Raw genomic sequence first — 72,089 nt, forward strand, 5'->3', positions numbered from 1 at the left:
CAAAAATGGTCCCTGTGGTATGCATTTTTTGGGGGTTTTGGTCCAAACCACGAGTTTTTTGGTTTTGTGGTCCTTTTTGACTGGTTTGTTTGTGAGAATGGTCCCTGTACTTAACACCCGTTAAAAAGAATCCGTTAACCCCCTCATGTGCATTGCACGTGAGGGTATTTCTGTCTTTTTACTTATAGGGACCATTTTTGCATATGAATGTCAACGCTTCCTTCTACCTTTTATCCCTCATTTACAATCGCAAACACCCGTCAACTCCCCACCTCCCTCCTTCTTCCTTCTGCTCCATTAAACCTGCAAAAAAACATCATTCGTTATCCAAAGAACCTAATCGAAGCAAAAGGAGACAAGGTCATACGTTAAAGTCGAAATGGTGTACGTAATGTGGCAGATCAGACCAAAAAATCAAGTTGTCGATGTATCATCCTTATATGGTAAGTTGCTCTGTTTTCTTAAACATTCCTATTTTTCATTTTACCCTTGATTTATACTAAAATCCGCTAAAATTTGACTTTGTTATCATGTACAATTTTGACTTGTAGCGGGTGCACCACATGGTTTAGTATTAAGCTTCATCATGGTGGGAAGTTTACTAAGTTACCTGATATAAAGTATACTGGAGGTGAAGTGCGTTATGTTGATTATGTGGACATAAATGAGTTTTTTGTACATGAACTTGATGCCATAATGCTTAACCTAGGTTACCCAGACCCACGGATAATTGAATTGACTGATGAATCCCCAGTGATATACTACCATTTCAGGATACCCAATGGTGACTTTCAATTTGGTCTTAGAGCTTTAGGGAATGATCAGGATGTTATCAATCTTTCTAAATTTATTCAAAATAAAAAGTTGATTGAGGTGTACACAGAACATGGGAAGACAAATCTACTCACTTACTTCATGTCTCCAAATGCAAAGGGTAAAGTTGTCATTGAGGAATTACCAGAAAATGATGATCAAGGGGCTGAATATGAGGCTGAAGTTCATGTAGAATATCCATTGAGAAATATGAACCATGTCAATGATGAGCCAATTGGTGAGTACATGTATTTGATTCTTTTTTGGAGTAAAAGTGATGCATTCTCACCAGAGTATAGAAGGGGTAGAGTTGGGAATTCAAAAAGAGGGGAAGGTTCTTGTAGCAAGAGGCTTAATTTAGAGGATATTGATGATTTAAAAGAGAAGGAAAACACTAATTAGGGTGTTAAGGAGGTTCAGGAGGCTGCAACTGTTGTTGAAGGATGCTACAAGCCATTTACTTCAAATATTGCTAATGTAGGGGATGAGATAATTAGGGTTCAGAATAATGAACATATTGAAGGATGCTACAACACCCCACCTGTTAATGATGATGAACAATATGAACCATGTCAATGATGAGCCAATTGGTTAGTCACACCCCCCCCCCCTTCCCCACCCACTAGAGGTGCACATTTGGTTGGGGGCGTCAAGTAAACCCAGAGTGGGTTTTGACTAGTCAACATGCCAAGTCTATCGTCGACTCCAGGGTGTCAATCAATGAGCGGCATAACAAAAATATATGACACTGAACGAAATTTAGATGAAATTGAAATTTAAATTCATGTTACTGCGTCTGTTGTAAAAAACACAATGTCGTGTCATATTCTTTTTCAAAATCTACACAATAATAACATGTGTTTATGTGTTTGTCAATTTTTTTTCTTCTTATTGTCATGTTTTTGTATGAACTAAATAAAGTAATATGGTTATTTTATGTCATCTTTGCTATTTTGCCATGTTCCAGTTGAATCGTTTTATGTTAGCTCACTATAACACATCTTGTCGTCAGGGCCGGTCCTGAGGAATGAAATATCCTTAAAGGCCCAGGACAAGCCAAAAAAGATGGGCCCTTATCGTTATTATAAATTTTTATTTTTAAATAAAAATATATAATAAAAAATTATACCCTGTGCAGCTACCCATTCCCCCTCCCCCCCCCCCCCCCCCCCCCCTCAACGCCCCCATGCTTGTCGCAATCATGTTACATAAAAAAAATTGTCCTAGTTGTGATGTGTTAGTATCATGTTAGAGAAATACACGTCACATTTCCCCAATTTGACATCAGTAGCTTCAACGGGACAATTTCATATGTATGCACATTCGTTAACCGAGCTATACCGACTTTTATGGGGCTTAATCGAGATCGTGTTGTTGGGCCAGGCCGGTTTGGGGCTTCTTGATTTAAAAAAACCATCCAAGCCTGTAAACCAAAATACTTGTATGTAGATTAAAGTCATTAAGCTAAGGATGTCATCAAGGCAACAATCATGAGTTGAGGAAAACTTTGAAAACTAAATACGAATTAAACATATAAATATACAAATATACGTACATCAATTCACATTTGAGCAATATCAAAACGTACCATAAAACCCTTATTCCACACATCTAACCTACTTCTATATTTGTTATTATCTTTTTGTAGACTATGGTTAGTTTATTATAAGCTGTACAAAGAATTTAATATTGTTTTTATACATGGTACTTGTATATTTAACAAACCCGTTACTTTTAAAAGGGATCAACTCAAATATGAAACAAAATAATTCATGACGGAAAGCCACCATAAGTTCAATCCGTGTAAGATGAACGACAAATATAAAAAAATATTTGGCCATTATACAAACATACAATTAATGAACAAAAAAGGTGATTCGAAGTTCCATAAAAATCTCATCCTATGGTTGTCCCTTTCTTTTGATTTGTTATTGTTTAAAAAAAGGTCATGCTATATTAAAAAAAATGGTAAGCCATTAAAAGGACCTACATACAAAAAATAATCACAGGTCATTAGGTAAGAATAAAATCATCCATAGTCACTGTCCCTATCTGTGACACCATTCACTTGATATTATTTTCAATTTACATCAACTGACAAAGAAAGGTCCTTCATAAAAAAAAAGGAGAGGTATAATTGATAGATTTACCACTTGAAGCAAATGCTGAGTGACAACAAAAAGTTTTAAAGAATAAATTTAAAAATCCCAATCAATGAATTTTGCTTCTCAATATCTTGAAAAAGATTGTTCCAACATATGCAAAGATAAAAAGAAAGTTAAGAGTGGTAAAAAGTCATGAGTATCACTCATGTAAGACCACATGTTTGCAGAAAAAAACACGTCTGTGTTCTTTGTAACATCATATCCCACGTACTTTAACCAAGGGCCAATCCACAACTCTGGTTTGAAAAACACTTTTTTGCCATATAAACTTGGATCTAGAAAAAAAAAAGTATAATATTCCTTTCTTGTCTTTTCACGGGACACCCATTTCATCTCACCAAAATATAGTTCATAAAAGTCACACGAATCTTTTGAAAAATAGTGCCTCATATAAAGTTTTTCACCCGAACTTAGAAACGTATTATAACCATTTGGATCCGGAAGATTCTTGGTTTCAAGTTGTTGGGTTTTAATCTTGAAAGTGTCAATGGTAGTAGCTTGAAAGTGTCAATGAAGGACAGGGTATTAGGGAGTATTAGAAAGTTGGATGGTTGCTGGAAAGGTGGGCACGTGAGTTTACTATTTCCTCCTAGAGTTTAGCATGTACTAGCTATAAATAGTCTCATATCTATTGAATAATGGGAGCAGTTTTTCTGAGTCAAGAACACTTCTTTTCTCTATATATTTCTCATATATTAAACAGAGGGTATTTTCTTTAGTTTGTGAGTGAGAAGAGTGGGACGTGATCCAACACAAGTAACATCAATTTGGGATGTGGATTGAGTCTCATTTCACATAATTGAAATCTATCTCTTGTTATTTCACTATAGTTTACGGTATATATCTTCCCCTTGAAAGCATGAAATTCATCGATAGAGAAAGGGGAGGAGACAAGATTCCATGCTCCTTTACCCGCTATTGAGGACCATATTTCATAGTCGAGTCTATTTTCCACAGTCAATACCCATCCAGGTATTGAAGGTGAAAAGATAAGAATAAGCCTAACTCCTTCATACTCAAAAGCATCGAAATCAAAGGGGCCATTCGGAAAATGAAGTTGATGCCTCGTGATAGGATTCACAAGCCAAAAGCCACGCGTTTCCCTCCCATAAAACGCCAACCACAAGTTAACCCAACAAAATTCCGGCCAACCAAACGGGGAAGAATGGTTTTGAACTTTCTTCCATCAAAGTCCACTAGATAAAGGCAACGCTCTTCTTTGTCATCAGTAGAGATCCGCATGGACAGAGGTGGTCGATCCGCATGGACAGAGGTGGTCTGGACACCATAAACCTCTTCCAGTTGGAGAGTGCGAATGACCTCCATGACTTACAAACTCCAATGAATGCAACAAAATCAACAACTCCCAGTCGCTTCATAACTAAATAAAGCAAATCATGGTTAAGTTCTAACTCACCGCTGTCACAAGTCTCATCATGACTCTCATCTCTAGTCATACTACACCTACAACTTAAATGCAAATCTTTATCATATTTTTGGGAATAAATTCCGCAACATTTTCTTCAAAAAGGTACTTTGATTTTTATATAAAGCATAAACAAAATCGATCTTTTATGGCCGTGAAATTGGGGATGTCAGATTACCCACTTGTACATACCTTGCTCATAGAGGCATAAACGTAGGATTTGGCCTCTGTCCCATCTGTAAAGTGTTCCCGAAAAATGAGAATCACCTATTTTTGGAATGTTCTATGGTAAACGAAGTAGCAGCTCACATAAACCTCTAGTGGCCGATTATCCCCATCAATGCACAGTCAATCGATGAGATGCTTGATATCACTTCTGGTTCGTTATGAAGAATCATGATGGGGAGTGTGAAGTCTGTTGTTAATTTTGCTCTTATTTGGATCCTTTCACTACAAGAAAAATCATAAATAGCTACGGAAAGTTACTATGAAATCAAAATTCGTTGCTATTTTACTACGGAATATGCTACGAAACGACTTGTCGTAGCTATTTTGCTACATAAATGGTTACGGAATTGCATTATGTAGCTAAATCTTAAGTAGCTACGTAAAATTGTTACAAAATCTAAATTTATAGTTATTTTACTACAGAATATGTTACAAAATGGTTGGTTGTAACTAATTTGCTACGGAAATGGCTACGGAATTGCATTCCGTAGCTAAATCTTGAATAATTGCTACAAAATTAAAATCCGTAGCTAGTTTACTACAAATAATGCTACAATTTTTTTGGTTGTAGCTAGTTCTCTATGAAACTTGTTACAAAATCCATGTATGTAGCTAGTTGGCTACATAATTGGCTACGAAATAAAAATACGTAGCTAGTTAGCTATGGAATTGGGATCCGTAGCTATTTTGCTAGGAAAATTTGCTACAAAATAAAATTTTGTAGCTAATCTATTATGCAACTTGTTACAAAAAGGTGAATTTGCAAAATAGCTACGAAATCAAAATCCATAAGTATTTGGCTACGGAAAATTCCGTAGTCAAGTAGTTACGAAATATGTTTCTGTAGCAAAATATATAAGATTATTGAAAAAAAATATATTAAAAATACACAATTATCTTTGAAAACTCAACAACAAAAATAAAATATTATTTTTAATTGTTTTGAAAATTTAATTATAATATAATTTCTACATTATAAATATTCTGTAATTTTTAGATTTTGATGACATACATTTGTTAATTTTCGTATAATAATATTATCCCCATATTTTTTAGGCTTTGAAAATTATTACTCCTAAATCAAAATTTATTTACCCTCACCTTTTTCTAAAAAAGATTTTTAATTTGTTTTATTTTGGTTTTTTAGTAAAAAAAAGAAAAGAGAGAGAATCCTTTGATGAACTTGAGCCATTTGTTTCAATGTTTTATTAAGGGTAAATTAGTAAATCCATACAAATCTACTTCCTCCCAACCCCAAACTAGAGGTATCACGTTCTTATCCCGTTCAAAAATATTTCGTTTTTAATATACTTTATCACTTTTCATTTAATGCCCCTTATTTTCTATTAAAGTAACAAAATCTACCTTCCGTTTTCCACTTTATAGTTTTTATTTTACTGTTTTGTTTATTAATTTGTTTTATTAACTAAACTTATTTTTTGTATATATAAAATAAAACACATGGTAATTATTATTATTTTCAACATTGTCTCTTTTTAATGATTGAGAATTTTAAAGTGCTCGACACCAAATAAAAAATGTTAAAACTTTCTTAACCATATAACAAAAAATAGTAAAGTTTAAAGTAAATACTATAGAACATTAAGGGTGTATTTTGAAAAATCTTTGCAAGTTGAGGGACAAATTAATCGATTGGACATTAAAACCCTTGACTGTTGTTTGTAGAATTAATTTTATCTTGTCATTAGACCTTTATATACGAATCCTTCGTGCATATAGGAGTACCCAAAAAATTTTGACGAGTCTTATTAAGGGAAAATGGGTGAGATCACATGACCCAAATAAGTTTTCTTCCCCAAATCAGAGGTATCCGGATCAAACTTTTCAATCGCCGATCGCATTCCTCATTCCCCAAACGGTTTATCGATCGGAGCTCCTCTCACTCTCATTTGCTTTGTCGTTCGCCGCCTGCTCCGTCAACCGGTAGATTTTTCTCGATCGTCTTCATCCCTACTAGGTAACATTCTTCTCTCTTCTTTTTGCTCCATTTTCTCTTTCTACCATCCAATGACTCAAAGGATATTGATCTCTCCATTAGATTATTCAACATAAATAAGTCATAAGTTTCTTATATGCTCAAATGGTAAGAAGAATCATGCATTGTGAACGAATGACGATCTGTTTCATTCACTGATTTACATTATTTAACCAACGATCATATAGACCCGTACCTCATACTTGTCATCCAATTTTTGTTTTTAATTTGACAGTTACAGAGCTTAACGCCGGTATCTTTTAACTTATCACTGATTCAAAAACCCTAGAAATCAACTCTTAGTAGCGTTCTCCTGTTGTAAATTTATTTGTTTTGCAATCGATTATCTACTTGCAATACAAATTGATTGAACAGTTCTTAACTTTTATGTGGTAGTGGAGAAAATCAATCGATTGAGTCATATTGTTTGCCAATTTAGTGATTTCACGCTTGAGATCTTTTACCATGTTTAATCAATCGATTGAGTCATATTGATTATAGTCTTCTGAGATCTTTTACCATGTTTAATCGTCAAATCAATGTCTCTTCGACTTGTAGCTATTTTTGTACTGCATTCACCGTTCCTAACTATAGTCCATTTCTGTAATTTGTGAGGATACATGTGATTTTTTACTTCTTATTTTGGGATAATTATTAGTACACCATTTGGTTCAATGCTTTTGCTAGGACTTGCTGTGTGAAAACAGTTCGCTGCTCAAAACAAGCTGAACAAGCATCCATTATCTGCAAAAAGTTTGAAAAATGGCTCATGGATGAGCAGAGCATGCCTTTTTTAGTGGAACACCATCCTTCTCAAGGCTAATGTCATGGATGAGCAGAGCATGCCTTTTTTAGTGGAACACCATCCTTCTCAAGGCTAATGTCATGGATTGCCACCAATACTTCTGCTGGTGTCAGTGCGGGCCCCATATGAGCTGAACCCTGCTCACACCAACAACAAAATTTTTAGGTAAAACTATTTTCTATTCTATTATTATTATACTACTTCATCTTCAGTTATACTTAATGTGGAACCACAAAAAAATTGAAACCTGCAGTATGTGGGCCAGTGCTGTCTGAAACTTGTCCAATGGAAGCTGAACAAGAGGTGGGAAAATAGGCAAAACCTCATTCTATTTCTATGATTTCTGCAGGGATTGTGGGAAACAAGTTTACTTCGGTATTTAAGAAATTATACGTAGCATTGAAATTCCATTCTATTTCAATATGTATATGAATCTGTTTAATTATATTTATTTAAATTCTATATATATATTCTTAATTATTTTTGTAGGTGGATTTGATATTGCACATGCTGCTGCTAGGTAAATATCTTCTACACTTTTTCAGTTTTCTGACATTAGTTTCATCATTTAATCATGTCAAATTTTATAAACCTGATATTTTTCTATAGGGCATATGATCGGGCTGCTATAAAATTTCGTGGTGTTGATGCTGATATTAATTTCAATATAAGCGATTACGAGGACGACTTGAATCAGGTTAATTTAACTAAATTTGATGTATAATCTAAAATTTGTTTCTTATAATTAGTTGAAAATCCCAATGAATATTCTGATAATTTATGTATATCTTATGTTACACAAATAAAAAACTTGACCAAGGAAGAGTTTGTGCATATACTTCGTCGTCAAAGCACTGGATTCTCAAGAGGAAGCTCAAAGTATAGAAGTGTTACCCTACACAAATGTGGTCGTTGGGAAGCTCGAATGGGCCAATTTCTTCGGAAAAAAGTGGGTTTTGTCATTTAGCGAGTTGGATCTGTGAAATTAATGATGATTTGATAGAATTAATTTTTTGCTGTTTAAATTTTGAAAAAAGTTGTAGATTTGTTATTTTTTCGAAAAAGTATATATAAAAAAACTCTTATCTTATACTTATTAACTAAAAATATTGTAGAGGGGTGACGTTATTTATTGTCACAAGTTTTTGGTTTGCAGATATATCTATCTTGGATTGTTCGATAGTTGGTTATTTTTGGTTTTATATTAATTGTATTTTTGTAAATTGATATAATAAGTCAAATTAAATAACCGAATTTTATAGAAAAAATGGTATAGAACGATTGTTACGGAATTGACTACAAAAAAGTTGTTACGAAATTTGCTACGGAATGAAGGGCTACGGAATTTGTTACGGAACGAATGGCTACGGAATTTGCTACGGAACAATTAGTTACGGAATTTGCTATGGACCAAATGGCTACGGAATTTGCTACGGAACAATTAGCTACAGAATTTGCTATGGACCAAATGGCTACGAAATTTGCTACGGACCAAATGACTACAGAATTTGCTACGGAACAAAATAGATACGGAATTTGCTACAGAATTCATTGTTACGGAATTGTGATGGAAGTGTGTTGTAGTTGAAATGCTACGGATAGACGTCGTAGCAACGGCCAAGCTGAGGAGCGAGACTAAGGTCGACCGTTAGGTAAACATTTTGCTACAAGAAATCTTACTATGGAATCTCATTGGCAAATTCTGTAGCAACTTCCGTAGTTATTTAGGCTTAGCTACAGAATTACATCATTTTTCTACGGAATTTTTCCGTAGTTAAATCGAAATTTTCTTGTAGTGATAAATAATATTTGGCCATCATGCAAACATACAATTGAAAAAAAAGATGATACAAAGTTTCATTAGTGCCATAAAAATCTTATCCTATCATTAATGTCCCATTCTTTTGATTTTTTAATGTTTTAACAAAATCATGGTTTGTTAGAAAAAAATATAGTATTAGGTAAGCAATTAAAAGAACCTACATACAAACAATAATGACAGGTCATTAGGTAGAACTAAAATCAATAATGGCAAAAGCACCGATTCCATAGTCACTATGCCTGTTTGCGACACCATTCACTTGATAACATTTTCAATTTACATATACTGACAAACAAAAACAAAAAGGCCTTCATCAAATAAAAGGGAGGTTAAAAATCCCAATCTGTAATGGTGCTTCTTCTCATTATCTTGAAAATGTTCCAACATATGCAAAGATAGAAACAAAGAGAGGAGACGAGTGCTAATAAATTATCACATGTGTATGAGATTAACATTCAAACATTTATGGGGTAAGTACCACATGTCTGCAATATAGAACCCGTCTTTTGTAATGTTCTTAGTGCCACCATATCTCTCGTGCTTTAACCAAGGGCCAGTCCAAGACTCTGGTTTAAAAGCACATGTTTGCCACATACGCCTGGAGCTAGAAAAGAATACATACTCTTCTCTTGTCTTTTCAAGGGACACCCATTTCATTTCACCAAAATCTAGTTGGTAAAAATCGTAACAATCTTCAAAAATATAGTGCATCATATAAAGGTTTTCACCCGAACTTACAAGCAACGGCGGCAGATCATTTGAGTCTGGAAAATTCTTGGTTTCAAGTAACGTTAATTTGGGATGTGGATCATCGAGTCTCATTTCGCTTAATGGAAATTTAGCTATTGATTTTTCACTATAGTTTAGGGTATACACCTTGTTGGGGTTGGAAAACTCTTCTATTAAACACGAAAATAGAATTACAATAGGAGGAGCAACTCTCACACTCAACTATTACAAAAAACCAACCCTCTCACTAACACTCTCACTCTAAGTGTTATATAATCTGTTTCTCTATGTTTTTGGGATGCATACAACTGAAGAATGAAGTCTCTATTTATAGTCTTGGCAGCCACCATTGTAGTTGCGTCTATTAATTGTGTTCATCATAGGGTGGGAAGAAAAACTTGTCCCGTAGGTTTCATTTTATCAACAATGATGGCTACTGTAGCTTTGGAGGCTTTGGAGGCTGGAACACAACAAATCTCCCCCTCCAGTCTCCGTCCAACAATCCTCATCCCAACTATGTCAGCACATAGTCTGTGTTTCTCTTGTGTCACCACCTTTGTCAACATGTCTGCAGGATTGTTATTGGTGTTGATTTTTAACAACTTCAATTCTCGTCCCTCAATTGCTTCTCTAAGCCAGTGATAACGTATATCAATATGTTTTGTACGGGAATGGTACATCGAGTTCTTACTCAGGTCCATAGCACTCTGACTATCGCAATGAATGATGTACTCTTATTGTGGAAAGCCTAATTCTTGAAGAAACCGTTTCATCCATATAAGCTCCTTCCCAGCTTCAACGGCAGCAATATACTCGGCTTCTGTTGTTGACAGTGCGACACACTTCTGTAACTTGGATTGCCACGAGATAGCTCCCCCTGCCAAAGTAAAAATGTAACTTGATGTAGATTTCCTACTATCAAGATCTCCTGCCATATCGGCATATGTATAACCTTCCACGATTGGCTTTGCTCCCCCGTAGCATAAACATAGTTTCGAACTACCCTTCAGGTATCGAAGTATCCATTTGACTGCTTCCCAATGTTGTTTTCCCGGATTAGCTAGATATCTACTCACAACACCGACAACATGAGCAATATCTGGTCTTGTACACACCATTGCATACATAAGACTTCCTACGGCTGAGGAATAGGGGACTGCCTTCATCTCTTCTTTTTCTTTCTCAGAAGATGGACAATTTTTCTTACTCAACTTGAAGTGGTTAGCCAAGGGCGTACCAACGGGCTTGGCATTTTCCATGTTGAACCTTTTGATCACACGTTCAACATACTCTTCCTGTGATAAGAACAATTTTCTTGATTTTCTATCACGGATAATTTTCATGCCCAATATCTGTTGTGCTTGGCCTAAGTCTTTCATATCAAAGAACTTAGACAAATCCTTCTTCAAGTTGTTGATCATCATTGCATCTTGGCCCACTATCAACATATCATCCACGTAGAGCAAAAGGATGACAAATTTCCCATCTGGAAACTTCTTCAGATAGACACAATGGTCTGCAACAGTTCTATTGTACTCATGATTCATCATAAATGAATCAAACTTCTTGTACCACTGCCTTGGGGCTTGCTTAAGACCATAAAGGCTCTTCTTTAATTTACAGACGAGATGCTCTTTCTTTGGGACTTTAAAGCCATCAGGTTGCTCCATGTATATTTCTTCATCCAAATCACCATGGAGAAAGGCTGTTTTCACATCCATCTGCTCAAGTTCAAGATCTAGACTGGCAACTAATCCGAGTACAACTCGAATAGACATCATCTTCACAACTGGCGAAAAAATTTCATCAAAGTCGATTCCTTCTTTTTGTTGGAAACCTTTGACAACGAGTCTCGCCTTATACTTCATAGTATTTCCCTTGCCGTCTTTCTTCAACTTGAAAACCCACTTGTTCTTCAAGGCTTTCTTTCCTTTGGGGAGGTTTACCAACTCATATGTTTGATTCTTCTACAAAGAATTCATTTCTTCTTCCATGGCCTTCTGCCAATTTGCTTTGTCAATATGAGATTGAGCTTCTTGAAAACTCTCTGGCTCCCCCTCACTAGTAAGAAGGATGTAGTTTGAAGTCGGATATCTTGTTGATGGAGCACGTACTCGTTCAGATCGTCTAACTTGAGTTCCTTCGTTTGCAACTTCTGGCAGTGGATCTGAATTATCCAGGGGTGGAAGCTCCCCCTCATCAACACCTTCTTGATATGCATCATCGACTTCTTCATCCACTTCTTCAGCGGAAACATCTTCTTTATTTTCAGATATTATATCTGAAACTTTGGAGCTTTGTTGCTTGTTAACCGGTGCCTTGAAATCATAATACTGGTTTTCATAGAAAACCACATCTCTACTTCGATTAAACTTCTTTAGTTCTGGGTCCCATAGCCTGTACCCGAACTCTTCATCTCCATATTCAATAAAGATGCATGGAGTGGATTTGAGGTCCAACTTCTTCCGCAGTTCACTTGATACATGTGCAAACGCCTTGCACCCAAATACTCTCAAGTGAGAATATGATATGTCTTTACCCGTCCATATCTTCTCCGGAACTTCAAAATTCAATGGAGCGGAAGGTGACCTATTTATTAGATAGCAAGATGTCAATACAGCTTCACCCCAGAATGGCTTTGGGAGTTTAGTCATGCTGAGCATGCATCGAACTTTCTCAACAATGGTGCGATTCATCCGTTCTGCTACACCATTGTGTTGTGGGGTTCGTGGGACAGTCTTTTCATGTCTGATACCATGTTCCGTGCAGTATTTAGAGAACTCACGGGAATAGTATTCGCCTCCATTATCTGATCGGAGACATTTTAGCTTCTTGCCTGTTTGTCTTTCCACCATTGCATGAAAAGCTTTGAAGCGGTCCAATACTTGGTCCTTCGTTCTCAAACAGTATGCCCATACCTTTCGTGACGCATCGTCAATGAATGTCACAAAATACCGACTTCCACCAAGAGATTCTACTTCAATGGGTCCACATACGTCGGAGTGGACAAGGCTCAGCAACTCAGAGCGATTCTTTCTTGTGGAGCTAAAGGAAACTCTGTGTTGTTTCCCGAATAGGCAGTATTTACAAGGATCCAAGGCAACATCTTTTGCCATTGAAATGGACTCCTTCTTTGCAAGAGTCGTCAATCCCTTCTCGCTCATGTGGCCTAGTCTTCTATGCCACAAGTTTGGTGATGTCTCTTCTTTAACAACATTGAGACTTGGTTGAAGCAACTTTGCATGACTTTTATAAAGAGTACCATCAAGTTTTCCTCTTGCAACAACCATAACACCTTTCAACAACTTCCAGGTGCCATTTTTGAATTGATTATCATATCCTTGGATGTCAAGAGCTCCAACTGAGATAAGATTCATTCTCAGCTCTGGGACATACCGAACATCTTTCAACACCAATGTACATCCAACATTGGTCTTTAAATGCACATCACCAATACCAGCAATGCTTGAGAAACTGGTGTTTCCCATCTTCACGGTACCATGGTCTCCGGGTTTATAAGTACTGAATAAATCCCGGTTTGGAGTCGAATGATATGATGCAGCGCTATCAATCACCCACTCATCATCATGAGTTTCAACATGTAGGCATGCTTCCTCCTCGTATGTAACAAGGGCAACGTCTTGTGTTATGGTGACCATGGTTTCACCATTCTCCCTGCTTGGATTCTGGCTTGTCTCGGGCTGCTCTCGTAAGAACATTCGGCAATCACTCCTTTTGTGGCCATAATAATTACAATGATTGCAATAGCCTTCGAACCATGTATTTGAAGATTTACCTCGCTCTCGCGATTTCCCTCGATCTCGTGATTTCCCACGATCTTGGGATCTTCCTCTACTTTGACCATGTCTACCTCTGCCTCTACCTTGACCTCGGCCTCCAGTTCTGTCTCCGCCTCTTTCTTTGTTTTCTGACACGAGGGCAAAAGACTGGTCTGTACCAGCTTCTTTCCTTCTGGCTTCCTCGTTCATTAGGGCATCTGTGACCATCTCCATTGCACTTTACCACCGGGGGCAGAATTGCTGAGAGTCACAAAAAGCGTCTCCCAATTATCTGGTAGAGAACTCAAGAGCAATATGGCTTGTTCCTCGTGTTTGAGAACCCAATCAGCAGCACCGAGCTGGTTTACGAGATCCTGGAACTGACTCGTATGCTCGGTTATGGACGTACCACTTCGTAACTTGTGGTTTACAAGGCGCCTCATCAGCAAGGTCTTGTTGCGTGCCGTCCTTGCCTGATACATATTCTTGAGCTTCTCCCAAAGTTTGTACGCGTCTGTCTCTTGAGAGACATGATGAAAAACACTGTGGTCGATCCACTGTCGAATTTGTGCCACCGTTTTCCTGTTTATTCTCGTCCAAACTTCGTCTGTCTTTGTGTTGGGTTTGACGCCTTGCTTTTCTATAGGCTCTGCTAAATCTTTCAGATTAAGCAAATCTTCCATCCTTGGCTTCCACATGTTGTAATTTGTGGGCGTAAGTCGAACCATCGTAATCGTACTTGTAGATTCCATTGAAAATAATTGCAAATTTATTTTACAAATATTTCGAGGAAAAATTAGATAAAACCGAGCTCTCGGTTGGATTCGGAAGCGTCAAAAATGGTGGGGTAGAGTTTTTCGGGGTCAAAATATACTTTCTTGAAAAGTTATGTGTTAATTTGTAACTTTTCGGAATTATAGGAACTAAACTGTAATTTTCGCAGCTTACAGGGACTAATCTGAAACGTTTCTGCTAACCAGGGACCTTTCTGAAACTTTTCTGAAGTCTAGGGAGCAAACAGGTTACTTTCGGAACAAACAGGGACCGAACTGCAGTGTTTTAGAAACAGAGGGACCTGTTTGAAATTTTCGGAAACTTCAGGGGCTAAACTGAAAATATCTGAAACTCTGGTCAATGATGACGTCACTGATGACGTCACTCCTTCTTCTCCGGCGAGGCTTTCCGGCGATATTTTCCGGCGATTTTGACCAAACTTTGACCGACGTTTTGGAGGTCTTCCCGTGGTCAAAAAATTACGAAAAATATATTTTCGGAATCCTTGAAACAAGCCCTTTCCAACGGTGTACTCAAAAATGGATTTTGAGACAAAAAAAATTTGACGAAAAAACAGAGAAATTCGTAAAGAATTCCCTGGACACCAAACGGGGCTCTGATACCAGTTGTTGGGGTTGGAAAACTCTTCTATTAAACACGAAAATAGAATTACAATAGGAGGAGCAACTCTCACACTCAACTATTACAAAAAACCAACCCTCTCACTAACACTCTCACTCTAAGTGTTATACTATCTGTTTCTCTGTGTTTTTGGGATGCATACAACTGAAGAATGAAGTCTCTATTTATAGTCTTGGCAGCCACCATTGTAGTTGCGTCTATTAATTGTGTTCATCATAGGGTGGGAAGAAAAACTTGTCCCGTAGGTTTCATTTTGTCAACAATGATGGCTACTGTAGCTTTGGAGGCTTTGGAGGCTGGAACACAACACACCTTCCCCTTGAAAGCATGAAAATCAATAATCTGGAAAGGGGAGGAGACAAGATTCCATGCTCCTTTACCTGCTATTGAGGTCCATATTTTACGGTCGAGTCCATTTTCCACAGCCAATACCCACCCAGGTATTGAAGGTGAAAAGACAAGAATAAGCTTGATTGCTAACTCGTCATAAGTATAGACTTCAAAGTGGACATCAGGGAAATGAAGCTGATGCCTTGTGATTGGATTCACAAGCCAAAAGTCATGCGTTGCATACCCATAAAACGCCAAGTAACCACAACTTAACCCAACAAAATCCCGGCCAACCAAACGGGGAAGAATGGTTTTGAACTTTCTTCCATCAAAGTCCTCTAGATAGAGGTAACGCTCTTCTCTCTCGTTAACATTAGTAGATGTACTCATGGACAAGGGTGGTTTGGATGCCATAAACATATTCCAGTTGGAGAGTGCAAATGACCTCCATGACTTACAAACTCCACTGAATGCAACAAAATCAACAACTCCCAGTCGCATCAAAACTAAATAAAGCAAATCATGGTTAAGTTCTAACCAAGGTGCCACACCACCGCTGTCACAAGTCTCATCATGACTCTGGTCTCTAGTCATACTACACCTGCAACTTAAATGCAAATTTTACGTAAGATGCAAGAGTTGAACCCAAGGGACAAGCATACACATATACACAAATTCTGCCTTTTTCAAATACTTGAATTTTACAACATGTTGTAAGAAAAAAGAGAAAACAATCACAAATATGAAAAGGATCCTCAAGTTAAAACAAAGTGCAGCATGTCTACATGATATACATTCTAATTGTGCCTAGAAATAATAAACAAGCCCCAGATAACACGAAAAGTAGAAATTAGCAGTTCTAGATGAGATGATTAATGCTCTTAGCAAGAATAGTAATTTGAAATTATAAAAATGTTCATTGTAAACTAAAAAGGGTTAGACCTTCTTGACAAGGTTAAACTACCGCAATATCCATCTACCTTGCCTTTAACACTTTTGCCTATGGACATGCTTCTTCTTATCAAAACCTTACATGAAACCAAAATGCCAAACTCAAGCAAACCCTAGATAATCCAACAAAAAACTTATTAAATCACTTTATTTGTGCATATTAATTATGATAAAGATAATCAGATCCATATCATCATACCGAGTTATGATCCAATTACCCAGATAAAAAAGCATAATCGTTGTAATAAAGAGACAATCAGGACAAACTATCATGATTTCATTATTAATCAAATATAGATTTGTGTATGGGTACATGTCTTACCTAAACCGGTAAAATCGAATATGAAAAGGAAAAAACAAAAGAAACTAATTAAGCTAAACTAACGGAAACATGATAGGATGGAGGGAGTCCATTAATCCCTTTTTGTGACATGGAGGAACAAACAAAAAGGAATGAAAGCAAGATGGCTTACAATATTTGAAAATTTGCGTTACAAATATACAATAGGTTAAGTTAATTAAAATTTACACAATTACAAAAGCAAGATTAGGTTTGAAGAACTTAAAGGATCAATTAATCTCAGAAAAGCTATATTATATTTCTATCAGCATCACTTAAGAAAAAAACAAAAACAAGAACAAAATGATACTTAAAGAATCAAGAATCAAGAAACCAATAACCCACGTGTCAAAATGATCAAAATACCATATTTGCCCAAAACTAAATGACCCGTAATAAAAAAGACAAAATTGCAAAAATGGTCCCTGTGGTATGCATTTTTTGGGGGTTTTGGTCCAAACCACGAGTTTTTTGGTTTTGTGGTCCTTTTTGACTGGTTTGTTTGTGAGAATGGTCCCTGTACTTAACACCCGTTAAAAAGAATCCGTTAACCCCCTCATGTGCATTGCACGTGAGGGTATTTCTGTCTTTTTACTTATAGGGACCATTTTTGCATATGAATGTCAGCGCGTCCTTCTACCTTTTATCCCTCATTTACAATCGCAAACACCCGTCAACTCCCCACCTCCCTCCTTCTTCCTTCTGCTCCATTAAACCTGCAAAAAAACATCATTCGTTATCCAAAGAACCTAATCGAAGCAAAAGGAGACAAGGTCATACGTTAAAGTCGAAATGGTGTACGTAATGTGGCAGATCAGACCAAAAAATCAAGTTGTCGATGTATCATCCTTATATGGTAAGTTGCTCTGTTTTCTTAAACATTCCTATTTTTCATTTTACCCTTGATTTATACTAAAATCCGCTAAATTTTGACTTTGTTATCATGTACAATTTTGACTTGTAGCGGGTGCACCACATGGTTTAGTATTAAGCTTCATCATGGTGGGAAGTTTACTAAGTTACCTGATATAAAGTATACTGGAGGTGAAGTGCGTTATGTTGATTATGTGGACATAAATGAGTTTTTTGTACATGAACTTGATGCCATAATGCTTAACCTAGGTTACCCAGACCCACGGATAATTGAATTGACTGATGAATCCCCAGTGATATACTACCATTTCAGGATACCCAATGGTGACTTTCAATTTGGTCTTAGAGCTTTAGGGAATGATCAGGATGTTATCAATCTTTCTAAATTTATTCAAAATAAAAAGTTGATTGAGGTGTACACAGAACATGGGAAGACAAATCTACTCACTTACTTCATGTCTCCAAATGCAAAGGGTAAAGTTGTCATTGAGGAATTACCAGAAAATGATGATCAAGGGGCTGAATATGAGGCTGAAGTTCATGTAGAATATCCATTGAGAAATATGAACCATGTCAATGATGAGCCAATTGGTGAGTACATGTATTTGATTCTTTTTTGGAGTAAAAGTGATGCATTCTCACCAGAGTATAGAAGGGGTAGAGTTGGGAATTCAAAAAGAGGGGAAGGTTCTTGTAGCAAGAGGCTTAATTTAGAGGATATTGATGATTTAAAAGAGAAGGAAAACACTAATTAGGGTGTTAAGGAGGTTCAGGAGGCTGCAACTGTTGTTGAAGGATGCTACAAGCCATTTACTTCAAATATTGCTAATGTAGGGGATGAGATAATTAGGGTTCAGAATAATGAACATATTGAAGGATGCTACAACACCCCACCTGTTAATGATGATGAACAATATAATGAGCTTTTTGATAACCTTATGGAAAATTTACTTGGAAGTGATGAGGATGTTGAAGAGTATGAAGGGGATGATTAATCTGAAGAGAGTGATGAAGAGTATGAAAAGGATGAAGGTGATGATCAGGATGGGAAACAATCAGAAAATGAAGATAAAGTGGATGACATAATGGATGATGAGAACAATATAGAAGATGTTGATGTGGACATGGCAGACTTCTGTCTAAATGTTGAAAGTGATGTTGAAGGAGCATGTATTAATGATGGACATGAACCTGAAGATATGGAAGTGATCAACAATGAGGAGTTCGAATCATTGGATGAAGGATCAGACCAAGACAGAGAAAGAATAGCTCTTATAAAAAATTTGGGAAAAGAAAAAAGGTGCAGGCTTGGGTCAGTACATTTACAGTCATTCTCAGTGGGACAAAAGTTTAAAAGTAAAAGGAGTTAATTGATGTGCATGCACTAGAAACAAGGAGGAATCTATTCTTTAAAAAAATGACAATTGATCGAGGTCTTGTCTCAATCAAAAATAACCTCAAAAACCACTAGATAACTAGGGAAAGTAAGGGCCGAATCCACGAGGAGTTTGTGGTTAAACCTTGTGTTAAAATAGTCAAATGGAAAAACTAATGCTTGCAATTTTCATAAATTCAAATTAAACTAAAATAAACTAAACAACTGGAAACTTTATGTTGCAAAAGGTTGTTAAAACAAATACTATGAATGAGAAATCAAGGTACTTCCGGTTCAGTTGTTCAGATGGTTGGACAAACATGTTTTCTTCCCTTAAATTCCAGTTTAATTACCTAGACATAATTAAGGTTGACTCACATTCAATATATAATTATGGGCACACAAAATGTTGATCCAACTAATTGTCTTACTCCCTATGTCTAATTGGATTAGGAACAACCAGTGGTTTGGCGATAATGTGTCTTACGATTACATATTACAATGTTAAGCATTTAATACTACAAGTTCGGAATAATGTATGTGGATTCTACTAGCCATCTTAATTCCTAAACTACTTGAATTCGGAATGATTAGTGAATTTAACAATACACTATCTTAGTTGCAATATCACACAATAAGAAAAACCAACTCCAATTATTGCAAATAAAACGTAAAAAATTGAAGAATAGAACAATGATTGAAATTGATTGGAATAAAAGTAATAATCAAATCGTGTTCATCCTAACATCCTACAGCGTTCCCGGAAGTAACCTAGGTGGTTTAGTCTTCCATAACAATAAAAAAAAGCACACAAATTGAATAAAAACAATGGAATTCATACTAAAATTCATAACCAAACTTGAAATCATAAAACTAATAAAGTCTAATGATCAATCAGTCATGGAAAGATGAAACCTTGGAGAGAAAAAATCAAATATGGAGTTTGATGAAGATCCACCGGTTGAACGACTTCAATTGTTGAATGATGATGAACTTGGTGATTTGTAGCCTTGGATTCGGAAATTGATGATCAAAAACGCGTTTGGAGAAGGTTTGAATGTGTTTGGAACACTCCAAAATTGTGTAAAATCACAGGGGAGAAGTCCTATTTCGATTAGGGTTAAATCTCCTTTAAATAGGTTTTGAAAAACAGATTTTCGGAGCTGTTTTCCGCGTCGGCATCATAGTGGGCGTCTTAGACGTCATATAGGACGTCTGGGCGTCCTTCATGGCATTTTACATGCCTTCTGCCGTCGTTGATTTGCACTTGAAAATGGCCTAAAACGGGTAGGCGTCCTAGGGGGCGTCTTAGACGCGTTCTAGGACGTCCCTCATCTTTGTTGCCCCTTTTTGGTGATGAAAACGGTAGAATTAGCAAAAACGCAAAACACGAAAGTTGTACGAAATTTTGTCTAGTTTCCGAAACTTCTTTCTTTATGTCAATCGGAGCTCCAGATCTTGATATATAATCAAAACATTGAAGAGTGGTCAAATTTCTCAGCACCATTTTTCATTCTTTCCTTTAGCAATTCGTCTCCCATACTTGTTAGCTTCCTTTTGCTCGTTTTTCTTGCGGGTTCCGCCCAATTTAGCACTATATATTGACCGGCATATGAAGTTCAACAACTCATCAAAGTAGTGACATTCTTGGACAATTATATATCAATTCAACATATTTAGTATACACTTATCAAACCTCCCCAACTTTATTCCAAACTTGTCCCGAGATTGGCCTGAAATAATCAGCGTAGACTTAATCTCTCATCCTAAGAAAAAACTCAATGGAATCACTAATTTCGTACATTTTATCATAATATTTTCAATAGCACAATATATTGATTTTGGGGATTATCAGTTGCTTATCTGGACTTTTAAACTCAAAATACATGTTATGCTTATTTTACTTTGTTGTTTGAAACCCTTCACTTTTTGAACCCTTTCCAATAATCAACCTCATGAGTAATCAGTTGAACTCATTGTCAAAGTCCCCTTTTCAAGGTTCACTAACATAGTTATCACGATCGGTAACACTTAATGGACCAACCCATACACTCCCGCTATCGAGGGGTCACATATTGTTTCACACAATGTCTTCAACTTGAACTTTTCTTCATATTTATCTTGATCGTGCATTCTTCAAGTTCTTTGATGTCTTCATCTGATTTGATCATCTTTGTATTTGACTTGAGTTTGAATATATTTACTTGGAAGTTCTTCAATGTCTTATGATGCTTTTTGGTTGTGTGAAAACAATAATAGCCCCCTCCTAACCCCAAAGGTGCAGAAGTAAGTAAGACCAAGTACTCAGAGCATGATGGCACATATTGTTCGGTTGGGTCCTCAATTGAAAGATCGTAGGCTTGACCCAAAAACCTTTATTTTTCAAACTTGGGTATTTCACATAACAATTTCTAAATAAATATAAATATTTCTAAACCGGCTGAGCAACCCACAAAATCAAAATTAAATAGATATTATGACTCGATGTACGAAACTCCTATCATTTTCCATTTTGATGAGTTACATTCAAGATAGAGATAAGCTACTAACTCATCACATATTTCATAGTGACCAACTTGAGGATAAGATAATTAAAGATAGAGTTTAAGATAGCAGTACATTCATCCTAAGTTGATTATCCACAAAAACATTCATCAAAGTTAATGTAAAAGAAATTAAAAATATGGAGCACGACACACCTGATGGTACTGATAGTAGATGTGGTTTTAATTTCCAAAAAACTTCACTAGTTGGATGTATTTGCATAATGTTTCGTTATGCTCGAATAAACATCGAATAATTATGATTTAAAAAAATCACTTTTTCTTCAATCCTCCATCTTTTTCTTGTGTACACCCCCTCCCCAACTTTAAGTCTTGCATCGTCCTCGATGCATCAAAAGATAAATTCCTAAAATAATAAAAGAAACCAACTACAAGCACACAAATCAAATCAAATAAAAATAAACTACACTAACTAGCCCTCAATTTCGTCGGGGTCCACGATTGCACTTGGCACGTGCAACAAGCCTTTTAAACCCCTAGGTTACCCCTAGTGGACGAGTGAAGCCTCGTGAGCGTTTGCAGTGAACTTACCCACAAAGTTCCAAAATTGCCAAGTTTAACGTCATTAGCAGGACAAGTTACCTCGAGCGATGTCTAAGGAGGATCATATGTTAGTTGACTTTTGTGAACTCCAACCATGAGGTCATTTATCTTACTTTGAGTAACTTTAAGTTTTCCACGATAATGCTTAGACCTTGTTTTGAAGTCCAGTGTATCTTTCCTTCTAGTAAACTTCTTTAATTGATGCTTGATATCATGTAAAACTTTCATTTTTGATTTATGGGAGCATGTGTTATCATGATTTTTGTTGTGTAACCTTCTTTTCAAGTGTTGACTTGTGCTATTATCCAATGGTTTTGACCTGTTGCATGAGAAAATTTTCTACAAATCGAGGGTAGTGTTGGAGAGCATATTTACTGTATGCTCATAGACATTATCATGAATAGTATTGATTACACATAAGTCACCACTGATTGGAGAATCATTAGTAGGTCCAAATAATAGGAATCTCAGTTTATGGCTTACAAAGATCACATTTATCGCACCTTCCTGGAAACTAATATGAGCATATATAGTTTTCAAAAAAGGACGATCAATGATTATACTTGGTTGTTTGTATTTGGCCAATATTTTAGAATCCATCAGAAGAAGTTGTGGGTCGATTTTTTTAAAAGTTGTTGGGTAGGTGGTGGTATTAGCCTCCACAAACCCCTCCCCAACTTTGGACGCTTCTAAATCATGAAACTCTTCATTAGACTTTTCCAATTCAATTAGAGCTTCTTTGATTTCAAACATCCTTTGGGTATCATTATCATTTAAAGGTACATCATCCTCCACCACAACCTCAAGTTCGGGTGGTGTAGGATTATGCACAATGTTATCATTGCATAGAAAACTAACCTCATTTACTTTAGTAGTGTCCGAAGGTTTCCCCGGTGGTTGTTGCTCCAGTTGCTCCGTTATTTGTTTTAGTTGATCTTCAATCGCCAAAATTGATTTGAAGTTATCTTCCTCCATGTTGAATGTTTCATTCAACATGTCCAACATTTGATCCCGAATGACGAATTATCTGATTCTTGGTTGTCTGGGAAGCAAGATGATTCATGGTATTGGCTTTGAGCTGAATTGTCAGTCCACCAATAATCATTATCATATCGATCATCGTATGGATCAACATTATATGGATCATTATAGTATTGATATTGGCCCATATTTTCTCTCTCCCACCACATATCTTGATTCATGTAAGTATATTCCTCCATTCAGGATCGAATATCAGCAATGTTTTAGATAGCGGTGTACCTACACAAAAAAAAAAGTGACGATTCTAAACTAAAAATAAAACTAAAAAAAATAATAACTACTTAAACACAACGATTTAAGCGCACAAACTCCCCGACAACGGCGCCAAATTTTGATCGAGGTCGTTGTCTCAATAAAAAATAACCTCAAAAACCACTAGATAGCTAGGGTAAGTAAGGGTCGAATCCACGAGGAGTTTGTGGTTAAACCTTGTGTTAAAATAGTCAAATGGAAAAACTAATGCTTGCAATTTTCATGAATTCAAATTAAACTAAAATAAACTAAAAAACTGGAAACTTTATGTTGCAAAAGGTTGTTAAAACAAATACTATGAATGAGAAATCAAGGTACTTCCGGTGCTGAAAAACTGATTTTCGGAGCTGTTTTCCGCGTCGACGTCATAGTGGGCGTCTTAGACGTCATAGTGGGCGTCTTAGACGTCATATAGGACGTCTGGGCGTCCTTCGTGGCATTTTACATGCCTTCTTCCGTCGTTGATTTGCACTTGAAAATGGCCTAAAACGGGTAGGCGTCCTAGGGGGCATCTTAGACGCGTTCTAGGAGGTCCCTGATCTTTGTTGCCCCTTTTTGGTGATGAAAACGGTAGAATCAGAAAAAGCGCAAAACATGAAACTTGTACGAAATTTTGTCTAGTTTCCGAAACTTCTTTCTTCATGTCAATCGGAGCTCCAGATCTTGAGATATAATCAAAACATTGAAGAGTGGTCAAATTTCTCAGCACCATTTTTCATTATTTCCTTTAGCAATTAGTCTCCCATACTTGTTAGATTCCTTTTGCTTGTTTTTCTTGCGGGTTCCGCTCACTTTAGCACTATATATTGACCTGCATATGAAGTTCAACAAATCATCAAAGTAGTGACATTCTTGGACAATTATATATCAATTCAACATATTTAGTACAATTTAATACATTCATAAAATACATTTATCAACAATCAAAGGCTTAGGGCACAGTGTAGAGGAGTTGTACCTGTCATCAATAAAGGTCAAGTGGGGACTCAACCTACCACTTCAAAAAGAAAAGGCAAAGAAGTAAAGACACAAAAAGAAACATGTGGTTGGTATATACATGCATCTAGGTCAAACCCCAAATCTGACTGGTTTATAAGGACCTTAAACCAAACTTATACATTCTTACAAACAAGAAAACTCAAAGCTTGTACTGCTTCTTTAATCTGCAAGAAAATCATAGATCAAGTTGAGGCAGATCCGAAGATTCCTTTGAGAGCCATACAAGATCACTTTCAAAAGACCTACCAGGTGGGTATTTCGATGGATAAGGTGTTTAGGGAAAAAGATATCGCAAGAAAGCATGTAACTGGGGACTACACAAAACAATTTGAATTGTTGAGGGACTATGCTCTTGAACTTCAAGCTACAAACCCAGACACAACAGTCAAAATAGATGTGTGTCCTAATGGCAACCCTGCATCCCCAACAAGGCAGTTTAGAAGGATTTATGTATGCTTGGGTCCACTGAAAGAAGGTTTCAAGGCATGTCTTAGAGACTTAGTAGGTTTGGATGGTGCCTTCATGAAAGGCCCATTCCCTGGTCAGGTTCTTACAACAGTTGGTCTAGATTCCAACAATGGAATTTATCCCTTGGCCTATGCAATTGTTGAGTCTGAAAACACAGCTAGCTGGAAGTGGTTTTTAGAAAACCTTGCGGATGACTTGAAGCTTGGGAGCAACTCAAACTATACTTTCATAAGTGACAGGAAAAAGGTGAATTGTGTTTTTATACCAATAAATTAATTCTAATTATTGTCTGTTGAGTCATGTAGGGATTACAAATTGCAGTTGATCAATTGTTTCCCAATGCTGATCATAGATATTGTATTAGACATATTCATGACAATATGAGAAAGAAGTGGGGGCAAACTGAGTATAGGGACCATTTATGGAGGTGTGCATCAGCAACCATCATTCCTGAGTTTGAGCATTTGATGAAGGAGTTTAGTGAGTATGATAAGGAGGCATGTCAATGGTTGAAGCAGATTCCTCCTGTACATTGGGCAAAGAGTCATTTCTCAGGTAATTGTATATGTTTGCATATGGTAATGATTATGTGTTTCAGTTATTTATCAGCATTAATTGTATGTTATTGTAATGTGCAGAAGAGTTGTTTCTGATGTGTTGATTTCAAACATTTGTGAAGTGTTTAATGGGAAGATAGAGAAAGGTAGGGACAAACCTGTAATTTCATGTTTAGATTTCATTAGGGAGTATCTAATGAAGAGGATATGCAATGTCATGAAGGCAATGAAGAAGGCTAAAGGTCCACTAACACCTACAGCAACAGACATCCTAGATGCAAGGAAAAAAGGTGCTTCACAATACATTGCTAGGTGGAATGGGGCAAACAAGTATCAAGTCACTGGAGCATTGCAAGATCAGCATGTGGTGGATGTTAGGAACCAAACCTGCACTTGCAGAAAGTGGGAATTAATGGGAATACCTTGTAGGCATGCAATTGCAACTCTGAATGAAATGAGCAAAGACCCTGAGGCTGAGCTTGACATTTACAAGTGGGTACACAAGGTGTATTGACTAGAGACATGGCAAAAAGCTTATTCATTTAAGGTGGACCAATTAAAGGGAGACTCATGTGGCCTAAAAGTAATTGTCCAACAAAGCTAATCCCTCCTCCACATTGCACTCAGGTGGGAAGGCCTAAGAAAAAAGGAAGACAAAGTGAGGGTGAAAGGTTAAGCAAAAGGCAGAAGGCAAGTCAAGGTGATGGAGTCAATGAGATGCAAGGAGAAGATTCCCAAGGGCCAACAAATGATGGAGTGCAGAAGCTATCAAGGAAACATATCAGTGTTACTTGTAGCAAATGCAAGAATAAGGGAAACAACTCTAGGACCTGTAAAGGGCAAGGTGGGAATCAATCCAAGAAGTGATTTTGGTTGTTTGTTGTGGTGCAATGACTATTTAGTTGCTTGTTGTTAAAAACTGTTTGTTTTTGAAAAATTTAGTTATGGTTTGATGATGTGGTTATGTATGGTGCACAGACACTTGTATGCTTAATTTGGTAATGGTTTTTGGTTCCACTCATGTGGTTAATGAAATGTGCATTTTGGTTAATTTATGACACGTATTTTGGTAATGTACTTTTGTTACATTTTGGTTCTATTTATGTGCTTATATTTGACAATTGATATACATTTTGAACACATTTTCACACTTGAATATCATTTATATCATTAACAACATTGGAATTCATTACAAACATGATGAAGTCAACTTACAACAAAATTATACCATTTTTACCCTGCATCAATTGATCAACAAAAACCCCCACATTTGTCTAACCCTATCCCTTACATAGACTAAATACTAAAGATAACAATCACAAACATAAACCAGCTTGCACATAAATACATCTTCAGCTTGAAACCTTCATCCTTCAATGCATCACACCTTGCCTCCAACATGTGGTTCCTGCTCAAAAGTCCATTGCACTGTTCCTGTAACATGTTGATACTTCTTACCAGCCCATTACATCTTTCCTTGAACGTATTTATGTTTCTTAGAAGACCAGGTATGATGGTTTTACTCCTAGCACACATAGGCGAGTCAACCCACCCGATAAAACCACAAACAAAATCCTTAGTAGGGCAAGCATAAAACCTCCTTCCGGGATTCAGTGGTGTCCAAGACGTTTTCACCAAAGCGAGCTTTCCACAAAAACAAACCACCATTGTTCGATTGCAGGTCAGGAAGGAGAAATGGAAGAAAATAGCCGTTGGGGAAGAACAGTTAAGAATGTTGGGGAAGAAGATTCGTTGGGGAAGAAGCTGGGAATAGAAAATGATATATAAAGAAGGTTTTATTTTTCCGTATGCAAAAATGGTCCCTATAAGTAAAAAGACAGAAATACCCTCACGTGCAAGGCACATGAGGGGGTTAACGGATTCTTTTTAACGGGTGTTAAGTACAGGGACCATTCTCATAAACAAACCAGTCCAAAAGGACCACAAAACCAAAAAAACTCGTGGTTTGGACCAAAACCCCAAAAAATTGCATACCACAGGGACCATTTTTGCAATTAAGTCAATAAAAAAAGTGTGTGATTAAATGCATAGAATAAACCTAGAAGAGCAAAAACCATGAATTTGTATAGTAACATACATACTTCAAGAAATCAATAAACATTTATGCTCTGATTTACAAAAACATAAAATTTCAATAAGAGTTATGAGAACAACTACCGAATCGCGGCGTAGATATAAAGGAGTAAACCATATCCTATTTAATCAAGTAATCAACCAAGTGAAATTGAAATAATAAAACTGAAAGTAAAAATATCAGACAAAAAAGTTACCCTGTTGTTGAAGGCGGTAGACGATTTCTGTAGAGGAATCGGCTTTGAGTTTATAAGCTTAGGAATTAATTAGTAGAAGTCCAAGATTACCATTATATGGACCATTATAGGCCCCAATTTCCGTAATAGAAATTAAATATCCTCCTACTTTTGTTCCTACTTTTCTTCCACCTATTTAAGATGCTGACAAGTGTACAAATTTAACATCCCAATCAAATTTAAATTAAATTAAATGACACTTGTCACCATCTTAAATAGGTAGGAAGATAGTAGGCACAAAAAGTAGGAGGATATCTTTGCCTAATATATGTATCCCTAATTGCTAATGTGTCTCTATGTGGATCATAACTTCTACTGGAACTGTGAAACATAAAAGATCAGGGGCCATTTTCACGCCTTATGGGCTTTGATAATGAAATCTTATATGCTCTTGAATTTTTTCCATCTCATATTTCTTATTGTATGGTTTTTTTCTTTAAATTGTATCTTGTATCAGTGTATTTTGTAAATAAATTAATAATACAATTATTTACAAAAAGACAAATCTTCAAAAATAGTCCTATGGTTTCCAAAAAAAATTGAGTTAAGTCATTAACTTTTTTTGGCTTTAAGGGTCATCCCTTTGGTTTGAAAACTTTTAATGGATGGTCATTTTGGATGACTCCCTCATATCGGAGCCGTTAAATGCCAGCATGTGAAGGTATTTTTGTCATTTCAGTTGATCTCTCTCATTTAATTCTACTAATTATCTTGTTCCACATATTCTCTTCCTTCTCTCTATCCTATCAACATCGTCCCTCTCCTAAGAAACCCACATCCTTCTTCGTCCTCCTCACTTCCGATTAACAGAGCAACTTCAACTTTTAGGGTTTCAACCAAATGAAAGATAATGATACTCTGTGTATGGAATGTCCTTGAAAAAACCAAAAAAAAAAGACTTGGAAACTCAATACGGTACAATTTTACATCAAAAAATCTATTTTTTTAACTATAATGTGTTGATCAAAGACTCATAATGTGTTTACTCTTTCTTATTTGTGATTGCAATAGGATTTCCCAACCACTTCACATTTAAGATATATCACATTGGATTATTCACCAAGCCCCCAGGAAGAAAATATATAGATGACATTGTCTCATATGTTGACCTCATTGATACAAACATTTTTTCAGTACACGACCTTGATTGCATGGTAAAAGAGTTAGACTACCAAAATGAGCAGACATTGTACTACCATTATTGTGACCATGAACAGTTAATGGGCCGAGCTTGGTGCCTTCGACCCATGGTTATAGTGAGAAGACTCACCTCAGACTGTTGATAATAAATACTGCTCGACTACCAGTCCAGAAATCTCACACTGAATATACACAAGTTAACCTAATTAGAATTAAGTCACAAAATCAAGGCATAGGCCAAAAACCCTAAGTCTAAACTCCTCTAATAAGGCCCAAAAGTCTTTCTTCTTTAATAGGCCTAACATCCAACTATCCAAGGTCCAAAACAATAATGGGACACAAGGCCCAAAAGGCCCAACCATGCCACCTATGGGCCAATAACAAGTTCAAAGGCCCAATTCCTCTAATAGTTGCAGACCCAATGTTAAGTAGGGCCCAAATGGCTCAAAAGCCCAACGTAAGCCCAAAACTCACTGGAAGAGTACGCCTAGCGTACATCATCAGTATGCTTAGCGTACTAGGTCCTTTGGCGGTACGTGCAACGTACAAACTAGTAAGCCCAACGTACAAGCTGCTTTGCACATATAGCCATTAAGTGCTTAATTCATGCAACCATTTTGTCCAATTCCAGATCTTGGTCATTTTAAAGGTCCTAGGGCATAAAGTTGGCAACTTTATGCCTTTGCATTCCATATGGGAACCCAACACCTCATTTTATCCATTAAGACTTCCTTTTAGATCTTAAACTCATGCATGGTGCCATAACAACCATCAAGTTAGCATTTTTATGCTTTTAACATGCCAAAGGAACGCATATCTAACATTTCTAACCTCTGGAGTTGCTCATACTCGCAAGAGAGGATCCATGGACTAAAAATGGACTTATTACCAAACCCTAACTCAAACTAGAAAAAGGATTAGAAAGATATGAGCTTTTTACCTCCAAAAGCTCCTCAAGATGTTCTAGATGCAGGATCTAGAAGCTCCCCACGTCCAAGACTTGATCACCTCCTCCTTATTCTTGCAAACACACCAAAAAGGGTTACTTTTGGCACCTTCAAGCTGAAGGATCACTCTCAATGGTAACTAGGGTTTTAGGGACGTTTAAAGGTAGTGGAGGCTGGTAAGGAAGAGGGTCCAAGGTCATAAATAAGATTAAATAGGGCTCAAATCCGAGAATTAGGGTCTTAGCCTTTGGTCTCGTACGCCCCGCGTACGAGCCTCGGCTACCCGATGCGCATACTTGTGTACGCTAAGTGTACATACATGTACGTCTAGCGTACGGAGGGTCCTCTTTTGCCAACTTTAAATACATCAAGGGCTTAGAAATGAAAACCTGGATTTGGATGTTACAATCCATAATACAATATAACATAACAACTCCAAATTACGACCTATGAATAGTGACAAAACATATCGTCATAACTTTTGCATAAAACTCCAAATTTGTCCTCGTTATCATCTAGATTCATGTTTTAACATAAAGAAGGATTTGAAACAATAAAATTTAAGTTTTTGAATTAAGAGCTTAATAAGTGACTTAATGTGCCACTTAATAGTATGTGGACACATCTATTGTTACACATAGGTGACAATTAACTTATGGGCTAATGTCATAAAAACCCTCAATGTTTCAAGAAATGTTCGGTTATATCCTAAGTCCATTTTTATGTCCACAAAAACCGCACATTTGAGGAAAAATTGTCATAATTGCCCTATTTTCCGATTTTACCCTTCTATGGCATTAGGGGGTGTTTGGTTCAGTGGTTTGTTGTTTATCACCATAGAAGCTCAAAGATATGCCCTTCATACTCAACAAAATCCATATATTGAATCAATAACGTAGCGTTTGGTAATGGGACTGAACGGGACTGAACTGAACAGAACAAGATAGAACTGGACTGGACAGAAATAAAATGATTTATCTATATAGCGTTTGGCAAAGCTAGGACTTAATGGAACAAGATTGTAAAATTTCTAAATCATCCTTGAATTTATCAAAAAGTTTATAAATTATTCCCATTTTGTTTTAGGGTATAATACGTTCTAATAATTGTATTAAAGAGTAATTAAAAATAAAAAACTTACACACATCCCACAGATTGGAATTTATTTTTGGCTTTGGCGGCTGCTATGGGGGAATGCATAAATCATGTTATAAAGTAAATTAAAATGGGATGTAGAAGATAATATCCATAATCACTAATAAAATTAATGTAATAAAATAAAAAGGAGAAAAGAAACATAAATGAAATTGATATTTATTCACTGCTATCATTTTTGCAACTTGAAGCCCTTTTGAATAAACAATTGAAAATGTAAGAGGCAAAACAAAAATGTAATAGAAGTAAAAAACTATGGAAGAAATGTTAAACGAGGAGGAGTAGAATTTGTTTTAGGGTGGGTAGTTTGGTCAAATATTTACTGTTCCATTGTGTTCCACCTTTTTGGGTGGGACTAAAATTTTAAGAATTAGTCCCATTTGACTTGGTCAATAACCTCTTTTGTTCCTGTTCCATACATGTCAAACGCCTTTTAAAAAAATCTTGTTCCGTCCAGTCCAGTTCTGTTCCACCCACCAAACGCTTCCTAAAATTCCATATAACAATCTCAGTTTGGCCATAAGGAATCAATTCCCATGAACAAGATCGTCCATTTGTAACCAAAAAACCACCACCACCTGTGATATGCATCACAATCACCATCAAATATCAAACATCAATGCTACCATCACTGAAATCCATCACTGCCACCACATCTACATTGACGTCGTCCACCACCACAACCTCCCTTTCTTACCCATATCTAAACTCAGTGCCTAGATCGATGCCATCGTTGCTCAAACCTAAAAATTAAACCCAAATATGATACCCAAAAATTAAACTCAAAAACCATAGATGAAATCAAAATCGTGGTTAGCAGCACAAATGCACAATCTTGAATTAAACCCAAATGAAACCTAAACCAAACTTACATTTTTTTTTCTCTAATTCACGTTTCAGAGAGTAGAGGCGAAGGAGATGATGGTGATGAACAATCAAGGGCGGCGGTAGGAAGTGGGTCAAGTCGCGGGAGTTTACATCTGATGAACAATCAGGGGCGACGGCGGGAGTTGGATTTCATGGCAGTAGTCGGGAGAAATGGGGGTGGAGTTCCGGGGAAGAAAGGTTACACCGTTTGATTCATTAGACTTGAGGTTCGATTCAGAGGGCAGAAACGATCTTTAGGGGGTACTCGTCGGTTTGCTCAGCAATCGAATGAGGTGCTGGAACGGTGGTGAGCAGGAGATGGTTGCCGGTGGATTTCTGGCTCATTTTCTCTCGGCAGGAAGCTCACCGGTGGAGTTGTTTTTGGTCTCCAGCAACAATAGAAATCGAGCAAGAGGGCACAGGTGTTTGGGTGACAATTACTGAAGAAAGAAGAAGGTGGAGGAGGGGTTGCTAAAAATGGTTGGAACGAGGGTGACACCCCCCCTTTCAAACTTGGTTTACCGGTGATGGAAGGAAAAGAGTGAGTAAACCAAACACACCCTAATCTTAGAACCAAACACTCCTAATGTCATAGAAGGGTAAATCGGAAAATAGGGCATTTATGACAATTTTTGACCAAATGTGCGGTTTTTGTGGACATAAAAATAGACTTAGGATATAACCGAACATTTCTGGAAAATTTGAGGGTTTTTATGACATTAGCCCTTAACTTATCAAAGCACCCTAAAAAGGAAGTGGAGTGTGTAAGGAGTTTCTAGAAGAATGAGGTGAAAAATACCTAATACATTTCCTTATATATATATATATATATATATATATATATATATATATATATATATATAGAGAGAGAGAGAGAGAGAGAGAGGGTGTTATACTAGCCTAATAGAACGAGTTTGATAACATGTATTAAGTAGAGTGATTTTATTGTATAAAGTGATTACATACTACACTAACACAAAGTTGAACAATCATTGTAAGCTTGAATTTAAGATTGATTTGTGAATGTGATAGATTCATAGTGCATTATTATTATTTGTTATTTGAATCATATCATTTTGATTCACACAATAATATGAGGTCCTTTGATTTGCTTTTCATTCTGATCTCTCTTACGGATATAGTGTTAAAAATGTACTACATATTGGCAGGGCCGGTCCATTGGTTTTTAATGCCCTGGGCAAAAAAGTTAACAATGCCCCAATACTTGTATTAAATCTATATCATAGTTAACTTTAGAAGTTTCTAACAAGTCCATTAAAGTTACTTGTAAAGTAATAGATTCTAAAAAACAAGTCAAACAAAATTGTAATGTAATAGATTCTAAAATACAAGTCAAACAAAAATATTAAACGTGAAGCAGGAAAATGAAATCTAGATACATTAAACTATTAAACTGTGAAAAACACCCTTAATGTCATTATCTTAAATGTCTAATTATAATATAATTAGAAAACAAAAATGTCACTGTGTTCATCAAGTTGTAGTATACTCTTTCGAAAAAAATAAAAAAGTTGTAATATAATCTCAAAATTGAAACAAATACTCTTCAAATCCACTATCAAAACTGGAAACAAGGAATTAGCAACAAAACATTGTTAGAATTGAGCAACACCCAATTAAGAAAATCGTCTTCAAGGTCATAATAGTCCAGCTAATCTATCCCTTTAATATGCTTCGAAACTAAACTCCAGGTCACTTTAAATTGACAATATTAACTAAATACACATCAATGAGGTAGAGGCTATAGTGTAACACCCGGTTCCTGGTACGTATTTAAATTCAAGTAAGTTTATGTTTTGCTCTGGGACTCGACGAGTTGGAGGCCTAACTCGTCGAGTAGACTCGATATTTACCGGGAAGTTTAATGATCTACTCGACGAGTCGGGAGACCGACTCGATGAGTAGAAGCTGTCCGGATGAAACCCTAATAATTGGGGTTTGCACCCTATTTAAACAACTTATAACGCCCCAACACAACCTCCATTGTTCCTCCCAACCCAGAGAAAGCCTTAACTCGAACCCTAAGCCTATTTTGAGTGTTTTTGAGCTTTTTGGTGACTTTTGTGTGCATATGAAGTTGGAAGAGAAGGAGGAAGCTTGGGATTTCAAGTGGAAGCTTGTAGATTCAGAGGTTTTGCTTCATTCTCAGTTCATTCAAGGTAAAAAGCTTGAACCTTGACCATCTATCTCTTAGATCTTGTTTTGGGGCTATTTTCTACCCCTTTTTATGAGTTTTGAAATTATAGTCGGATTTTGTGAGTGTGTTTGGAGTTACACTTCAGATCTGGAACCATTGAGAGTTCCCATGGCATAAAGGTGCCAACTTTATGGTCATGGGAGACCCATGCTTCTTATATACCTCTTTTTATGGCTTTTGAGCCAAAAACCCCCATGCATGGACGTCAAGATTGGAACTTTACGTATAAAATGGACCCTAGGAGGTCAGATCTATTGTTTTGATGCATTAAGACCCATTATAATCGACTGAATAGTTTTGGACAAAGAGGGACTCGGCGAGTCGCTTGGGTGACTCGGCGAGTCGGGTCGCGTTTTCCCCCAAATGTTTTCTGGAAATGGTCTTTGGTTGAGTGGAAGGAACACTCAGCCTGTTAGGGGTTTGTGATAGACTTGAAGATCAAAGGACTTGACGAGTTCAAGAGGAAACTCGGCGATTTCAAGGCAATGTCCCAACCACATGAAGACGGACTCGATAAGTTAAAGGATGAACTCGGCGAGTCATAGACTGAACACCTTCATATGGATGAAGATGAACTCAACGAGTTCAAGGACGAACTCGGCGAGTCGGTTGAAGATAGTTTGATGTGTTGTTGAAGACGAACTCGTCGAGCTCTTGCTAGACTCGACGAGTAGGGACGGGATGGTAGTATTTTGTGGACATGGGGACTCGGCGAGTTGGTGGACCAACTCGGCGAGTCGAGTCAACCAGATGTTGACTTTGACCAAAGTTGACTTTGACCAAGGTTCTGACCTTGACTTGGACTTGGACTTGAGTTGACCCTTGTAGGGGTTATGAGTATGAAATGGTAACTTAGAAAGAATGTTGTGTAGGGATCGAGGGGTCGAGAAGAGTTGATTTCCGTACCGAGGACAGTGCAGACACTACACGATATTGAGGTGAGTTACCTTCCAGTAGAAGTGGGTCTAAGGTCACAATGCCGACCCACTAGTAGGAGTTCGTAGTTAGATAATTGTCTGTGTGATAATTATTTGGTATGCCATTATCTGTTATGTTCTATGTGCCAGTATGTTATGATTTTATGTGGTAGTGGTAGGGGTGAAATAGTCCCCGATATCCGATTGAAATAAACCGAAGGGGAGGCCAACACCTAGATATGCTAGGCAACTATTCGGTTGAAATAGACCAAAGGGGAGGTCGGCTGTTGGATTAGTGTCTAAGCCCGTAACTATATTTGGTATGTACTTGGCCCGGTTGTGCATGGTCCTTTTGGGTTACCTTCACCAAAGTAACTTGATAGGATGATTTATGGAGAAAGAGAGGTTATTATGGTTTATTGATATATTATATGAATAATATATTAAAAGAGAAATCATGTAGTTTAATTAATATTAGACAATAATTAATTAAGAATTAATTTTGTGGCTAAAAGACATTAATTAATTAAAGGGGACTAGAACTGTCAATTGTGTGATAGTTGATATTGGGCTGAGAATCCTCATGGATTAGGGCATCGACGAAATTAAGGATGAGTCCATCTTAATTTCGTCCAAGGAGGCCTTATTCCAGAAGGTTCTCAAGTTACATAGGGCCTAAGTCATCCAATTAGGGTTTTGACTGAAACCCTAGAAGCTCAAGTATATAAGGACCCTTAGGGCTAGCAAAATCGGCCACTTGATCCCTTGGAAGCTTGGAGTCGATTTTTGCCTCTCATCCTCTCTCCTATACATCATTCTCTTGCTTGTGGTGTTTGTAATCCATTATAGGTGTTACAATTGTGACACTAAGCTTCTTGAAGATCAAAGGATTCTTGCAATCATTGAAAGGTATCATCTAAACTAGTTCATTATAGATTTCGATTTCAATGTATGCTAGATTAGGGTTTCAAGTCTTGGATGAATTGCATGTACAATAGAGAAGCCTAGATCCAAGCTTTAGGGTTTTGTTTGAGCACATAGGAATGTTCTTTTGTGTAAAACTCATCAGCCGACACCTAGATATGCTTGGCTAGATATGTTATTGTATGGTATGTGGTATGATGGGGGAACTCACTAAGCTTCGTGCTTATAGTTTTCAGTTTTGTTTCAGGTACCTCTTCAGCGAAGGGGAAGGAGCCGACACGGTAGCAGCGCATCGGACACACATGATTTCTGCATTTTGAGATCCATAGGATTTGTACTCTGACATTATTACTACTTTCTGTTACGATTTTGAGACATGTGATTATGGTTTGATGACTTGAAACGATGATGATGTTGTTTTTCAGTAAATGATTTTATAAATATTATATTTAAAACGAAATTTTTTGGTCTTGAAAATTGGGATGTTACAAGTTGGTATCAGAGCCTTGATTTGAGGGATTCGGGCACACCTTCGGGGGTGTCTGGACTCAAATCGAGGGCTTGTAGGATCTTTATAAGAAAAATGGTTTTCTAAAAATTTAAAAATAAGGAGTTTGGGAAAAGAACAAAGTGTGTGATGCGTGCGACCGACCGAGCTCAAGTAAGTTTTCCCTAAGATACCCATACATAATATGCTATGTTATATGATATGATTATGAGAGCTGCATGTTAGACTAGGGCTAAGGATCTAGGGAGGATGCCTTGTATGCCTGTTATGTGATTATGAGAACTGCCTTCTAGATTAGGGCTAAGGATCTAGGGAGGATGCCTTGTATGCCTGTTATGTGATTATGAGAACTGTCTTCTAGATTAGGGCTAAGGATCTAGGGAGGATGCCTTATATGCCTGTTATATGAGTTTATTGAGCTATATGCTAGGGCTGGTTAGTCGGCAGTATGATAGCCTGATTAGGTTATGCTTGGTAATGGTTACTCAATGCACGAATGATGCTTGCTTTGTGCTTATAGGGGTTCCCACTAGCTTTAACTAACTAGTAAGCGAATATGTAATATTATTCGCAAGCTAGTTAGGGAAAGATGGTAGGGACTCCTTGTGTAGTTGATGGCGGAGAGTAGGTCGGAGAGTGCCCTAGGACAAGCCTAGGATGAGGTTAGTTGGAAAGCAGTTTTAGTGGAAGGGACTTGGTGAAGTCGAAGCAACCCTTGAGGAAAGTACGGATAGATGTGGAAAGTAGTATGGGCCCGTACTACTGGAAGCAGAGGATCCGTACTCAAATCAAGGAGGGCTAAGATCGAACTAGGGAACTTGGAGAGTGTGTGAGACCTCTCGAGAGCATGTATGACCATGACGTTTATGTGTCTTATTTCAGAATGGTGGTTACGCGTCATGGAGCAGGAGGTTCAGGGTGTGGATCCGGATCAGGATCAGGCTCGGGTGCGGGATCCACACATTTAACCTACTTCTATATTTGTTATTATCTTTTTGTAGCTTATGGTTAGTTTATTATAAGCTGTACAAAGAATTTAATATTGTTTTTATACATTGTACTTGTATATTTAACAAACCCGTTACTTTAAAAGGGATCAACTCAAATATGAAACAAAATAATTCATGACGGAAAGCCACCATAAGTTTAGTCCGTGTAAAATGAACGACAAATATAAAAAATATTTGGCCATTATACAAACATACAATGAACAAAAAAGGTGATTCGAAGTTCCATAAAAATCTCATCCTATCGTTGTCCCTTTCTTTTGATTTGTTATTGTTTGGTCGTGCTATATTAAAAAAAATGGTAAGCCATTAACAGGACCTACATACAAAAAAAAAATCACAGGTCATTAGGCCATCTCCAATGGGAGTTGAATGGAGAGTTGAATGGGAAGTTGATCCCATTAAACTCAAAATCCCCATTGTGGGTTAATGACATGACATTCAATAGAATGGGGAGTTCAGTCCCCATTGAACTCTATACTCTCTCTCCCCACACACACACATATAATGAGTGGAATGTATATGCATCAATCCATTGAACTTATATGAGTTTAATGGAGTGTAGAGTTTAATAAGTAAAATTATATAATGAGTGGAATATATATATCAATCCATTGAACTCATATGAGTTCAATGCATTAGAGATGACCTTAGGTAAGAATAAAATCATCCATAGTCACTGTCCCTATTTGTGACACCATTCAGTTGATATCATTTTCAATTTACATCAACTGACAAAGAAAGGTCCTTCATAAAAAAAGGAGATGTATAATTGATAGATTTACCACTTGAAGCAAATGGTGAGTGACAACAAAAAGTTTTAAAGAATAAATTTAAAAATCCCAATCAACGAATTGTGCTTCTCAATATCTTGAAAAAGATTGTTCCAAAATATGCAAAGATAAAAAGAAAGTTAAGAGTGGTAACAAGTCATGAGTATCACTCATGTAAGACATTAACATTCAAACAATCGTGGGGAAGTACCACATGTTTGCAAAAAATCCAATATTTTCTTAGTAAAAGCGATAGAGTATGATTTCCAGAAAATCCAATATTTTCTTAGTTAAGTGTGAAATGAATGCTCCTATGTTATGCGATAATGAACCCTAGAACGACCCGTAGATTTCCTCTTATAATCGCCCAACGTATATAAGTTATATAAAATTCAAGTTAAATAAACCGTTGAATGTAATGGGTCTGCCCTAGGTCCACAACCAAACAAGGAACAGGAGATAAGGCGGGCCCACCAATTCTAAGTCGATTGTGACTAGATTCTTATATAACTCTAGCATATACACTTACCAATTATAGCTGAAACCTAACAATTCTAGATGAAATGTAGTTTTAACAGAAATATGTTTCCAAAGAAAATCCTATATTTTCTTTATAAAAGTTATGTGGTCCTAAATCCCAGGACCGAAAGTAAACAAGTATTTTCCATACTTAAAGTGATTCATGCAAGTTTAAATCGACATAAACTCGTTTGATTTAGAGGTAAACCCTTTTTCAAAGTAGAATTTCCATGTAAACTTGAAAGATTGTTAACTACCTATGTGAGTCGCTATAACCATACTATGACGAGAAATAACATGCACAACGTTTTTCAGACGTTAAGATACTATGACTCTTGTCACCCGTAGACCTGCAGGTCCCACTGTAGCTAGCAGCAAGGTGTGGGGTGTCAAACCCAATATAGATCTATACACAATTATCATGCTCTCCCTACAAGAGACTCTGGTTATAACTTACAGGAATTGGGATCCCGTACTCGAACGTACGGGGAGAGAATTGCCTCACAACCTAAGTTAACTAGTTTACACATAGTTTGATATTAAAACCTCTTCCGTGGAGGAAGAAAAATCACCTTCTTTGAATAAATAGTGATATGAAATCCTTAAACTATTACTATTATAGTTTATCACGTATGATATGAAAAACCCATTTGTTTTGAGAGTAAAACCTTTTTCGTGTAGTAAAATCCATAAACTATGCTTATTGAAGTTTATTATATGTGTTCGAAACGAATGAGTAAACCTTATCATGAATGACTAAATTTCAGTTTAAGATGATAAACTAACAAGATAATACATTCAATATTTAGAACTTATGGTTATACACTTTGCTCAACATATTACAAAGTGTTATGAAAGTTATAAGCTGTTAACTAGTTTTTAACCGTTCTGCATTGTTTTAGAAAAATCATAGAAAAATCATACGAAGTCGAAAACTGAATCCGTAAATTCTGAGAGTTCATAAAATGTGTCTAGTTTGTTCATAATTTTTATTATGATTTTTGGAAGTCTTTAACTTGTGTTAAAATGTTCATATTCACAGACTGGACCGAATTCGTTTTTGAAATGATAGGCAGTTTTGTAAAAATCACCATAAATCGTAGAAAAATCGTATGGTGATGTGAAAGTAGTCATTTTAAAGGTATGAACCTGAACTATTTGCACATAATACAGTTTTGAAAACTAAAATGTTTAAGTTGACCAAAACAGTCCGTGAATGGAGTTGAACTTTTCTGATGAAGGCTGTTAAATGAGTTTAGTTGTGTTCTTGGTGAAGGGCTTCGTTTCGGGTCTTAGCAGCCTTAGAACCGGAGTGGCTTGGTCGCTGAATTGGGTCCGAGGGGGAGGGGACTGCGGTCCGAGCAGGTACCGCAGGCGGCTCATCAGGAGGGACCATAGGCGAAGATCGGATGCGGTGCTCCATGTTCGATGGCTGCGGTTCGATGGCTGCGGTCCGATGGCTGCGGCTTGATGGCTGCGGCTTGATGGCTGCGGCTACTCAAGGAGACTCCGGTCTTGGTTCTTGGGCTTCGGCTCAAGGAGGGTTTGGTCCCTATAGAGGGACTTCGGCCCTAAGAGGCTATTTTCCAAGGTATCACCCCTTTTCGAATGGTTTTTCACCAAGTCAAGTGTCGGGATGCCCCAAATGATTACAAAACTCAAAAGAGGTTTCGAGAGAGATTTCACGTACTTGGAGAGATTTGGGAGAGATTTCACACACTTGGAGAGATTTGGGAGAGATTTCACACACTTGGAGAGATTTCTCATACAGAGAGAGATTTTGGGAGAGATTTCACATTCTTGGAGCGATTTCTCCTACTTAGAGAGTTTTGGGAGAGTTAGAGTGAAAGAGATTGGGAGAGACTTCTTTTGTGACCTTTTTGAGTGTTTGGCTTCGCAACGCAAGGTTCTTACACTCTGTTAAGCCTTGTTATGAATGTTATACGCTCTCGAGGGGTATGGAATAATGTTTTATCGAGTAGATTCATCACTTGCCCTGATTAGGGTTTAGAATTTCCGAACACGTGAAAACTCTAAGTGATACTTTGTATTACGATTGCGAGTTGTTCGATAAGAAACATAATGGAAACCCTAATATACAAGGGTTAGATGAGTTGACCGGTTTGACTTGTTGACTTTAGTTGACTTTGACTTGGCCAAAATTGACGGTTGTCACATCATCCCCCCGTTAGAAAGAATTTCGTCCCGAAATTAGTGTTTCGACTGGGACTTCAAGAATTTGGAGGAAAGATGGGGGAACTTTTCGTAGTATAAGAAATCGATATGGTGGGGAACAACCCGCCTGATGTTTAAATGACGACCTTGGAATTTCTTATTGTGACTTGAGCTGAGTCGATTTAAAGGAGTTATTGTTTTGGAATGATAATGTATTCTACGTGTGCCTTTATGCTCTCCGCTTTATACTTGGTATTACCACTATGAATATTTTACAATGTAATTTGTGAGTACTAGTATTACGAATGCTTCAACAAATTGTGATGAAATTCGCGGTATAAGTCCTACCAATTCTTTTATAATCGCTTGATGTAAACTACTCGTATATCATTAAGATTACAAGGGCATTCGGATGGGTGACCCCGCCTTAAGCCCACAACCAAACAAGGAACAGGAAATGAGGCGGAATCACACATTCTAAGTCCGTAGAATCTTAATGATATATGACCATAATGTTTACACTAGCCATCATAGATTCACTTGTAAAAACCCTGCGTTTTTATATAGGAGGTACGACTTATTTGGGTTTTGTAGTGTTCTCGAGATTTATGGTTGGTATACTTTAATCAATGCTAGATTTAGTAAAAAAAAAATTTTAACGTCGATGTCAGAAACACGTACTGATATTTATGGGCGGTTACGGAGTGGTCTCTCCGGCAGTGATCGCGAGCACCCTTCCACCATCACCGGCATTTCGTGCACTTTGGCAGTCCCTTTTAAAGTGTCCCGTTTCGCCGCACTGGTAACAGGCTGGGCTAACTCCAGTGCCGGGGACCTGGTTGATCGGTCGTGCTGGTGCCTTATAGAAACGGACAGTGTGCCCCTTTCTGTTGCAATTTTTGCAATGCATCTCTCGGCAAGCCCCAGTGTGATGGAAGTTACACTCGTTGCATTTCGGAAGGGTTCCAGCGTATCGATTTATGGGTGCTGGCGTAGCGTGGGTTGTGGCAGCATGAACAGCAACGATCTGTTGCTTCTTAGTGAAGTCCTGGGCTGGTTGGTCCTTCTTGTTGTCCCAGAGCTTCCTTTTGTTGTTTCCTCCTCTTGCTTGATCAGGGGTGGTTGTCGTAGTGTCACGGCTGGCACGATGGTCTATGAGTTGTTGTGCCAATTCCTTGGCACTCTCAAAGGTAGTTGGTCTTGAGGCCAACACGCTATCCTGAATTTGGGGGGACAATCCCCATAGGTATCGCTCCAACTTTTTGCTTTCCGGGGTGACCATAGCGGGACAAAGGAGTGCTAGATCACAGAAGGACGGTATAGGTTGCAAGGTCAGAGCCTATCATCTTGAGGTTCCACAGTTCTTGCTCTAGCTTTTACACTTCGCCCCTTGGGCAATACTCTTTCAGCATCTTTGCCTTCAAGTCCTCCCAACTCATCGAGTTAGCCACTGTAAGCGTCAGTGAATTAACATGGCCGTTCCACCAAGTAAGGGCCCGGCCGGAGAAAGTGCGAGCTGCGAATTTGACCTTGCTCGCTTTGGGGCACGCACAGATCTCGAAGACAGATTCGGTCTTCTCGAACCACTGCATCAAATTGATGACTCTCCCGCTACCATTGAACGAATCGGGTTTACTATTGATGAAGTCCTTAAAGGAGCATTCTCTAGAACGCCCTTGGCTATCTCCTTGAGTGGAGTTATTAGTACAGCTCCCTGTCCGTCCTGCACCATCAGTGCTGATTTGGGAAATAGCAGCTGCCACCGCGGCCGTGACCGCAGCTTGGAACATAACAGGATCATATTGGGGAGGCGGCGGTGGTGGATTTGTTTGCGTTCCGCTAGTTCGTCTAACAGACCTTCGAGGCGGCATCTTTCTGTTATAAAATTTCAAAGACGAAATGAGTATAAGTCTTTTAGTAATGGTTATTAGTCGGGCGTCGTAAAAACTAGGTTATTAGTTTTCAAGTATAGTATTTCCCGATTTTTCGAATGTGGAAAACAATTCATAACAGAGGTCTATATAAATAAACTTATGAATTTAGTAGAAATGACTCGATTGTAATCTTGTGATTTGTTCCATGCCCGATCCACCCCTAAGATCACCCAATGTATACCAGTTGTGTGTAATTAAGGTCCGATAGGCCGTTGAACTTAATGAGTCTGCCCTAAGCCCACAACCAAACAAGGAATAGGACCTAAGGCGGACTTACCATTTCTAAGCCGATCGTCTCTTAATTACACATAACCTTGAGGTATATATCAAGTAATCTTAGAGTTACCATAAGCAAATCGTTTGTAATAACAGGTTATGAGATATGTGGTAAGAATAAAATAAGGATATACGACGAGAGTGACTCATGGACTTACTCTCCATAGCCCAACATCACAATTGAATAGCACGATTGAATGTAGATCTAGTACTAAAAGATGAAAGCATTTGGATAATAATTTCCATGAGATTAGATATATGTCAATAAAACTGGAATTACAGATGTAACAAGTTCGGGGAAAACAAATGACCTAGAAGTAGGTCTTACATCAACCAAGATGGGAAAAATTTTGACAGAATTACGACCTATTCAAGGCCTAACAGGTCTAAGTTTTAACAAAGATAGGAAATTAGACTAGAGTTTTACATAACTAATTTATATCCAAAAGAGAAGTCGAGGAGACTCTATCTGCGACGAGAACTACTAGAGTGGGTCCTTGATCCTGACAGAAGGCGTTCTATGTCCCTCATACGCCTTTCAGATCTTACTTGCTGAGCTCGAAGTTCCCTGACTTCGGCTTGGGTTTCGGCAAGTTCTCTCTGCAGAGCTGCATTTTGGTTCTGAGTTCTTGCATGAGCAGACTCCAGCTGGCGGATGCGGCCAGTGTTAACTCCAGTGTCGGCATTAACCTGCAGGATTTGATGGATAGCCGCTCTACCCTGCTCATCAGTACGAGCAACCCTGCGGACTAGAATGGGCAAGATTCTGTCCGCTGAGCCTCCCTCGCTCAAGTCATAGAAGCTTCGGTCTCCGTTGTAAGGTAACGGATGACCTTGCTCGTGACTCCATCTGATCAAGTTTGTTGCCACAGAGGTGTGGGGCCTTGAAATGCTGGACGGGGGTTAGGATTTGGGTTTTGAGCTACTGGGGGTAGGTTGTTGACTTCTGGCTCTGAGTCAGAACCATCAGAAAACCTTCAGCTTGGTGATCATCCAAAGGGATTGGGTGATCATCTTCTGGCTCTTCCCCTAGCCATCCTGCATTGCCGTTGTTGGGATAGTACGGGTCTCCGGGAAGATGGAATCCAGCCATGATATCTACGCGAGAAAAGGGGTAAAGAAATAATTAATAGACGAACTAACTAGATAATTACTTATAGGGGTGATCCTTATTAGTCACGTCTATAATTACATAGTGCATACCAGTTATACATAACCTGAGATAGAATAGACCTTCGAATAAATGACTCTACTCTAAGTCCACAACCAAACAAGGAACATGAAGTAGAGCAATAGTCATAGATTCTGAGTCTATAATATCTTTAATTATGTATAACCTTAGCGTATGCACTCAGTCATTATAGACCTACTAATAGGGGTCTTTAGTTTTCACATAAGTTGGTTATAGTATCACCAAATACTCCTATAGTATTTTAAATATTTGTCTTATGTTTTCGATGTTTGTTTGTAGATAGAGTTGGTAAGTTTTTAGACTTGTTGCAACGCCACAACCATTCTCGGGCATATGTTAATCACTTCTGGGTCAGACATAGTTGATCAGGCTATATCATTCCCAGACCTGACCATACATCCCCAAGCCTACTTGTGCCGTTCAACAATCACAACTTTTGTTTTGTTCTAGTACGATGTTGACCTTAGTATGTATGCATGCACGTATACTCTTAACACGAAACTATTTATTTCTAAAAGTATAGTCTTTCGAAAATGTTTAATCAGAGACTTTAGTCCCAATGTATTTATAGTTCGTATATCTTATGTGGTTCGATATACTTAGTTCACTATAAACAATGCTCTGATACCAATCTGTCACACCCCCAAACCAAGGATGGCGGAAACGTCCGGGGGTGGAGGACTTCATGTATAGTATCACAACAACGAGTATAATAGTGCTCAAAGTAAATACAACCATCATAAATATAATTGAAAAGGTTACACCGTAGTATATGTTTACATGTTTCAAAATCAATTACATTATGATGACAAAATGAACTGTTTGACGATTTTAACGTCCCATCCTCAAAGTACTGATGTTTTCCTGTTTCACTGATTTCCTGAGAATACAAGTAGTTTTGAAAAGTGTCAACAATTAAGTTGGTGAGTTCATAAGAGTTTTGTTTTAGGAAGAAACCGTTTTCCTTGTAAAAGCGATAGAGTATGATTTCCAGAAAATCCAATATTTTCTTAGTTAAGTGTGAAATGAATGCTCCTATGTTATGCGATAATGAACCCTAGAACGACCCGTAGATTTCCTCCTATAATCGCCCAACGTATATAAGTTATATAAAATTCAAGTTAAATAAACCGTTGAATGTAATGGGTCTGCCCTAGGTCCACAACCAAACAAGGAACAGGAGATAAGGCGGGCCCACCAATTCTAAGTCGATTGTGACTAGATTCTTATATAACTCTAGCATATACACTTAGCAATTATAGCTGAAACCTAACAATTCTAGATGAAATGTAGTTTTAACAGAAATATGTTTCCAAAGAAAATCCTATATTTTCTTTATAAAAGTTATGTGGTCCTAAATCCCAGGACCGAAAGTAAACAAGTATTTTCCATACTTAAAGTGATTCATGCAAGTTTAAATCGACATAAACTCGTTTGATTTAGAGGTAAACCCTTTTTCAAAGTAGAATTTTCCATGTAAACTTGAAAGATTGTTAACTACCTATGTGAGTCGCTATAACCATACTATGACGAGAAATAACCTGCACAACGTTTTTCAGACGTTAAGATACTATGACTCTTGTCACCCGTAGACCTGCAGGTCCCACTGTAGCTAGCAGCAAGGTGTGGGGTGTCAAACCCAATATAGATCTATACACAATTATCATGCTCTCCCTACAAGAGACTCTGGTTATAACTTACAGGAATTGGGATCCCGTACTCGAACGTACGGGGAGAGAATTGCCTCACAACCTAAGTTAACTAGTTTACACATAGTTTGATATTAAAACCTCTTCCGTGGAGGAAGAAAAATCACCTTCTTTGAATAAATAGTGATATGAAATCCTTAAACTATTACTATTATAGTTTATCACGTATGATATGAAAAACCCATTTGTTTTGAGAGTAAAACCTTTTTCGTGTAGTAAAATCCATAAACTATGCTTATTGAAGTTTATTATATGTGTTCGAAACGAATGAGTAAACCTTATCATGAATGACTAAATTTCAGTTTAAGATGATAAACTAATAAGATAATACATTCAATATTTAGAACTTATGGTTATACACTTTGCTCAACATATTACAAAGTGTTATGAAAGTTATAAGCTGTTAACTAGTTTTTAACCGTTCTGCATTGTTTTAGAAAAATCATAGAAAAATCATACGAAGTCGAAAACTGAATCCGTAAATTCTGAGAGTTCATAAAATGTGTCTAGTTTGTTCATAATTTTTATTATGATTTTTGGAAGTCTTTAACTTGTGTTAAAATGTTCATATTCACAGACTGGTCCGAATTCGTTTTTGAAATGATAGGCAGTTTTGTAAAAATCACCATAAATCGTAGAAAAATCGTATGGTGATGTGAAAGTAGTCATTTTAAAGGTATGAACCTGAACTATTTTCACCTAATACAGTTTTGAAAACTAAAATGTTTAAGTTGACCAAAACAGTCCGTGAATGGAGTTGAACTTTTCTGATGAAGGCTGTTAAATGAGTTTAGTTGTGTTCTTGGTGTTTTAACTTGTATTCCCCCCCTTAAAACTTAAGAAAAAATGAACAGATAGGGGTATGAACTCACCTTGAGTGATTTCAGTAGATGGATGATGGAGAAAGGTAGTGTTCAACTCAAGAACACTAAGAAGATGCCTTGAAGGTTCGAAGATCTAACATGAATGTGATGATGTTTGTGTAAAATATCTATGATTTGAGTAGAAGAAAGTGAAATAATTATATGGAGGATGAATATACTTACCAAAAGTGGAAGAAAATCTTGGAAGAAGGCCCTTGAATCTCGAATTTTAGTGAGAGAATTGAGAGAGAAAATGTGTTTAATCTTTGGTGGAAGAATGAGAAAATGAGAGAGAGTGTTAGGAGAGAGGATAGATTTCAGCCTTAGACAACGAATGGGGTTGGGAAATGATGGGAAAAGGACGATGAATGACCAGGTATGGTGGGGGGGGTGTGGGCTGGTCATGGAGTGGGTGTGGGTGGTTGCTTGTGTCATAAACTAAAGTAAAGTCAACACTCCACCTCAAGATCTTACTTAATAGATTTTATTCTTAATTAAGGATTTCCCTAAAAATCTGCTGAATTTATGAATATATGGGGTCTTATATGTCAAAATATAAGTTTGGGTGAAAATCTCTCGTTAAAATAATTAAAAACGGGCTTAAAACGGAGTCGTGGTCGAAAACCGGGTGGAAAGTGGCAAATCCGAAGTCAGGGCTTGGTTTCGGGTCTTAGCAGCCTTAGAACCGGAGTGGCTTGGTCGCTGAATTGGGTCCGAGGGGGAGGGGACTGCGGTCCGAGCAGGTACCGCAGGCGGCTCATCAGGAGGGACCATAGGCGAAGTTCGGATGCGGTGCTCCAGGTTCGATGGCTGCGGTTCGATGGCTGCGGTCCGATGGCTGCGGCTTGATGGCTGCGGCTCGATGGCTGCGGCTACTCAAGGAGACTCCGGTCTTGGTTCTTGGGCTTCGGCTCAAGGAGGGTTTGGTCCCTATAGAGGGACTTCGGCCCTAAGAGGCTATTTTCCAAGGTATCACCCCTTTTCGAATGGTTTTTCACCAAGTCAAGTGTCGGGATGCCCCAAATGATTACAAAACTCAAAAGAGGTTTCGAGAGAGATTTCACGTACTTGGAGAGATTTGGGAGAGATTTCACACACTTGGAGAGATTTGGGAGAGATTTCACACACTTGGAGAGATTTCTCATACAGAGAGAGATTTTGGGAGAGATTTCACATTCTTGGAGCGATTTCTCCTACTTAGAGAGTTTTGGGAGAGTTAGAGTGAAAGAGATTGGGAGAGACTTCTTTTGTGACCTTTTTGAGTGTTTGGCTTCGCAACGCAAGGTTCTTACACTCTGTTAAGCCTTGTTATGAATGTTATACGCTCTCGAGGGGTATGGAATAATGTTTTATCGAGTAGATTCATCACTTGCCCTGATTAGGGTTTAGAATTTCCGAACACGTGAAAACTCTAAGTGATACTTTGTATTACGATTGCGAGTTGTTCGATAAGAAACATAATGGAAACCCTAATATACAAGGGTTAGATGAGTTGACCGGTTTGACTTGTTGACTTTAGTTGACTTTGACTTGGCCAAAATTGACGGTTGTCACATCATCCCCCCGTTAGAAAGAATTTCGTCCCGAAATTAGTGTTTCGACTGGGACTTCAAGAATTTGGAGGAAAGATGGGGGAACTTTTCGTAGTATAAGAAATCGATATGGTGGGGAACAACCCGCCTGATGTTTAAATGACGACCTTGGAATTTCTTATTGTGACTTGAGCTGAGTCGATTTAAAGGAGTTATTGTTTTGGAATGATAGTGTATTCTACGTGTGCCTTTATGCTCTCCGCTTTATACTTGGTATTACCACTATGAATATTTTACAATGTAATTTGTGAGTACTAGTATTACGAATGCTTCAACAAATTGTGATGAAATTCACATTATAAGTCCTACCAGTTCTTTTATAATCGCTTGATGTAAACTAGTCGTATATCATTAAGATTACAAGGGCATTCGGATGGGTGACCCCGCCTTAAGCCCACAACCAAACAAGGAACAGGAAATGAGGCGGAATCACAATTTTCTAAGTCCGTAGAATCTTAATGATATATGACCATAATGTTTACACTAGCCATCATATATTCACTTGTAAAAACCCTGCGTTTTTATATAGGAGGTACGACTTATTTGGGTTTTATATAGGAGGTATGACTTGGCCAAAATTGACTGTTGTCACACTTTAAACAAGGGCCAGTCCACGACTTTGGTTTGAAAACACATTTTTGCCATATAAACTTGGATATAGAAAAAAAAGTATAATATTCCTTTCTTGTCTTTTCATGGGACACCCATTTCATCTCACCAAAATCTAATTCATAAAAGTCACACCAATCTTTTGAGAAATAGTGCCTCATATAAAGTTTTTCACCCGAACTTAGAAACGTCTTATAACCATTTGGATCCGGAAGATTCTCGGTTTCAAGTAACATCAATCTGGGATGTGGATTGAGTCTCATTTCACATAATTCAAATTTATGTCTTGTTATTTCACTATAGTTTACGGTATATATCTTCCCCTTGAAAGCATGAAATTCATCGATGGAGTAAGGGGAGGAGACAAGATTCCATGCTCCTTCACCCGCTATTGAGGACCATATTTCACGGTCGAGTCTATTTTCCACAGTCAATACCCATCCAGGTATTGAAGGTGAAAAGATAAGAATAAGCCTGACTCCTTCATACTCAAAAGCATCGAAATCAAAGGGGCCATTCGGAAAATGAAGTTGATGTGTCGTGATAGGATTCACAAGCCAAAAGTCACGCGTTTCCCTCCCATAAAACGCCAAGTAACCACAAGTTAACCCAACAAAATTCCGGCCAACCAAACGGGGAAGAATGGTTTTGAACTTTCTTCCATCAAAGTCCTCTAGATAGAGGTAACACTCCTCTCTCTCATTAACATTAGTAGATGTACTCATGGACATGGGTGGTCTGGATGCCATAAACCTCTTCCAGTTGGAGAGTGCAAATGACCTCCATGACTTACAAACTCCACTGAATGCAACAAAATCAACAACTCCCAGTCGCATCATAACTAAATCATGGTTAAGTTCTAACCAAGGTGCCACACCACCATGGTCATAAGTCTTGAACCTCTTCTTCCTGCTAGAAAAATCATCATGATTCTGGTTTCCATTCCTACTCCTTGGCTTAGCCATTCCTACACTTAGCAAAAGTAAAATAAATATTTAAGATCTTTGTAAATGCAAATTAACTCCACATAAGATACACATATGCACAAACACTATTCTTCTCATATAATTGAATTATACAAAATATTGCATATAAAGAGAAAACAAGCACATAGATGACAAGGATCTTGAAGTAAAACAAGCACAAAATGTCTACAATCTGATTGTGCCTAGACACATTAAAAGTCCTAGACGACACAAAGTCGAAATTAAGGTGATGTTTGTTTTTTTTAGAAAAACCTCTTCAAACCACTTTCTGTTGCGCGGCGCAGCACACGCGCATTACTCTCTCTCTCTCGCAGCAGTTTGTTTTTTGGAAGACTTCAGACTGCAAAACCTCTGCACGTGTGCTACGTGGCACAACACTTGACTTGTCTCTTCAAACCTCTTCAGCTTTCAATTTTTTGAAGTGTTTTTTTAGAATTTTGGTATAACTTATTTTTTTTTAACTTTTTTTTAAACTTTTATTTACGGATTTTATACAATTTCTTATTATAGTTTCCACAAATTTTTTTAACTTGATTTTTTAAAAAAAAAAAAAAACTTTGATTTTTTTTAACTTTTTTACCGTTTCCGTTAATAATATTTTCAGTTTCAGCTTCATCTTTTTTAATGTGTGTAATTTTTTACGAACTTTGTAGACATCGTTTGCAATGCTTTCTTATTTTTTTTTTTTTTATGTTTTTTAAAATTAGTTTTTTTCTAAAATAAAGCTGTTAGCTTCTTTTATATTTTTGTAAGTTTTTTTTTAAAAAGTTTAATATTTTTGTTTTTTTACATGTTCTTTTTAGTACTCTTTTAATGTTTTAAGACTAGAATTATTAAAATTTCGGTTTTGAGAACTATTTTAAGTTTATAAAATTAGTTTATTTAAATTTCAGTTTACTGCAACAGTCTGCAGATTTTAAAAAACAAACATGTTTCTTATTATGGGCTGCAGCCGTTTGTTCCACCTCTTCTGCTACAGAGGATTGCAGAGGTGGTCCGCAGACTTCATGAATTTTCGCTTCGAAAAAACAAATAGCACCTAACAATTCCTACAAGAGATGAATGCTCTGAACATGAAAGGTAATAACTTGAAATTGTAAAATTATTCTCTATAATTTAATAAAGGGTCATACCTACACAACAAGATTACAACTACTGCAACATCTTTCTTTACCCTAACACTTTCTTTACCCTAACACTTACAAAACCTTATAATTACATGAAACCAGAATACCAAACTCAACAATGTACAACATGTGTCCTAATTCTGACGTCACACGAGCATTCAACCTTTTCTGTGACATCCATGAATGAAAGCAATGTTACTGTTTTTTATTAGACAATATTAGAAATCAAAAACATGAAGACGATTACTGATCAATTACAAAATCTGTAAAGAAAGCTGCTTTTGATCGACTTGAAAAAAATGCATTACTAGTATACAATTGGCTGAATAATCTACAGGATTAGTTAACCTCTGAACCAGAAAAACGAATCTAAATTTTTTGTCATTACCAACTCAAAAGAAAAAAAAAATCAAATGCTTACATAAAGAATCAAGGATGAAGAAACCAATAACCCGACTACCAGCTTTCAATTGCTCAAAAAAGTGAGATTAAATGCATATAATAAGATTAGAAAACCCAAAACCATCAAGGTGTGAATTTGTATAGTAACACACTTCAAGAAATCAATAAACATTCATGCTCTGATTCACTCATTACTTCAAGAAGAGAGTACTTGATCGCATATATATAGAAATAATAAAACCGAAAGTAGAAATATTTTACAAAAAAATTACCTGATTGAGGGCTGTTGATGATTTCAGTAGAAGATTGATAATTTTTATACCTAATCGGGGCAACGATATTTCTGCCACTTCGGGCCCAACTTCTCCTCAAATCAGGGCCAAGAAACCAAAATTGGAGGAAAATTGAAGAAAGCCCGATTCCCAACCATATGGAATAGTTATAAATAAAACAATTTTTATTAAGTATGGAAGAATAATCCTTTTATTATAAAATATTTATTATATTTTAAACTAAATATGACAAATGAGATCTTTTTTTCTTTTGTAATTAAGATTTTAACTTTTTTTTTAATAAAAATTACAGACTTTGTAAAAACTTTCTGAACATAAGATTTCATTTACACTATATCAAGTTTCATTTTGTTGGGAAAACGTCATTTAAAGACCACTACAAAGAAAAAAAAACTTCAATAATTGCTTTCTATAAAAAATCACGATGTACATAATATTATGGCAAATTTTGTAATACGTCAGAACAATTCTGCTTTACGCAAAAAAAGAAATCGCAATATGCTTAGCAAATTTTGTACAACTAAAAAAAACGACATCATATAGATGCAAAAACGCTTTCTCAGTTTTTCTTAGTACTCCCAATACTAATTTCTCAGTCTTCAACCCTGATTTCATAGTAGCGCCCAATTCATAGTAGTGACTGCAAAAGATAAAAACGACATTGTATAAGGACAAAACCGACATCATATAGATAAATTCGTAAACTTATATATATCCGGTGTTGAATATTTTATGTTCATTTAAAACGATGAAATAAAAATTACTGAAATCGTTCCTATGGTTTGATCAAAAATACGAGTTTGGTCCCTAACTTTTTTTTGCACTCGGACCGTCCTTATAGTATAATTTTGTTGCGTTTTTCGTCCCTCACACACTTGAAAAGACCATATTATCTTTTTTTTTCTTTTTCAGTTTTTATATTATTTATTTATTATTTATTAATTAAAAAAGTAAATTAAAAAATATATGGTCCCACCAACACACTCCTTCTCCCTCCCCTTCCCCTCCGTCAACCTCTGATCGTGTAACCTCCGGCAGCACCTCCGTTAACCTCCCATCATCACCACCATTCACATCCGAAAACCACAACCAGTCACCACACCAAATTAATTGAATTTGAACAAAAAAAAAACAAACAAACTTCATGTAATCACAACCAAAACCTAGAATCCAACAAAAAAAACTTGTAACCTGTAACTAAAATCAAAATCAAACAAGAAAAAGGTTGAACGAAAGTGCCGTCGGAGGTTCCAGAAATCAAGAACAACTAGCTGCTCAATCCATCAATTAAAAGGTAATCCTCCATCTGAAAACACTAACCTCGACCTCTGATTCATCGATTTGTGTATTTTGAGTTCATCAACAGTTCAGAAGCGATGAAAATGCATAATGACTTTGGTCGAAGAACTAAAGATTTTCAGAAGCGATGAGGGTGGTGGATTGATTCACGTAAGGCGATGGTGGTGATGTCTCCTATTTCAGAAAACACTTGTTTCAGTAACACGATGGTGGTGATGGTTCTAATTTCAGTAAGACGATGATGGTGGTGGGAGATTTGAGATACAGGTTGAGTGAAGATATTCAATTTCAGTTCCAGAGCTTATATTGCATTGCAGATCTTCGATTTGAGTTCAAGATCTTGTATTGCAGATCTTCGATTTTCAATTTAAGACCTCCGCCGGCAGTCCAATGGAGGAACGAGAGGGAAAAAAAAGCACAGTGAGCGTGAGTGTTGTTAAATGATCAAGCTCCCTAACACTCTAAAACTAACCCAAAACAGAGGAACACAACAATATCAAAATCACAGCAAGTGAAAAACAGTAAAAAGACAATGATTTACGTGGTTCGGCTTTTGATAAACCTACATCCACAAAGCAACAGGGACACCATTTATTATCAAACTGTGGAGTTTACAAAAGTTCACTCAAAACACACACATTCTCAATTTTCTGCACACCTTTAGATTACTATCACACGTATCTTTAACCCTCAATATGTAATTGCCTTGCAGTTACTTAATGCACCCAATTTATTAACATAAATTAATATTGCTAATAAATAGGCATCACTAGAAATTGAGCCATATTTATAACAATCTCCACCTTGGTGAGATTTCTACCAACACTGTGAACCAACACCAAATACCTCCACAAACTTCACAAAAAAAAAAAATCTATGCTGCTCCAAATGAAATCAAATTGATACAATATTAGCCAAGTCTTTGCAGTGTTCAAACTTGGCTAAACCAACAACTTTAGTCAACATATCAGTTGGGTTTTCTTCAGTTGGAATCTTCTTCAAAACAATTTTCTTTCTTTCTAAAACTTGTTTCACAAAATGAAATTTTACATTTATGTGTTTAGTTCTAGAATGATACACCTGATGTTTAGCCAAATTGATTGCACTTTGACTATCACAATAAAGCTCCACCTGATTTTGAACAATACCCAATTATGCAATCAATCCTTGTAACCACAAAGCTTCTTTAATTGCCTCTGTAGCATCCATATATTCCGCCTCTGTGGTAGATAAGGCGATAGTTGCTTGTAAAGTAGATCTCCAACTAATTGAACCTTGTGCCATAGTAAACAAATAACCTGCAGTAGATCTACACTTATCTAAATCACCAGCAAAATTAGAATCAACATATACAGCAACAATTTTTTTCTTTCCATGATCTTGTTTTTGAAAACATAAACCAACATCTCGTGTTCCATGTAAGTACCTCAAAATCCATCTTGCTGTTGTCCAATGATCTTTACCAAGATTATGCATATATCGACTCACAACTCCAATGGCTTGTGCAATATCCGGACGAGAACAGACCATAAGATACATCAATCCACCAACAAGGTTTGCAAATGGAATGTCAACCATTTCTTTCCTTTCTTCTTCAGATTTAGGACAAAATTTTGCACTAAGTTTAAAATGAGCAGCAAGAGGAGTACTTACAGACTTTGTTGATGCGTGAACATCAAACTGCATCAATAACTTTTCCAAGTATTGTTTTTGAGTTAGAAATACAAGGCCTTTCTCTTTATTCCTAGTTATTTCCATTCCAAGAATCTTTTTGGCCTCACCAAGATCCTTCATCTCAAAATGATTCTTCATTTGTGCTTTCAGTTTCTTAATTTCTCCCATATTTTTTGATGCAATCAACATATCATCTACATAGAGTAATAAGTAGATGAAACTTCCATTCCACAACTTTTTGAAGTAAACACAATGATCATACTTACTTCTCAAATATCCAGCACCTTTCATGAAACCATCAAATTTTAAATACCACTCGCGTGGTGATTGCTTCAGACCATAAAGCGACTTCTGTAGCTTACACACCATTTTTTATTTTCCTTTAACCTTGTACCCATCAGGTTGAAACATATAGATTTCTTCATATAAATCGTCGTGTAAAAATGTTGTTTTGACATCTAATTGCACCAATTTAACGTCAAATTGTGCAACTAAAGCTAACATAACACGAATAGAATATTGCTTTACAACCGGTGAAAAAATCTCATTGTAGTCAACACCTTCTTTTTGAGCATAACCCTTCGCAACGAGCCTTCCTTTGTATCTTATTTTGTTTTCATTTGAGACTTCTTTCTTTGCAAATACACATTTGCAACATATAGCTCGCTTTCCTTCAGGTAGACTAACAAGGTTCCATGTTTTGTTCTTTATAAGTGAATCCATTTCTTCATTCATAGCATGTTTCCATTCTTTATTTTCACGACTTTCACTTGCTTCATGAAAATTTGAAGGAATTTCTGAATTAATAACAGGAAATACGAATGTAACACAATCTGTGTACCTAGCAGGTTTCCAGACATTTCTTCTTTCTCTCCCTTTTGCAATCGAATATGAGGGTTCAACATTTTCTTCATCATCTGTTTCCACATGTCACAACTAGGAATTTTAATGCTTCTGTAAACATTAACAATGATAACAATTGTGACTAAAACTCGAAAGTATGCATGATGTTTATTCAATAACACCAAAATTTCATCAAACACTCTGTACAACACTTCAAATAGTCAACAAAAGATCGGAAACCCTAAAAATCCCGGTTTAAGTCCATTATGGACTAGGATTTCCTTATTGGGCCTAATGGACCAATAAGCTTCCAATTTGACTATTTCAGGCTTAGGACCCTTAAATGGGCCCTAATTGGACCCACTTTCATGAAACTTAACCTTTTTGGGCCTTATAAGTCTAAAATGGATTAGTTTACCTTTAATGGGCCTTCTTGGGCCATAACAAATCTAATAAATCCTAATGGGCCACAAATCCATTCTTTTATGCAAGTTTGGGCCGTGATCTACTCCAAAGGCCCAATGGGCCGAAAACCATCAATTTGGGCTTCACATTATGGAACTCAAACACTAAGGCCCAAATCTTTTCTGGGAAAATGACATAAAAGCCCTTAAGTTTTCACAAAAATGTCGGTTTTACCCTTCGACGTGTTTTATATCCAGTAAAGCCCGAAGTTTTGTTTAATTTGTTCATTTTTACCCTTGTAGCCGGTTTACAGGTAACCTACCGGTCACCTAATGCCAGTAAAGCCTTGAATTTTCAAAAATGTTCGGATTTACCCTTAAGTTTTTCAAAAATGTTCGGATTTACCCTTACCTTGATTGTTATTACTATTATTATTATTATTATTATTATTATTATTATTATTATTACATTTTTAATTGTATAAAAATATTTTATACATACATTTTTAAATGTATAAAAATAGTTCATACGTTTTTAATACATTTTTATACATATTATTATTATTATTATTAATACATTTGTAAATGTATAAAAATATTTTATACACACATTTTTAAATGTATAAAAATATTTTTACTAATATAAATATAAATTTTAAAATATATATACTTGTATTTAATATTTATATATACATTTGAAAACCCATGTATTCCTGTAGAAATGTATTTATATATTAAAAATGTATTTATTTGTATTTAGTAGGTATAAGTATAAATATATATTTATTTCATATAAAAATATATTATATACATATAAATATAAAAATACATATTTATATGGTTTATATTATATAAAAGATATAATTATATGTATTTGTACATATTACCAAGTATAAATATGTATTTATTTCATAATTATATGCATACGATAGCTTTTATATAGAATATAATTCAAAAAAACATCGATAAAAACACTTGATCACTGTAAAAATTAAGTATTATCAACTTAAAATCATTCATTAACTGTTTTTATCTTAAAAATTGATAACGAAATGTCAAATACGAGTGTAAACTTCATTTATGAATGTTGTAAGTTCACAAAAAAAAAGATCACGAAATGCATCATTTTTAATATTGATCTAAAGCATTTGTTTTTGCAAAATCAATCATTGACGACATTTTTTACTTTTATCAAGCTTTTTCTGTTCGATTCAACAATTATAAATGAAGATTTAGGGTTTTCAAATGTATATAAATACTATATACAAGTACATATATTTTTAAAAATATATTTATATTAGTAAAAATATTTTTATACATTTAAAAATGTGTGTATAAAATTATTTTATACATTTAGAAATGTATTAAAAATGTATAAAATATTTTTATACATTTAAAAATGTATGTATAAAATATTTTTATACAATTAAAAATGTATTAAAAATAATAATAATAATAATAATAATAATAATAATAATAATAATAATAATAATAATAATAATAACAATCAATGTAAGGGTAAATCCGAACATTTTTGAAAAACTTAAGGGTAAATCTGAACATTTTTTAAAATTCAAGGGCTTTACTAGCATTAGATAACCGGTAGGTTACCTGGAAACCGGCTACAAGGGTAAAAACAAACAAATTAAACAAAACTTCGGGCTTTACTGGACATAAAACACGTCCAAGGGTAAAACCAACATTTTTGTGAAAATATAAGGGCTTTTATGTCATTTTTCCAATCTTTTCTCTTCCTTCTCTCTCTCGGCCCAAGTAGAAAAAAAAAGATGTAAATGGGGAGGGTTGACTTTGGAGGTGTCACCTCCTTATTACACCCCATATCTCCATGCATGGACCAACATGCATCCATGCAAGTCATTTCACTACTCTCTTCCCCCTCTCTTTTTCTTCTTCGGCCGAGAACACAAGGAGAACACACACACACCACTTCAAACTTCTTCCAAACTCTCTCAAGCATTCTCCTCCTTCTCACTCCAACATCTCGAGGTTTTTCTTATGTATCAAGAGGATTTTCAAGAGAATATCATCATTTCTTGGTAAGTTATACATATCCAAGGATTATATAACTCTTTCTCATGTTAGATCCATTCTCTTAAACATTTGTGGTAATCATACTCCTAGAATCACCTCAAGTTCGAGATCCACATCAAGGTGTTGCTAGGACCAAAAATCTTCTTCATACCTCCTACAAAATCGAAACAACTAAGCAAGGTGAGTTCATACCCCTTTGTTTTTGGTTTTTACATGATTTATGGGGGAGAATACAAGTAAAATGTGTAGATCCATGTGTTTTTGGTATGATATGTGTGATTTCTTGAATTTATTTGATGATTATGTGTTAGAAACTTGATCTATTCGAGATCCTTAACCTTGTTAAGGAAATATGTGACCTAAGATATCTTATACATATTATTATCAAGGCAAAAGTAGTATACAAGTTCAAACTAAGTAAAACAAAACACAAATTCTATTTATGAACCATTTTTGACAAATAAGCAAAAGATGGAGGAAATGATGTCATTTACGGTTTTTATAAGGGTCAAAAGGGTCAAATCTCTTAAAACATGAGTTATTATGAAAATCACGGTTTTCAAAGGACTAAAAGTGTAAATTTTAGCCTAATGGGCTAAAGTTTGGGCTTTTCGGCTTTTAGGCCCAATTTGCGAAAAATATGAAACTTAAGGGACTGAAATTGTAAGTTTATCAAAATATGAGTTAAAAACATAAATAAACAAATTTCAGGGGCTGAAAATGTTTTTCTTACCAAAGAGGACTAAAAATGCAAAGTTTTTGGATTTTGGGCTAAAATTGTAAAAATTACGAAAATTGGGTCTACAAGTGTGAATCTTTTTAATTAAAGGGCTGAAACTGTCCAAAACCTTATTTTGGGCTGAAATCATGATTTAAATGAGTGTTTGGGCCGAAAATGTCTAGAAACATAATCTAAGGGCCAAAAACATCATTTTTCATAAAAAGGATAAAAATTTGTCATTTTTACTAGAAAAGGGGCTGAATTTGGTCAAACAATTATTTCTGAGTCAATTATGCTAATGTTAAGATAATTGGGTCAAAATACAAAATTTTAATAACTTATGGATTTAAATAGAAAGAATATATGTATATTTTTTTTAATAAATCTAAATGACGTTATAAAACAATTTGGCGAATGTGGTGACTTTTCGATTTAACAATTCGTGTGAAACAGACTTTACAACGTTAATATCTTACAAAACAAGTAAACATTATATCGGTCGGGCTTTAATACTTCTAATCATGCTTATTGGGCCATCGTGACCCATTAACATGATTATTGGGCCCAACATAAATAATACATGTTTATTGGGCCTCAGGTGACCCAATGGCCCATTTGCATTGCTAGTAAGGTCCAAATCAATCATATGTGAGATGGGCTAACGTGTCCGTCGCATACTCGACAACCTTTAATAACATGCGTGATTAGTAGGCCCCCGTGGTCCTCTTCTCTTCGTCTGTTAGGCATACCTCTTCTTCAAGTAAACATGAATCAAAGTCGTTAAACAAGGTTAATCAAATTCAATTGGACTTAGTGAGTAATAACGGGTGACACCAAAAAGTGTCGGTCGTAGTCTGTAGTTATAATCAAAGTCTCCTGGAGGGAGAGGGAGAGTTTGTGTATAGATTTGTACGGGGGTGACTCCCCCACACCTAAGTTGTTCGCTACAGTTAGACTCGGCCAGTCTAGGGTGACAAAATCTTAATTCAATACCGGCTTTCACTAGAATGCCAAGACAGACGAAATAGTCATTATTATGCATGGTTATAACGACTCACATAGAGATCCAAATACCATCTCAGTAATCATGGGAAATCATATTCATTCGTTGTGGTGATACAATAATACAAAACGATCATATTATTTATATCGGAAAACATCGGGTTTTCCGGGGGAACAACATTATTCACTTTCACTTTCGATGACTATAATGCAAGAATTCATACTATTTTTACTCATTCGAAATCATTCACATATATACTTATGGATCAACACACTTATGTCGTAAAACAATTGTCTTTTCAGAAAATATCGGATTTTCTGGGTTTTACAAACTACACCAATCATTTTCATATCAAACCTGCTTATGAACTCACCAATATTATTTATGTTGACCGTTTTCAAAATAACTTGTATTCTCAGGTAACAGATAAGCTGAAGAAAATTGCCAAGTGTGTTAGGATGTTATGTTTTGTGACTCTCAAACAATTTATGCTATGGATCATGTAATGTAAACAATGTACTAGATGTGAACAATGATGGTTGTAATGTATTAATGCATGAGGATGTTTATGTTATGTTTCATGTATATTCATTGTGATGATATTTCAATTTAAGTCACACGAGCCCTCGGACGTTTCCGCCGTCTGGTTCGGGGGTGTGACAGGTTGGTATCAGAGCTCCGTTTATAGTGAACTGGCATATCTAACCACACATTGATATGCAACTATAAACCTAAAGAGGGACTAAATAACTCTGAACAAAACAAATAAAACATAATAATAAACACTCTTACTTGTGTGACTTAGGAAAGTAAACATAATAACAATTCAATTAAGGCATTTGGGAGATCCCGACATCTCGGTTAAGCCAGGACTGTTCACAGTTGTATTAGGAATGAATGTAGCCTGATCAACTACATTTCTTCAGAATACAACTAACACACGCCCTGGGACGATCGCGATGATCGGTAAACCTAAGACATACCCTTTTGTTAAACAAGAGGAGAACATCAACCCAAATTTATAACAACTAATAATATTTTAGGATTTATAATAGTTTATTTATATACCCCCCCCCTTTGCAGACAGTATGGCTGGGTTCCATCTTCCTGGAGATCCGTATTTCCCCAATCAGGGGAATAACGGATGGCTAGAGGAATCCGACGAGGAGCCTGAAGAGGATCCCATGGAAGAAGAGGAACCGGAAGAGGAAATCGAAGAGGGACCTGCAGAACCTGTGGCATACATTGAAGAAGAAGAGTCGGGTGACGACAGCGACGATGATTCGGACACTGAGTCTGTAGTCATCAACCACCCCATACCCAGTGAGGGTGCCAGCTCACCGAATGGGCCCTAACGGCCCTACCCCACCCTGGGGTATCGACATTTGGAGATGGAGCAGACAATAGGGACATCGACCCCCGTTTGGCATGGTTTGTCAGTTCTATGACTTGAGGGAGGGAGGACCGGATGACCGAGCACTTCCTGTCATGGTGAGATGGTTACGGAACACTGGCGACCTAGCCCAGGACACGGCCGAGCAACTGAATCAGATGCGAGATGCAGTGGCCAGGGCGGAACGAGAAACTCAAGAAGTAATTAATAACTTTCATGTACGTCAAGCGATTTGGGAGGATCGACTACGAGCCATAGAACGTCAGGTGGCGCATCTTCAGGGCGCATCCACATCATCAGCCCCACCACCCGACACATCTTAGAGCACTTCGGACCAGTAGACCTCCCTACTAGTACTATGTTCACTTATGCTTACCATGTTATGTACTACCGACTCCACGTTTAAGTGATTACACTACTCATAGAGTCGTTATGCTGTCGAACTTTGTATTTTCTTTAGAGAAAATTTTCATGTATCAAAGTACGAATATTATTAGTGAAAAATATTATGTGTTTTATCATGATGTTGTGATCTGCTATGTGCTTTATACTCTTATTGTTTGGTGTAAATATATGGAATCACTTAAATGCAAAAGTCGACTCACGAAGCTCCCAACTTAAATACAATACGTACTCAACATCTTCCTGTTCCATTACAACAAGATGCCGCAAAGATCAACCCGTGGAAACAATCAACCACCGACGCCACCAGAGATCAACTCGGTTGCATTCCAAGCAGCTGTATCTGCCGCAGTCACAACAACACTGGCGCAAATCCACAACGGGAACAATGGTGGAGGCAACGAACAGGGAGCCGGAAGTTCAAATAACGAGATGAACCAAGGACCTACCAAGGCATGCTCTTACAAAGACTTCACCAATGCCAAGCCACAAACCTTTAATGGCACAGGGGGAATGATAACCCTGAAGAGGTGGATTGAAAAGGTGGAATCAGTGTTCGAGATATGCGAATGCCCTGATGAGGTCAAGGCGAAGTTTGCTGCATGTACATTTGTTGATCAAGCTCTCACCTGGTGGAATGGACATCTGGAGGCTATGACTCTCCCGGTGGCCAATGCCATGCCATGGACGGAACTGAAGGAAATGCTAATGGCTGAATACTGCCCGCGTGGCGAGATTCAGAAAATGGAGCAAGAGTTATGGAATCTCACTGTCCGAAACTCTGACATCGATGCTTACATATCAAGGTTTAGTGAACTGTCTCTGTTGTGCCCTGGCATGATTACTTCGGAAGGGAAGAAAATCGAACGATTCATTTAGGGATTAACCTCCCCAATTCAAGGAAACGTGATTGCTACAAATCCTGAAACCTTTGACAGTGCCAAGAGGTTGGCCAAGAAGCTGTACGACCATAACAACAAGAAGGGCGAGAAAGCTGGGGAAGCCGAAAAAAAGAAGGAGAATGATAACAAGAAGGGAAAGAATAGCAAGAGGAAGGGACGACAAGGTTCAGAGTCGTCAAAGAAACAACAAACAGTGACAGTTCATGCTGCAACCACCCAAGTTCCCTCCACACCACATGCTCCAGTCTCATCCACCCCAAGTGCCCCTAAGCCGTATTCCGGAAATCTCCCAAAATGCAACAAGTGCAATCTTCATCACAATGGTGAATGCAGGGAGATGCAATGTACCAGTTGCAACCGAAAGGGTCACACGGCAAAATATTGCAGGACTTATCCTCCCCAGAACCAGCACCAAGGAAACAATAACAACAACACCAACAACAACAACGACAACAATGTTGGGGCTGGCCACACCTGTTATGGATGTGGAAGGACTGGGCATTTCCGTCGAAACTGCCCCAATATCAACAACCAAGGGAATGGTGGAGCAGGGAGAGTGCTGACCATAGGTCAAGGAGAAGCGGTACAGAATCATGCTGTTGTCATTGGTACGTTTCTCCTTAACCACACATATTCATGCATCCTTTTTGATACCGGGGCAGAGCGAAGTTTCGTAAGTAATAAATTCAAACATTTGCTAAAACAACAACCCAAGAAGCTTAATGAAGCCTTTACGGTGGAAATGGCTAATGGGAAAACAGAATCAACTGGGGAAATCTACGTAGGATGTACCCTAACCTTAAATCATCACGTATTTCAAATAAACTTGATGCCTGTAACCATTAGGAGTTTTGATGTGATTATCGGCATGGATTGGTTGAGCCCCCATCATGCCGAAATTATGTGTTGCGAGAAGGCCGTTCGCCTTCATCTCCCTAACCACGAAACCCTAGTTATATACAGAGACAAACCTAACACGAACCTTCGTCTCATCTCGTGCATAAAGGCACAAAAGTATCTACAAAAGAAGGACTTGGCGTTTTTGGCTCATGTAGTGGATAAGTCCAAGGAAGAGGTCAATATTCGAGACATCCCAGTGGCTTGCGACTTCCCGAATGTTTTTCCTGAAGATCTTCCGGGGATACCCCTAGAAAGACAAGTCGAGTTCAGAATTGACCTTGTGCCAGGAGCTACACCCATTGCCAAATCACCCTATAGGTTGGCTCCTGCGGAGATGAAAGAACTGTCAAGCCAACTTAGCGAACTCTTGAGCAAAGGATTCATCCGACCTAGCTTCTCACCCTGGGGAGCTCCGGTCCTTTTTGTTAAAAAGAAGGACGGACCCTTTAGAATGTGTATCGATTATAGAGAACTGAATAAGCTCACTATCAAAAATCGCTACCCCCTTCCGCGAATCGACGATCTATTCGACCAGCTTCAAGGAGCGAACTATTTCTCTAAGATAGATCTGCGGTCCGGCTATCACCAACTCAAGGTCCGAGAAGAGGATATCCCCAAGACCGCTTTCCGAACTCGCTATGGACATTATGAATTTTTTGTAATGCCTTTCGGTCTAACGAATGCCCCTACCGCATTCATGGACCTGATGAATCGGTTATGCCGACCATTCCTCGACAACTTTGTCATCGTTTTCATCGACGATATCCTGGTCTATTCTCGAAGCGAAGAGGAGCATGGTCGACATCTCCGGCAAATCTTGGAAACCCTACGAACTGAAAAGTTATACACAAAACTCTCTAAGTGTGAGTTCTGGCTCCGTAGCGTAAACTTTTTAGGTCATGTTGTCAGTCAAAAAGGGATACATGTGGATCCTTCTAAGATCAAAGCCATCGAAGGATGGGCAGTTCCAACAACACCCACAGAAATTCGTCAATTTCTGGGTCTCGCAGGCTATTACAGAAGATTCATTCAGAACTTCTCCAGAACAGCCAAACCACTTACCATGCTTACACAAAAGGGCATACCATTTGAATGGACAGAAAAGCAGGAGGTTGCCTTCCGAACTCTGAAACGAGCTCTTTATAGTTCACCAGTACTATCATTACCAGAAGGAACTGAGGACTTCGTAGTTTACTGCGATGCTTCGAATCAGGGCTTAGGCTGTGTACTCATGCAGCATGGGAAGGTGATAGCTTATGCATCCCGGCAACTAAAGGCACATGAGGTGAATTATACCACCCATGGTCTCGAATTTGGAGCCGTGGTATTTGCTTTGAAAATTTGGAGGCACTACCTTTATGGTACGAAGTACACCATTTTCACCGACCACAAGAGTCTCCAACACATTTTAAATCAAAAGGAGTTAAACATGAGGCAGCGAAGACGGGTGGAGCTGCTAAACGATTATGAGTGCGAAATCAAGTACCACCCAGGCAAGGCTAACGTGGTAGCTGATGCCTTGAGTCGGAAAGAATACTCAAATCTTCGTGTGAAAACTCTTTTGATAACCATTCAATCCCATCTGTCCTCGCAAATCAAAGCAGCCCAATTCGATGCCATGAAGACAGAAAACAGAACAAGCGAAGCGTTACGTGGAATGGAAAAGAACTTCGAAGTCAAGGAGGATGGAACATATTATTTCATGAACCGAATTTGGGTCCCTAAACTTGGGGGATTCAGAGAAGTAGTCATGAATGAGGCTCATAAGACACGATACTCCATCCATCCGGGATCAGATAAGATGTACCTGGATATTAAGCAATGTTATTGGTGGCCTAACATGAAGGCAGAGATTGCCACTTACGTTAGCAAATGCCTCAATTGTGCTAAAGTGAAGGTAGAGCATCAAAAGCCCTCGGGACTATTACAACAGCCGGTAATACCCGAGTGGAAATGGGAAAGGATTACCATGGACTTTGTGACAAAATTACCCAAGACATCTGATGGATTGGATGCCATATGGGTAATAGTCGATATGTTGACAAAATCCGCCCACTTCCTGCCAATAAAAGAATCATACAAGATGGAACGATTGACGAGAATCTACATCAAGGAAATTGTGAGACTCCATGGAGTACCAATATCTATCATCTCAGATCGAGATAGTAGATTCACTTCACGCTTTTGGCAATGACTTCAGAACGCTATGGGAACACAACTCGACATGAGCACTGCTTACCACCTACAAACGGATGGTCAAAGTGAGCGAACCATTCAAACGCTTGAGGACATGCTTCGAGCATGTGTGATAGACTTTGGAAGGTCGTGGGATACCCAATTACCTTTAATTGAGTTTTTGTACAACAACAGTTATCACACAAGCATCAAAGTTGCTCCTTTCGAAGCATTATATGGTCGTAAATGTAGATCACCGTTGTGTTGGGCTGAGATAGGCGACACTCAGCTAGCAAGAGGTCAGACACCAAACAATGTGTTAACAGGACCAGAAATCATACGCGAAACAACAAAAAAGATAGTTCAAATCAGAGCTCGACCTCAAGCATCACGAGACCGACAGAAGAGCTACGCTGATAAACGGCGAAAGCCCTTGGAATTTCAAGTCGAGGATCGGGTGTTGTTAAAGGTCTCTCCCTGGAAAGGGGTGATTCGTTTCGGGAAACGGGGAAAACTAAACCCACGGTACATTGGACCATTCGAGATTCTTCCCCGAATCGGTCCAGTGGCTTATAGATTGCAGCTACCTGCCGAGCTCAGCAGTGTACACCCCATGTTCCATGTTTCCAATTTGAAGAAGTGCTTATCCGACGAAACCCTTGTAATCCCATTGGAAGAGATCGAAATCAACGAGAATCTCCTGTTCATCGAGGAACCAGTTGAAATCATGGACAAGGAAGTGAAGCGTACTAAGCAAAGTCGCATTCCGATTGTGAAAGTTCGGTGGAACGCAAAACGTGGACCGGAATTCACATGGGAACGCGAAGTCCAGATGAAGCAAAAGTACCCTCACCTATTCTTGCATTCTCAAATCTAGCTTCAAAAAGAATTTCGGGACGAAATTCCCTCTAACGGGGGGATGATGTCACAACTAGGAATTTTAATGCTTCTGTAAACATTAACAATGATAACAATTGTGACTAAAACTCGAAAGTATGCATGATGTTTATTCAATAACACCAAAATTTCATCAAACACTCTGTACAACACTTCAAATAGTCAACAAAAGATCGGAAACCCTAAAAATCCCGGTTTAAGTCCATTATGGACTAGGATTTCCTTATTGGGCCTAATGGACCAATAAGCTTCCAATTTGACTATTTCGGGCTTAGGACCCTTAAATGGGCCCTAATTGGACCCACTTTCATGAAACTTAACCTTTTTGGGCCTTATAAGTCTAAAATGGATTAGTTTACCTTTAATGGGCCTTCTTGGGCCATAACAAATCTAATAAATCCTAATGGGCCACAAATCCATTCTTTTATGCAAGATTGGGCCGTGATCTACTCCAAAGGCCCAGTGGGCCGAAAACCATCAATTTGGGCTTCACATTATGGAACTCAAACACTAAGGCCCAAATCTTTTCTCTTCCTTCTCTCTCTCGGCCCAAGTAGAAAACAAAAAAAAGATGTAAATGGGGAGGGTTGACTTTGGAGGCGCCACCTCCTTATTACACCCCATATCTCCATGCATGGACCAACATGCATCCATTCAAGTCATTTCACCTCTCTCTTCCCCCTCTCTTTTTCTTCTTCGGCCGAGAACACAAGGAGATCACACACACACCACTTCAAACTTCTTCCAAACTCTCTCAAGCATTCTCCTCCTTCTCACTCCAAAATCTTGAGGTTTTGCTTGTGTATCAAGAGGATTTTCAAGAGAATATAATCATTTATTGGTAAGTTATACATATCCAAGGATTATATAACTCTTTCTCATGTTAGATCCCTTCTCTTAAACATTTGTGGTAATCATACTCCTAGAATCACCTCAAGTTCGAGATCCACATCAAGGTGTTGCTAGGACCAAAAATCTTCTTCATACCTCCTTCAAAACCGAAACAACTAAGCAAGGTGAGTTCATACCCCTTTGTTTTTGGTTTTTACATGATTTATGGGGGAGAATACAAGTAAAATGTGTAGATCCATGTGTTTTTGGTATGATATGTGTGATTTCTTGAATTTATTTGATGATTATGTGTTAGAAACTTGATCTATTCGAGATCCTTAACCTTGTTAAGGAAATATGTGACCTAAGATATCTTATACATATTATTATCAAGGCAAAAGTAGTATACAAGTTCAAACTAAGTAAAACAAAACACAAATTCTATTTATGAACCATTTTTGACAAATAAGCAAAAGATGGAGGAAATGATGTCATTTACGGTTTTTATAAGGGTCAAAAGGGTCAAATCTCTTAAAACATGAGTTATTATTAAAATCACGGTTTTCAAAGGACTAAAAGTGTAAATTTTTGCCTAATGGGCTAAAGTTTGGGCTTTTCGGCTTTTAGGCCCAATTTGCGAAAAATATGAAACTTAAGGGACTGAAATTGTAAGTTTATCAAAATATGAGTTAAAAACATAAATAAACAAATTTCAGGGGCTGAAAATGTTTTTCTTACCAAAGAGGACTAAAAATGCAAAGTTTTTGGATTTTGGGCTAAAATTGTAAAATTTGTGAAAATTGGGTCTACAAGTGTGAATCTTTTTAATTAAAGGGCTGAAACTGTCCAAAACCTTATTTTGGGCTGAAATCATGATTTAAATGAGTTTTTGGGTCGAAAATATCTAGAAACATAATCTAAGGGCCAAAAACGTCATTTTTCATAAAAAGGATAAAAATTTGTCATTTTTACTAGAAAAGGGGCTGAATTTGGTCAAACAGTTATTTCTGAGTCAATTATGCTAATGTTAAGATAATTGGGTTAAAATACAGAATTTTAATAACTTATGGATTTAAATAGAAAGAATATATGTATATTTTTTTTATAAATCTAAATGACGTTATAAAACAATTTGGCGAATGTGGTGACTTTTCGATTTAACAATTCGTGTGAAACAGACTTTACAACGTTAATACCTTACAAAACAAGTAAACATTATATCGGTTGGGCTTTAATACTTCTAATCATGCTTATTGGGCCATCGTGACCCATTAACATGACTATTGGGCCCAACATAAATAATACATGTTTATTGGGCCTCAGGTGACCCAATTACATGCCCAATGGACCCTCAATGGCTTTTACATGCTATTGGACCGTAATGGCCCATTTGCATTGCAAGTAAGGTCCAAATCAATCATATGTGAGATGGGCTAACGTGTCCGTCGCATACTCGACAGCCTTTAATAACATGCGTGATTAGTGGGCCCCCGTGGTCCTCTTCTCTTCGTCTGTTAGGCTTACCTCTTCTTCAAGTAAACATGATTCAAAGTCGTTAAACAAGGCTAATCAAATTCAATTGGACTTAGTGAGTAATAACGGGTGACACCAAAAAGTGTCGGTCGTAGTCTGTAGTTATAATCAAAGTCTCCTGGAGGGAGAGCGAGAGTTTGTGTATAGATTTGTACGGGGGTGACTCCCCCACACCTAAGTTGTTCGCTACAGTTAGACTCGGCCAGTCTAGGGTGACAAAATCTTAATTCAATTCCGGCTTTCACTAGAATGCCAAGACAGGCGAAATAGTCATTATTATGCATGGTTATAACGACTCACATAGAGATCCAAATACCATCTCAGTAATCATGGGAAATCATATTCATTCGTTGTGGTGATATAATAATACAAAACGATCATATTATTTATATCGGAAAACATCGGGTTTTCCGGGGGAACAACATTATTCACTTTCACTTTCGATGACTATAATGCAAGAATTCATACTATTTTTACTCATTCGAAATCATTCACGTATATACTTATGGATCAACACACCTATGTCGTAAAACAATTGTCTTTTCAGAAAATATCGGATTTTCTGGGTTTTACAAACTACACCAATCATTTTCATATCAAACCTGCTTATGAACTCATCAACATTATTTATGTTGACCGTTTTCAAAATAACTTGTATTCTCAGGTAACAGATAAGCTGAAGAAAATTGCCAAGTGTGTTAGGATGTTATGTTTTGTGACTCTCAAACAATTTATGCTATGGATCATGTAATGTAAACAATGTACTAGATGTGAACAATGATGGTTGTAATGTATTAATGCATGGGGATGTTTATGTTATGTTTCATGTATATTCATTGTGATGATATTTCAATTTAAGTCACACGAGCCCTCGGACGTTTCCACCGTCTGGTTCGGGGGTGTGACACCACACCTTCACTTTCTTCACCAAAAACAACATTTTCATTATCATTTAGGTACTCTTCAACTCTGGCTTGATTTACTTGTTGTGGATTTGAATTTTCTTGATGTGGAAAACTTGTATTTTGCCTTTCAAACTCCACCTGCTGCACAACTCTAACATCATTTTCTACATCAACATCATGATTCTTCACTTTCAGTAAGTTCATCTCATTAAATGTCACATCTTTACTAAGAACCAATTTTTTTTAATTCTGGACACCACAATCTGTATCCTTTCACACCTGTACTGAAACCAACAAATATAGCCTTTTTGGCTCTAGCATCTACTTTAGATTCAGTCACATGGAAATAAGCATCACAGCCAAAAATACGCAAAATTTCATAATCAGCAGCATGTTTCCCGGTCCAAACTTCAATTGGTGTCTTTCCATTTTATTGCTGCAGATGGTAAACGATTGACCAAGTGGCTTGCATAAAGGACTGATTCCACCCAAAAAGACTTGTCTAAATCAGCTTGTAGTAGCATACACCTTACTTTTCCAAGAAGAGTTCTATTGAGTCGTTCAGCAACACCGTTTTGCTGTGGATTTCTTGGTACAGTAAAGTGTCTTACTATTCCTTGCTTTTTACATACTTCATTGAAGGGATCAGAAGTATACTCACCACCATTATCGGTTCTTAAAACTTTAATTTTTCTTCCGGTTTGATTTTCAATCAGATTCTTCCAATTCAAAAAAATATCTAAGACTTCATCTTTATGTTTCATTGTATACACCCAAGACTTTCTAGAAAAATCATCAATGAAGCTTACAAAGTAATGTTTACCACCCTTGGAAGCTGTTTTTGTTGGACCCCGTACATCTGAGTGAATATAGCCAATGATGCCCTTGGTTTGGTGTGTTGTTGTACCAAACTTTACTCTTTTTTGCTTACCTAAAACACATTGCTCACAAAATTCTACTTTACCAGATTTGACACCTTTTAACAACCCTTTCTTTGCTAATCCTTATAGAGCACTTTCTCCAGCATGACCGAGCCTCAAATGCCACAGCTTTGAAGTATCAGAATCAACATTTTTATCACAATTAGTACATTCTAAGACCACTGTTATAGCACCCACAATAGTTTTTCCTTGCAATACATACATGTTATGCTCTCTAACCGCCTTCATCTCAACAAAAGCACCTTTCTTTACCTTCATAATACCATTTGAAGATGAATAGTTGTAACCTCCAGATTCCAATGCTCCTAAAGAAATCAGATTCTTTTTTAATTTAGGAACATACCACACATTTGAAAATTCTATAATTACTCCATCATGATGCTTGAACTTCACAGTACCGACCCCTTCTTTCTCTAGGCTGTAATCATCACCAACTAATACAACACCATGAGACTTCAAATCCAAAGTAGAGAACCATTCCTTATTAGGGCACATGTATCGAGAAGCTGGTGTATCCATCAACCACACATTAGTGAAGGAATTCGATGTGACTGCAAATACAAATTCCGAACCAGATTCATCTTCACCATAAGTGACATTTGCTTGAGTGTTTTTGTTCTTGTTTTTTAGTTTTGGACAATCCTTCTTCCAATGCCCAATTTTATGACAAAAAGCACATTCGTTTCTCCCCAAGCTTTTTCGCGATTTAGAATTCCCTCTACTACGAGACTGGAATTTCTTTCTATTTTCTTGACCTCTCCTTTCAAATGTTCTACCTCGAACAACCAAGGCATCTGATGTGGAACCATTCATTTGTTTATCTGCATGCCTAATCACATAGTTCATCAAAGCATTCGAGACTTCTTCAAAACTAATAGTTACTTTACCATGTAACAAAGTGGTTGTTAAATGAACATATGAATCAGGCAGAGAATTTAACAAAATTAAAGCTTTGTCTTCATCTTTAATTTCTTCATCCAAGTTCAATAAATCAGCAACTAATTGATTAAAAGCATCAAGATGAGCAATCATCTTTGTACCTTCTTTAAATTTGAAGTAAAACAACATTTTCTTTTTATAAAGACGGTTTTCAGCACTTTTGGTCATATATATGTCTTCTAATTTCTGCCATAGTTCTTTTGCTGATGTTTCTCTCATTACATTGAACTTTTGTTGCTTAGCAAGACACAAACGAATTGTTGAGCAAGCCATCTTGTTTACTCTATTCCAATCAACATCAGACATATCTTCAGGCTTTTCTTCCAAAGCAACATCCAAA

General features: G+C 37.1%; 3 protein-coding genes and 1 long non-coding RNA gene across 6 annotated transcripts; 2 read left to right on the forward strand and 2 right to left on the reverse strand.

Annotated features, from left to right (window-relative positions):
- Positions 1-6,163: 6,163 nt before the first annotated feature.
- LOC145109860 (uncharacterized) lies at positions 6,164-8,409 on the forward strand. Of its 3 annotated transcripts, none has more exons than XR_013709275.1 (6): positions 6,164-6,610; positions 7,316-7,598; positions 7,687-7,808; positions 7,923-7,953; positions 8,043-8,130; positions 8,254-8,409. It is a non-coding gene; the product is annotated as an uncharacterized LOC145109860 (long non-coding RNA). The 3 variants fall into 3 exon arrangements; XR_013709274.1 differs by having other exon boundaries at positions 7,687-7,736; XR_013709276.1 differs by having other exon boundaries at positions 7,687-7,736; positions 8,258-8,409.
- Positions 8,410-15,392: 6,983 nt separating this feature from the next.
- Positions 15,393-16,103, reverse strand: LOC145104705 (uncharacterized). Its single transcript, XM_079041900.1, has one exon. The coding sequence runs from the start codon at positions 16,101-16,103 to the stop codon at positions 15,393-15,395; it is 711 nt and encodes a 236-aa protein (XP_078898026.1).
- Positions 16,104-24,708: 8,605 nt separating this feature from the next.
- LOC145104706 (uncharacterized) lies at positions 24,709-26,339 on the forward strand. The gene is made up of 4 exons (XM_079041901.1): positions 24,709-25,161; positions 25,221-25,470; positions 25,595-25,968; positions 26,100-26,339. The coding sequence occupies exons 1-4, from the start codon at positions 24,709-24,711 to the stop codon at positions 26,337-26,339; spliced, it is 1,317 nt and encodes a 438-aa protein (XP_078898027.1).
- A 5,068-nt stretch (positions 26,340-31,407) lies between these two features.
- LOC145104707 (uncharacterized) lies at positions 31,408-50,092 on the reverse strand. Its single transcript, XM_079041902.1, has 2 exons — positions 49,237-50,092; positions 31,408-31,622 (listed from the first exon to the last, which is right to left on the reverse strand). The coding sequence occupies exons 1-2, from the start codon at positions 50,090-50,092 to the stop codon at positions 31,408-31,410; spliced, it is 1,071 nt and encodes a 356-aa protein (XP_078898028.1).
- Between the last annotated feature and the right edge of the window lie 21,997 nt (positions 50,093-72,089).

This window comes from Lactuca virosa, chromosome 4, assembly GCF_052849685.1.
Source record: "Lactuca virosa cultivar CGN04683 chromosome 4, Lactuca_virosa_CGN04683_v6, whole genome shotgun sequence".
NCBI lineage: Eukaryota > Viridiplantae > Streptophyta > Magnoliopsida > Asterales > Asteraceae > Lactuca > Lactuca virosa.

What these genes read in the sequence shown, in the direction of transcription:
- LOC145104705 (XM_079041900.1), bottom strand. Translation starts at nt 16,103, where the DNA reads ATGACTAGAGACCAGAGTCATGATGAGACTTGTGACAGCGGTGGTGTG.
- LOC145104706 (XM_079041901.1), top strand. Translation starts at nt 24,709, where the DNA reads ATGGATAAGGTGTTTAGGGAAAAAGATATCGCAAGAAAGCATGTAACT. An exon ending in GGCAAAGAGTCATTTCTCAG is followed by an intron (nt 25,471 to 25,594) that starts GTAATTGTATAT and finishes ACATTTGTGAAG; the next exon opens with TGTTTAATGGGAAGATAGAG. An exon ending in AGCTTGACATTTACAAGTGG is followed by an intron (nt 25,969 to 26,099) that starts GTACACAAGGTG and finishes CATTGCACTCAG; the next exon opens with GTGGGAAGGCCTAAGAAAAA.
- LOC145104707 (XM_079041902.1), bottom strand. Translation starts at nt 50,092, where the DNA reads ATGGCTAAGCCAAGGAGTAGGAATGGAAACCAGAATCATGATGATTTT. An exon ending in CTTTTATGAATTAGATTTTG is followed by an intron (nt 31,623 to 49,236) that starts GTGAGATGAAAT and finishes TGCATATCACAG; the next exon opens with GTGGTGGTGGTTTTTTGGTT.